This window comes from Manihot esculenta, chromosome 12, assembly GCF_001659605.2.
Source record: "Manihot esculenta cultivar AM560-2 chromosome 12, M.esculenta_v8, whole genome shotgun sequence".
Classification (NCBI taxonomy): Eukaryota; Viridiplantae; Streptophyta; class Magnoliopsida; order Malpighiales; family Euphorbiaceae; genus Manihot; species Manihot esculenta.
This window is the reverse complement of record NC_035172.2, coordinates 9,813,034-9,885,122: the sequence shown is the minus strand read 5'-3', so window position 1 is coordinate 9,885,122 and position 72,089 is coordinate 9,813,034. Positions and strand designations below refer to the sequence as shown.

Genomic DNA, 72,089 nt, shown 5'->3' with positions numbered 1-72,089 from the left:
ACACGTTTCAAACTCAAAAAAGAAAAAAAAAAAGAAAATAATCCCATATTAGTTGATGCTTAGATAAACTGAAATTAATACTAGTGGATGTATAACTTCTCAGCTGTAATTATATATTTTGGCAAAATGCCTGAACTGCTCAATTTCTGTATATAGGAAGGATGAATTCTGAGCCATGATTTCTATCCTTGTATATTTTTCATTAATAAGTAAGTGAATTTGATACATCACGTGTTTCTATTTGGAAATTCAAAAACCATTGAATTTTATGAAATCCATTAAATTAAAGCTAGGAATTTCATGAAATGGTTAAGTGTTTCTTTTAACCCATACCAAGCATTCAGGCACACTTGACCTTTTCATAAAATCCTGCCTAGAGTTAACGTAACAGAAAGGCTTTAAGCCCACAAGCAACACCTATAAAATATCTGTAATACCCGGCTAGACTCCGGTATCGAAATTCCTACCGTCCGGTGGAATCTCGGATGTCGAAAGCCTCTAGTAGGGTAGAAACATGTTTTCATAAAATGTTTTAATGTTTTTCATGATTTTAAGTAAAGAGGAAATGAGTTTTTGCATGAAAACAACCTTGGAGGAAAACTCAGGTTCGGCCGCCGAAACTCAAAGTTCGGCCGCCGAACATGCATGCATTTCGGGTGTGCCTTAGGCCCCGGAAGGCATAAGTGAGGGAAGTCCAGGTTCGGCCGCCGAACCTCAAGTTCGGCCGCTGAACATGGCATGCATGCGGAGGCACGTTCGGCCCCCGAACGTGGCCTGGCCAGGCACTATAAAAGGGTCCCTTAGCCGAAAACGGGCGAGTTTTTCTCTCCATTGTCGGCCAAGGTGAGCTCTCCGCCGTTCCTCACCAATCTTTGAGCTTTTCCTTCAAATCTTTCACGATTTTCACAAGTTTTTATCTTGTTTTGAAGATTTTCAAGTTTTGAGCAAGTTTTGGAGCTTTGAGGTTCAAGAACTCAAATCTCTCCCATCTCCAAGTTTAGGTCGTCTCTCTCTCGATCTTCAAGAGGTAAGAGCCGATCTTAAGCTCAATGCATGTTTTAAGTAAGTTTTATGAAGATCTATGGGGTAGAATGCATGTTTAGCTTATGGTTAGGTTTATGAGCTTATGTTGTGATTTTGAGCAATGTGTTGTTGTTGTGTATTGTAGTTGGGGTTTAAGATAGTTTGAAGCCCCTAGGAGCCAATGTATGTTTATTTGCATGATTTGAATGAGTTATATGCATGTTGGAATGAGAAGGAGAGGTTTTTGTGCAAAGGGAACCAAGTTTCTGCCCTTTGGCAGAAACCAGGTTCGGCAGCCGAAGGACTTTCGGCCGCCGAACCTGCCTGGGAGGCAGGCCTTTCGGCTGCCGAAGTTGCCCCCGAAAAGAGACTTTCGTCTCTGTCTGGGACTTTCGGCCGCCGAAGGTGCCGCCGAACCTGCCCTGTTCAGCCTTCCTTTGCATGTTTTGCATGATTGTTTTAAGGTGTTTTAGGGGTTTTTGGGGGATGTTTTTAGAGTTATGTTCTAGTTGTTTGGTCCCTCATTTGAGTCCACCTGTGTAGGTTCGGACCCGAGGAACCGAGGACCTCAGCAGTGAGTCAGCTGCTTCTATCAGTGTCAGAGCTAACCAGAGGTGAGTAGAATAACTCTTTATGTTTCAAGCAAATAAACCAGTTTTGAGCATGTTCATGCATCACGGATGCCATGTGATATTTTAGGTTGTTTGCATTAGAAATCACGAATATGTTGCATTGCATAACATGTTGTTGATGTGGATGAATGTTGAATGATCCATTAGCCCTCATATGTTATGACATGATGATATGATATGGAAGTCCAGGTGTGGCCTACACTACGCCCCTGGCACTATGTAAGGGAAAGACCGGACGTGGCCTGCACTACGCCCCCGGCACTATGGATTATGTATGTTATGTTATGTATAAGGGAAAGACCAGGTGTGGCCTGCACTACGCCCCTGGCATGATTGGATTATGTAGAGGGCTAAATGGTGACAAGTTCATCCTTGATATGATTAGTTGTGATGTGATGCATTTCATGATAGCATGTGTTTTAAATGCTTTACTATTCTGCTCACTGAGCTCTTGTAGCTCACCCCTTTCCCCTTAACCCCAGGTATGCAGGTACAGGGTAGACCAGGAGGTCCGCAAGAGTATTGAAGTCGTTTTTATGTAATAGATAAAATGTGGACATGACAAATTGTATAATGATGTATAGTTATGTAATGTAATGATATTGAGGATTAGAGATTGTGCTTGACCCTATGTGTATGGTATCCCTTTTAATACATGATCTTAGAGGTTTAGTAATGCTTATGTAAACCAACTCAACACATGTTATGCCACCCTTTGGAGGCATTGATGAGGTCCCACTGAGGGGCCAATGTTTATGATTTATGATTATGTTCAGTGCATGCACAGGTTGAGTTTGGTGTTTGAATGAAAGAAAAGTTTTAATTTTTATGTATGTTGTTGATCATGTATGGGATTAAACAGGTTTACAGGTTGCATGTCAGGCTTGCTACGGGTCCCGGCGGCCTTAAGCCGACCTAGATCCTAGCGCCGGTAGCGGTCCGATTTTTGGGTCGTTACAGAATGGTATCAGAGCCCTAGGTTCATATGGTCGGACCTAGAGTGTCGGGCTCATAAATAGATGTTATAGAAGGTCAAGCACAATAGGAAGATCATGTCCACTAGGATAGGATGTGGAGTCCTGTCTTACATGATGATGTGAAATGCCATGATTATATGCATGTGCATTAATGATATGCTATGATGTTTGATGCGGGTTCATGTGTGCCCACATGAACCATATGATGCTAATGTCTATGTGATGTGTAATGTTTTTCAGAAAACAGGATGAGAGGAACTCGTCGATCAACAAGATTGACTGGAGTACCACCTGAGGATGAGGGCACGAGCGCCCGTCCTCCAGCATTGCCTAGGGCAATGTCTAGTAGGTCTAACAGAGAAAGAGCAGTAAGAGACCCTAGAAGGTCTCTAGATCTGGGTAGAAGCAGATCAGTCAGAGGAACAGTTCAGGGGGGAGCGGGGGAGCGTCAGAGGACATGGGGGATGATATGGATGTAGAGCAGAGGAGGGATGGCAGTCTGGGAGTTAGCATGTCAGAAGAAGGAATGGGAGAATCCCAAGGAGGCACTCAGGCCTCGGGATTTGTTCAGCCACCTTACTACCCACCCTTCTCACAAAACCCTGGGTATTCGATGGGAGGCACATCGGATTACCATAGCAGAAACAGCATGAGGACCCAGAGTTAGTGAAGATTGCCAGGACTGTTCAGTCAGGCAAAGATAGTGAGTTCAGATTCGACAGCAAAGGGATCCTCCGCTATGGGAGCAGACTATGTGTACCAGATGACATAGGGCTAAAGGGAGACATTATGAGGGAGGCTCATAATGCAAGATACAGCGTTCACCCCGGAGCCACCAAGATGTATCAAGATCTGAAGAAGGTTTATTGGTGGCCAGCTATGAAGAAAGAAGTGGCACAGTTTGTGTCAGCCTGCGAAGTGTGTCAGAGGGTGAAGCTGGAACATCAGAAGCCGGCTGGAATGCTTAACCCGCTACCTATTCCAGAGTGGAAATGGAAAATATAGCTATGGACTTCGTAGTGGGGTTACCGACGACGTCCAACAGATTGGACTCCATATGGGTGATTGTGGACAGACTCACCAAATCTGCTCACTTCATCCCTGTCAGGAGTGGCTATTCTGTGGACAAGTTGGCGCAGGTATATGTTGATGAGATTGTCAGGCTGCATGGGGTTCCTGTTTCAATAGTGTCGGATAGAGGGCCCCAGTTCACCTCCAGATTTTGGCGGAGTCTGCAGAATGCCATGGGTACCAGATTGGATTTTAGCACTGCTTTCCATCCACAGACGGACGGACAATCAGAAAGGACCATCCAGACCATAAAGGATATGCTTAGAATGTGTGTGCTGGACTTTGGCGGTTCTTGGAGGTAGCATCTACCCTTGGTGGAGTTTGCCTACAATAACAGCCATCATGCTAGCATCGGGATGGCTCCATATGAAGCTTTGTATGGGAGGAAGTGCAGATCACCTGTTTGCTGGGAAGAAGTTGGAGAAAAGGCCTTGGCAGGGCCTGAGCTAGTAGAGGTTACCAGCAGGGTAGTACCCATAATCAGAGAGAGAATCAAGACTGCTGCGAGCAGACAGAAGAGTTATGCAGACATCCACAGAAGGCAGGTAGAGTTTCAGGAGGGGGATCTGGTATTGCTCAAGGTGTCCCCTATGAAAGGAGTGGTTCGTTTTGGGAAGAAAGGTAAACTAGCCCCACGATACATCGGACCCTTTGAAATCTTGCAGAAGATTGGGAATGTGTCGTACAAGCTAGATTTGCCTGCTTCAATGGCAAGAATCCATCCAGTTTTCCATGTTTCAATGTTGAGGAAGTTCGTGTCAGATCCGGGCAAGGTTCTTAGTGAGCCTGATGTGGAGGTCCAAGAGGATCTCACCTATGTTGAACAGCCAGTACGGATCATAGACACCCAGATCAGAAAGCTAAGAAACAAGGAAATCCCGATGGTGAAAGTCCTTTGGAACCACCACAATATGGAAGAATGCACTTGGGAGACACGAGAGTCCATGCTCCAGCAGTACCCTTATCTTTTCTAAGGTTAGCCTCTTATGTGTTTTATGTGTATGTTATGTTGTATGCCATGCTATGTGCTAGTTGAGGAACATTCGGGGATGAATGTTCTTAAGGGGGGGAGAATGTAATACCCGGCTAGACTCCGGTATCGGAATTCCTACCGTCCGGTAGAATCTCGGATGTCGAAAGCCTCTAGTAGGGTAGAAACATGTTTTCATAAAATGTTTTAATGTTTTTCATGATTTTAAGTAAAGAGGAAATGAGTTTTTGCATGAAAACAACCTTGGAGGAAAACTCAGGTTCGGCCGCCGAAAATCAAAGTTCGGCCGCCGAACATGCATGCATTTCGGGTGTGCCTTAGGCCCCGAAGGCATAAGTGAGGGAAGTCTAGGTTCGGCCGCCGAACCTCAAGTTCGGCCGCCGAACATGGCATGCATGCGGAGGCATGTTCGGCCCCCGAACGTGGCCTGGCCAGCCACTATAAAAGGGTCCCTTAGCCGAAAACGGGCGAGTTTTTCTCTCCATTGTCGGCCAAGGTGAGCTTTCCACCGTTCCTCACCAATCTTTGAGCTTTTCCTTCAAATCTTTCACGATTTTCATAAGTTTTCATCTTGTTTTGAAGATTTTCAAGTTTTGAGCAAGTTTTGGAGCTTTGAGGTTCAAGAACTCAAATCTCTCCCATCTCCAAGTTTAGGTCGTCTCTCTCTCGATCTTCAAGAGGTAAGAGCCGATCTTAAGCTCAATGCATGTTTTAAGTAAGTTTTATGAAGATCTATGGGGTAGAATGCATGTTTAGCTTATGGTTAGGTTTATGAGCTTATGTTGTGATTTTGAGCAATGTGTTGTTGTTGTGTGTTGTAGTTGGGGTTTAAGATAGTTTGAAGCCCCTAGGAGCCAATGTATGTTTATTTGCATGATTTGAATGAGTTATATGCATGTTGGAATGAGAAGGAGAGGTTTTTGTGCAAAGGGAACCAAGTTTCTGCCCTTTGGCAGAAACCAGGTTCGGCAGCCGAAGGACTTTCGGCCGCCGAACCTGCCTGGGAGGCAGGCCTTTCGGCTGCCGAAGTTGCCCCCGAAAAGAGACTTTCGTCTCTGTCTGGGACTTTCGGCCGCCGAAGGTGCCGCCGAACCTGCCTGAGTTTCGACTCTAGAGGGACTTTCGGCCGCCGAAGGTGCCGCCGAACCTGCCCTGTTCAGCCTTCCTTTGCATGTTTTGCATGATTGTTTTAAGGTGTTTTAGGGGGTTTTTGGTGGATGTTTTTAGAGTTATGTTCAAGTTGTTTGGTCCCTCATTTGAGTCCACTTGTGTAGGTTCGGACCCGAGGAACCGAGGACCTCAGCAGTGAGTCAGCTGCTTCTATCAGTGTCAGAGCTAACCAGAGGTGAGTAGAATAACTCTTTATGTTTCAAGCAAATAAACCACTTTTGAGCATGTTCATGCATTACGGATGCCATGTGATATTTTAGGTTGTTTGCATTAGAAATCACGAATATGTTGCATTGCATAACATGTTGTTGATGTGGATGAATGTTGAATGATCCATTAGCCCTCGTATGTTATGACATGATGATATGATATGGAAGTCCAGGTGTGGCCTGCACTACGCCCCTGGCACTATGTAAGGGAAAGACCGGAAGTGGCCTGCACTACGCCCCCGGCACTATGGATTATGTATGTTATGTTATGTATAAGGGAAAGACCAGGTGTGGCCTGCACTATGCCCCTGGCATGATTGGATTATGTAGAGGGCTAAATGGTGACAAGTTCATCCTTGATATGATTAGTTGTGATGTGATGCATTTCATGATAGCATGTGTTTTAAATGCTTTACTATTCTGCTCACTGGGCTCTTGTAGCTCACCCCTTTCCCCTTAACCCCAGGTATGCAGGTACAGGGTAGACCAGGAGGTCCGCAAGAGTATTGAAGTCGTTTTTATGTAATAGATAAAATGTGGACATGACAAATTGTATAATGATGTATAGTTATGTAATGTAATGATATTGAGGATTAGAGATTGTGCTTGACCCTATGTGTATGGTATCCCTTTTAATACATGATCTTAGAGGTTTAGTAATGCTTATGTAAACCAACTCAACACATGTTATGCCACCCTTTGGGGGCATTGATGAGGTCCCACTGAGGGGCCAATGTTTATGATTTATGATTATGTTCAGTGCATGCACAGGTTGAGTTTGGTGTTTGAATGAAAGAAAAGTTTTAATTTTTATGTATGTTGTTGATCATGTATGGGATTAAACAGGTTTACAGGTTGCATGTCAGGCTTGCTACGGGTCCCGGCGGCCTTAAGCCGACCTGGATCCTAGCGCCGGTAGCGGTCCGATTTTTGGGTCATTACAATATCCTTTTTGTGCAACTTACTGCTACCCTCTTGCTTGAATCCTGCTAAAAGACATTTTACTAGCTAGCTCTGGTTCCTCTTGTAGGATTCTCTTCTAACTCATTTTGCCTAATTAATCTTTAAGTTAGGTTTAGGTTCTAAAACTCTCTACTATCATAATGATATTTTATAGTAGTTCAGTAACATATGATGTGTGTGACTTTAAACATTTAATTTTAGAAAATTATTTGTAGGCTTCTCTTCTAGCTTTTAGATGATACTAGCGGATGTGTCATACTCTCTAATTGTTCCAAGGCAAAAAAAGAGGTTGAATGAACAAGTGATCCTAAGGTTAACTTTTCTGAGCCTTAATATTCAAGTTTGGATTGACTCTATAAACTATTTTCTTTCATTTTACTCAGTTTAGGGCCAAATTTGCACAAAATGTCTAATGTTATTAAATCTTTTTTAAATGGTGTTGCTTGTAAGTCATCCTAAGTCTACCTTTTTTCTATTAACATCTGTTAATAGATGTTTTTATTTCAATTCATTTATGGATTTATTGGTAAAAGTTGCTCTAATAATCTCAATACAAGCATCTAATATTTTTTTTCCAAAAAAAAAACATAAACCCGCATGACATCTTTGATATCATACAAACCCAAATTATCCCCTTTTATACGCAATCAAAATAACGCGTCATATGCATGGTTCATGTATAAAAATAAGAAAATTGAAAAAGTAACCTATTATTATGTATAAAAAAATATTAAAAATTTTCACCTTAGCAAGAGGAAGGAGCAAAAGGCCATGAAATTTGAAAACCTACAAGCAATGCATACCAAATCCCAAACCTAGAAGCAAAAGGACTTAGATCAGACTACAAAAACTTGCAAATTATGATAAAATATTAACCTAGCACACCAAATTAAGCTCCATTAATTGAATGATCCACATTCCTAATTGGTGTAGAGTAGAGGAAATAGATTTAAAATAGGAGAAACTTACCTGAGATAGAGCAGTAGATAAAATGAAGATTGTGGCTGCTTAGGACTAAATCGAAGGAGGCGTGCAGCTAGAGATGCTTATTACCTAAGGAGCGTTGCGCAACCCGGCAATGCTAACTGTCTAAGGAGCGTCGCACGGCTTAGGGAATGCGACGGAAGCTCTTGCTCAGGGAATGCGATGGGAAGCTCCTACTGAGAGAATGTCGTGATGGAAAGGACAGTATAAGAGTTAGGAGGGAATTAGGGAAAAATGTCTCATACCAATTTTTTAGCATAAAATTATGTAATTTTAACCAAAACTATGTAGTTTTATTAAATGAATTTAAAATATATTTTTATTATTTAGTTATTTAATTTAAAATTACATGATTTTATTTAAACCACATTATTTTTATTGAATTTAAATATATTTTTATTATAAATCATTAATACATTTTAATTTTGATTTTAATTTAAAATTTATTATTTATATTAGGTTAGAAATATATTGATTTATATTTAAGTTATAAGGTAATTTTAATTAATGAAAAAAGGTAATATTTAATTAATGAAAATTATTAGATAAATTTAGCGCATGTTTTTATTCAATAGATTTCAAATATATTTTTATGATTGAGTTATTAATTTAAAATTATAGTACTTTTATTCAAATCACTCTTTTTTTAGATTTAAATATATATATTTTTTATAAATTATTAATACATTCATTTTAAGTTAAAATTATATTACTTACTTTTCTTTTATCAAAAATTATATTATTTATATAAGTTAGAAATATATTAATTTATATTAAATTATAAGGTAATTTTAATTATTAAAAATAATTAGGTAATATACTCGATTAATAAAAATAATTAGGTAACTTTTAGCGACCAAATTTTAGTCATAGATTGGTTGTTATATTTGATTACTATTTTATTTTTAAGTGTTTAGCGACCAAAGTATGGTCGCAGATTGGTTGCTAGCTTGCGACCACATAACTTGGATCGCTACTTTTGATCATATTTATATAATTTTTCAAAAGAGTTAGCGATCATATTTCAATCATTGATTCATCACTATCGTAGTCGCATATTCGTCACTAAATGGTCACTAACTTTCATGCCAAATTTCTATCACCAAAATGTAGCAATATCATCACTAAATTAGTTGCTAAAATTTCCCGCTCGCCATATTTAGCGACAATCTAGTATACCGTCGCTATATAGCGACTGAATAGTGACCAAAAGTTAGTTGCTATGTAAACTTTTATATTCATATTTATATCGTTGTCGAATAGTCGCAGTTTGGTAGTTATTTAGCAACCGAAATTAATTGGTCGCTAAAACTAGTTGCTATTTTCTGTTTTTTTTTTGTAGTGTTGGTTCAATTGGTTATTTTTTCATAGGAACTGAATATTATTCACCCCTAAAGGTCTTACCTCTTTTTTTTTTTCAAACTCATTGAGGGAGAAATAGAGGTCTTCATCCTGATTTGGGAGTTCTGAGATGATTGCTTCATATTCATAAGTGAGAGAAACTAGTTTTTCTCTAGTGGCTAATCGCGATTGTAATACCCGGCTAGACTCCGATATCGGAATTCCTACCGTCCGGTGGAATCTCGGGTGTCGGAGACCTCTAGGAGGGTAAAACCATGTTTTTATAAAATGTTTTAACGTGTTTTATGTTTTTAATCAAGAAAGAAATGAGTTTTTGTATGAAAATAGCCTTGGAGGAAAACTCAGGTTCGGCCGCCGAACATGCATGCCTTCGGGAGCGCTATTAGGCCCCCGAAAGCATAAGTGAAGAAGTCCAGGTTCGGCCGCCGAACCTTATGTTCGGCCGCCGAACATGGCATGCATGCGGAGGCACGTTCGGCTCCCGAATGTGGCCTGGCCAACCACCTATAAAGGGGTCCCTTAGCCGAAAACGGGTGAGCTTTTCCCCCATTTTTGGCCAAGGTGAGCTCTCCGCCGCCCCTCACCGATCTTGAGTTTCTTCCTTCAAATCTCTCACAATTTTCACTAGTTTTCACTTTGTTTTGAAGATTTTCGAGTATAAAACAAGTTTTGGAGCTTTGAAGTTCAAGGAACTCAATCTCTCCCATCTCCGAGCTAGGGTCGTTTTCCTCTCGATCTTCAAGAGGTAAGGGCCGATCTTGAGCTCACTATGTGTTTTAAACAAGTTTTAAGTTGATTCATAGGGTAGAAATGTATGTTTATATTAGTTGAGCATTGTTAGGTTTTATGTGTTTTATGGACAATGTATGTTGGATATGCATGTTTGATGTGTTGTAGATGGGGTTTAGGATAGCTTGAAGCCCCTAGGAGTTAATGTATGCATCTATGCATGTTTTGGGTGAATTGAATGCTTGATTAAAGGTTTGGGAGGCGTTTGTGGAGGCAGTCTTCGACTGCCGAAGCCTCCCCTGAAAGAGGACTTTCGTCTCTGGAGGGCAGTTTCGGCCGCCAAAAGTGCCGCCGAACATGCATGAGTTTCGTCTCTGTCTGGGAGTTTCGGCCACCGAAGGTGCCGCCGAACCTGCCGCCGAAAGTGTCCTGTCCAGCCCTCCTTTGCATGTTTTCTATGATTGTTTCATGATGTTCTAGGGGGTTTTTGGGGAGTAGTTTAGAGTTATGTTCATGTATGTTTGGTCCCTCATTTGAGTCCACCTGTGTAGGTTCGGACCCAAGGAACCGAGGACCCCAGCAGTGAGTCAGCTACTCCAGTGTCTGGTCAGAGCTATCCAGAGGTGAGTGGAATAACTCATTACGTTTTAAAGCAAATAATGGACATTTTAGCATGATTCACGCATCATTAATGCCATGAGATATACTAGGTTGTTTGCATTAGAGTTCACGAATATGTTGCATTGCATATTTTGTTGTTGATGTGGATGAACGTTGGATGATCCATAGCCCTCGACCTATGATGTGACGATATGATATGTACGGTATGGAATGAAAGACTAGTGGGACCCATTCTACGTTCACTGGTACTATGTAAGAGAAAGACCAGGACCCATTCTACATTCTGGCACATTGGAATGTTATGTTATGCTATGTAAGAGAAAGACCAGGACCCATTCTACGTTCTGGCGCTATTAGATATGTAGAGGGCTACTGGTGACAAGTTCATCCTTGATGTGATATGTTTGTGATGTGATGCATTCCATGAAAGCATGAAATGTTAATATAATGTTTTTATTATTCTGCTCACTGGGCTCTAGTAGCTCACCCCTCTCCCTAATCCCCCAGGTTTGCAGGTACGGGCTAGGCAGAGAAGTCGAGATAAATGAAGTCATGTGTATGTAATAGATAGAATGTGGACATGATAACTTGTAAAATGATATATAGTTATGTCATGTAAATGTTGATTTTGAGATTGAGGCTTAGAAGTTGTGCTCGACCGAGTTTGTTTAGAAATCCCTTTTGTAAACATGATCTATGTTTTATGATGTTATGTTCCACCAAGCTTGTGTATGATGAGATGCCCCATTGGAGCATTTGATGAGAGCTCCAGTGTGGGGTTTATGTTTATGTATATGTTTATGGGCATGCACAGGTTGAGCTTGGTAAAAGAAAATTTCAAAATTTTATGTATGCTGTTGATCATGTATGGGATTAAACAGGTTTATAGGTTGTATGTCAGGCTTGCTACGGGTCCCGGTGGCCTTAAGCCGACCTGGATCCTAGTGCCGGTAGCGGTCCAATTTTCGGATCGTTACAGAATGGTATCAGAGCCCTAGGTTCATATGATCGGACCTAGAGTGTCGGGCTCATAGATGTTATAGAAGGTCAAGCACAATAGGAAGATCATGTCCACTAGGATAGGATGTTGAGTCCTGTCTTGTATGATGATGTGAAATGCCATGAGTACATGCATGAGCATTAATGCTATGATATGTATGCTATGTATGTGATGCAGGTTCATGTGTTTCCACATGAACCATATGATGCTGATGTTTTTAGTGTTATGTACTGTTTTTCAGAAAATAGGATGAGAGGGACTTGTCGATCTGCACGATTGACTGGAGTACCACCCCAAGATGAAGGCACTGATGCCCATCCTCCTGCATTGCCTAGGGCAATGTCATGTAGATCAAGCAGAGAAAGAGTGTCAAGGGACCCTAGAAGGTCTTTTGATGCTAGTAGAAGGGGGACAGATAGAGGAGGAAGTTTTTCAGATGTGAGGGAGGTTATGGAAGAGGACCAGAGGAGGGATGGGAATCTGGATGTCAGCATGTCGGAAGAAGGGACAAGGGAGTCACAGGGAGGCGCTCAGGCCTCGAGGTATGGTTTTCCACCCCATTATCCACCCTTCCCACAGGGTTCAGGGTATCCGATGGGAGGCACATCGGATTACTCCAGCTTTAACCCCTACCCTACCTACATGTCTTATCCACCTTTCTATCCACCTTACCCTCAGTGCCCAGCTTATCCACCCTCACCCTTCTATCCTACCTCGACAAACCTCACCTCGGGGAATGCTGCACCCCCACCTCCACCACCTACAGAACCAACAGCCCCAGTTGCTCAACCTTCTAGACCTAGCTCAGCCGGTGGGAGCAAGGTGAAGATGACAGATTACCTTAAGCTGGATGCTCCCAAATACAAGTCAGGGGATGATCCCTTTGAGTACTTGAGGGTAGTGAAGACGATAACTGACGAGCTAGGGGCAGACGACAGCAGGGCCATTCAGATGGCAGGGTTCACTTTAAAGTGCAAAAAGGCACGGGAATGGTTCAAGTGTTATGTGGACCCAAGACTAGACGGCATGACATGGGAGGAATTTGCAAATGAGTTTGCTGGATGGGCTTTTCCAGACAGTTCCAGAGAACTGAAGATGATTGAGTTTGAGCAGCTGAGGCAGACAGAACACATGAGTGTAGAGGAGTACACGGATAAATTCTTGGAGCTATTGCCTTTTTCAGGGCAAGCTCTAGATACAGATTCGAAGAAAGCCAAGAGATATGTTATGAAACTGCATTCTAGGTACTCCTCTTTGATTCAATCAGTTGAGAGGGAAAGTTTCCACACTGTGGTGGATATGGCTCGAAGGATGGAGGCTAGTGCTATAATTGAGGGGTCAGTGAAGCAGTCAGTGACCCAGTCTTCAGGAGTTAAGACCCCAGGCAGAGGAGGGCCAAGTCCCTCTTCTCAGAGCTCAGGTAGCAAGAAGTGGAGTAACACCACCAAGAAGCCGAAGAAGAACAAGTTCTGGAGTAAGTTGAAATCCGGTCTGGGATTAGGAGGTGGCTCGAGCTCAGGCTCAGATGGTACAGAATGCCTAAGGTGTGGGAAGCCACACAAGGGAGTGTGTCGGGCTGGGACTAATGCATGTTTCAGATGTAGACAGGAGGGACACATGGCTCGGGAGTGTCCTAGAGCACCTTTTATGGGCCAGCCCCAGCAGACAGCTTCTGGTAGTGTGGCACAGCCAGCAGCTCCAGTCACAACTCAGGGCAGTGGCAGAGGTAGAGGGAGAGGGGCAGCCTCTTCTTCTGGTTCCCGAGGTGAAGGTCCATCAGCTCCAGCCAGGATCTTCACCATGACACAGCAGGAGGCTAACATATCCAACACCGTGGTGTCAGGTAATCTCATCATTGGGTGTTCTGATGTGTACCCGGGTGCATCTCATTCTTTTATTGCTCCGAGAGCCGTTGAGAGGTTGGGTCTGATGGTCTCTGGGTTAGAGTGTCCCCTATGGGTCAGTGGACCCAAGTGTGACCCATCGGTGGCAGAGTCAGTCTGCCAGTACAGTCCAGTTTTTGTTGAGGGAAGATGCCTCTTCGCCGACCTTGTGGTTCTAGATTTGACAGACTTTGACGTCATTCTAGGGATGGATTGGCTATCTACCCATGGTGCTACCTTAGACTGCAGGGACAAGGTAGTCAGGTTCAGAGGTCAGGATGGGTCAGAGGTTGTCTTCAGGGGAGACAGGAGGGGTACACCTAGAGGTCTGATATCAGCTCTTCAGGCTCGTAGGTTGCTTAGGAAGGGATGTCAGGGGTATTTGGCTCATGTGAGAGAGATAGTTAGTCAGGTCAGGGAGCCAGCCTCAGTGCCAGTTGTCAGAGAATTTCAGGATGTTTTTCCAGAGGAGCTTCCAAGACTACCACTCGCTAGGGAGATAGAGTTTGAAATCGAATTGATGCCTGAAACTAGACCGATCTCTATTCCTCCCTACAGGATGGCTCCAGCTGAGTTGAAGGAATTGAAAGAACAGTTGCAAGAGCTGGTAGAAAAGGGCTTCATCCGACAGAGTACCTCACCTTGGGGTGCTCCAGTCTTGTTTGTGAGAAAGAAGGATGGATCCCTTAGACTTTGTATCGACTACAGGCAGTTGAACAAAGTCACTACCAAGAATAGGTACCCTCTGCCAAGGATCGATGATCTATTCGACCAGCTAGCAGAAGCGGGTTATTTTTCCAAAATAGATCTGAGGTCCGGGTACCATCAACTGAGGATTAGAGAAGAGGATGTGCCAAAGACAGCTTTCAGAACCAGATATGGGCATTTTGAGTTCCTTGTAATGCCGTTCGGGTTAACCAACGCCCCTGCAGCATTCATGGATCTCATGAACAGAGTGTTTAGCCAGTACCTGGATCACTTTGTTATTGTCTTCATAGATGATATCTTAGTGTATTACAGGAATGCAGAGGAGCATGCCCATCATCTGAGGTTGGTTCTGTAGACCTTGAGGGAACACGGCTTGTATGCCAAGTTCTCCAAGTGTGAGTTCTGGTTGAGGAGCATTTCATTCTTGGGGCATGTAGTGTCAGAAAATGGGATAGAGGTGGACCCCAAGAAGATAGAAGCTGTGGCTAGCTGGCCTAGACCCACTTCAGTGACAGAGATTAGAAGTTTCGTGGGTTTGGCAGGTTACTACAGGAGGTTCGTTCAGGACTTCTCAAAAATTGCAGCTCCTCTGACCAGACTAACCAGGAAGAATCAGAAGTTTATGTGGACTGACTAGTGTGAAGAGAGTTTTGAAGAGCTTAAGAAGAGGTTAACGTCAGCACCAGTGTTAGCTTTGCCAGCTAGCAATGAGGATTTCACAGTTTTCTGTGATGCATCCCGAGTGGGATTGGGTTGTGTGTTAATGCAAAATGAAAGGGTGATTGCTTATGCTTCTAGACAGCTGAAGAAGCATGAGTTGAATTACCCCACACACGACCTGGAAATGGCAGCAGTAATCTTTGCACTCAAGATGTGGAGGCACTACCTCTATGGGGTTAAATGTGAGATCTTCACAGATCATAAGAGCCTGCAGTACATCCTGAGTCAAAGAGATTTGAACTTTGAGACAGAGAAGATGGGTAGAGCTGCTGAGTGATTATGATTGCAAGATTCAGTACCATCCGGGTAAGGCGAATGTGGTGGCAGACGCTTTAAGCCGGAAATCACTAGGCAGCTTATCCCATATCACGGCTGAGCGGAGACCGGTGGTGGAAGAGTTCTACAAGCTAGTTAATGAAGGTCTACAACTAGAGTTGTCTGGTACAAGTGCTTTGATAGCCCAGATGAGAGTGGCACCCGTGTTTCTAGAGCAGGTGGCTCAGAAACAGCATAAGGACCCAGAGTTAGTGAAGATTGCCAGGACTGTTCAGTCAGACAAGGATAGTGAGTTCAGATTTGACAGTAAGGGGATCCTCCGCTATGGGAGCCGATTGTGTGTACCAGACGACATAGGGCTAAAAGGAGACATTATGAGAGAGGTTCATAATGCAAGATACAGCGTTCACCCCGGAGCCACCAAGATGTATCAAGATCTGAAGAAGGTTTATTGGTGGCCAGCTATGAAGAGAGAAGTGGCACAGTTTGTGTCAGCCTGCGAAGTGTGTCAGAGGATGAAGCTGGAACATCAGAAGCCGGCTGGAATGCTTAACCCGCTACCTATTCCAGAGTGGAAATAGGAGAATATAGCTATGGACTTCGTAGTGGGGTTACCGGCGACGTCCAACAGATTGGACTCCATATGGGTGATTGTGGACAGACTCACCAAATCTGCTCACTTCATCCCTGTCAGGAGTGGCTATTCTGTGGACAAGTTGGCGCAGGTGTATGTTGAGGAGATCGTCAGGCTGCATGGGGTTCCTGTTTCAATAGTGTCCGATAGAGGACCCCAGTTCACCTCCAGGTTTTGGCGGAGTCTGCAGAATGCCATGGGTACCAGGTTCGATTTTAGCACTGCTTTCCATCCACAGATGGACGGACAATCAGAAAGGACCATCCAGACAATAGAGGATATGCTCAGAATGTGTGTGCTGGACTTTGGCGGTTCTTGGAGGCAACATCTACCTTTGGTGGAGTTTGCCTATAATAACAGCCATCATGCTAGCATCGGGATGGCTCCATATGAAGCTTTGTATGGGAGGAAGTGCAGATCACCTGTTTGCTGGGAAGAGGTTGGAGAAAAGGCCTTGGCGGGGCCCGAGCTAGTAGAGAACACCAGTAGGGTGGTACCCATAATCAGAGAAAGGATCAAGACTGCTGCAAGCAGACAGAAGAGTTATGCAGACATCCGCAGAAGGCAAGTAGAGTTTCAAGAGGGGGATCTGGTATTGCTCAAGGTGTTTCCTATGAAAGGAGTGGTTCGCTTTAGGAAGAAAGGTAAACTAGCCCCACGATACATCGGACCCTTTGAAATCTTGCAAAAGATTGGGAATGTGTCGTACAAGCTGGATTTACCTGCTTCAAGGGAAAGAATCCATCCGGTTTTCCATGTTTCCATGTTGAGGAAGTTTGTGTCAGATCCGAGCAAGGTTCTTAGTGAGCCTGATGTGGAGATCCAAGAAGATCTCACTTATGTTGAGCAGCCAGTACGGATCATAGACACCCAGATCAGGAAGCTGAGAAACAAGGAAATCCTGATGGTGAAAGTCCTGTGGAACCACCACAATTTGGAAGAATGCACTTGGGAGACACGGGAGTCCATGCTCCAGCAGTACCCTTATCTCTTCTGAGGTTAGTTTTATGTGTGTTTTATGTGTATGATGTGTGTTATGCCTTGCTTGTACTAGTTGAGGAACATTCGAGGACGAATGTTCTTAAGAAGGGGAGAATGTAATACCCGGCTAGACTCCGATATCGGAATTCCTACCGTCCGGTGGAATCTCGGGTGTCGGAGACCTCTAGGAGGGTAAAACCATATTTTTATAAAATGTTTTAACGTGTTTTATGTTTTTAATCAAGAAAGAAATGAGTTTTTGCATGAAAATAGCCTTGGAGGAAAACTCAGGTTCGGCCGCCGAACCTCAAGTTCGGCCGCCGAACATGCATGCCTTCGGGAGCGCTATTAGGCCCCCGAAAGCATAAGTGAAGAAGTCCAGGTTCGGCCGTCGAACATGGCATGCATGCGGAGGCACGTTCGGCTCCCGAATGTGGCCTGGCCAGCCACCTATAAAGGGGTCCCTTAGCCGAAAACGGGCGAGCTTTTCCCCCATTTTCGGCCAAGGTGAGCTCTCCACCGCCCCTCACTGATCTTGAGTTTCTTCCTTCAAATCTCTCACGATTTTCACTAGTTTTCACTTTGTTTTGAAGATTTTCGAGTATAAAACAAGTTTTGGAGCTTTGAAGTTCAAGGAACTCAATCTCTCCCATCTCCGAGCTAGGGTCGTTTTTCTCTAGATCTTCAAGAGGTAAGGGCCGATCTTGAGCTCACTATGTGTTTTAAACAAGTTTTAAGTTGATTCATGGGGTAGAAATGTATGTTTATGTTAGTTGAGCATTGTTAGGTTTTATGTGTTTTATGGACAATGTATGTTGGATATGCATGTTTGATGTGTTGTAGATGGGGTTTAGGATAGCTTGAAGCCCCTAGGAGTTAATGTATGCATCTATGCATGTTTTGGGTGAGTTGAATGCTTGATTAAAGGTTTGGGAGGCGTTTGTGCATGTTGGAGCTGAGTTTCTGCCACTTTGGAGAAACTCAGGTTCGGCCGCCGAAGGAACTTTCGGCCGCCGAACCCGCTTGTGGAGGCAGCCTTCGACTGCCGAAGCCTCCCCCGAAAGAGGACTTTCGTCTCTGGAGGGCAGTTTCGGCCGCCGAAAGTGCCGCCGAACATGCATGAGTTTCGTCTCTGTCTGGGAGTTTCGGCCGCCGAAGGTGCCGCCGAACCTGCCTGACTTTCGGCTCTGGAGGGACTTTCGGCCGCCGAACCTGCCGCCGAAAGTGCCCTGTCCAGCCCTCCTTTGCATGTTTTCTATGATTGTTTCATGATGTTCTAGGGGGTTTTTGGGGAGTAGTTTAGAGTTATGTTCATGTATATTTGGTCCCTCATTTGAGTCCACCTGTGTAGGTTCGGACCCGAGGAACCGAGGACCCCAGCAGTGAGTCAGCTGCTCCAGTGTCTGGTCAGAGCTATCCAGAGGTGAGTGGAATAACTCATTACGTTTTAAAGCAAATAATGGACATTTTAGCATGATTCACGCATCATTAATGCCATGAGATATACTAGGTTATTTGCATTAGAGTTCACGAATATGTTGCATTGCATATTTTGTTGTTGATGTGGATGAACGTTGGATGATCTATAGCCCTCGACCTATGATGTGACGATATGATATGTACGGTATGAAATGAAAGACCAGTGGGACCCATTCTACGTTCGCTGGCACTATGTAAGAGAAAGACCAGGACCCATTCTATGTTCTGGCACATTGGAATGTTATGTTATGCTATGTAAGAGAAAGACCAGGACCCATTCTACGTTCTGGCGCTATTGGATATGTAGAGGGCTACTAGTGACAAGTTCATCCTTGATGTGATATGTTTGTGATGTGATGCATTCCATGAAAGCATGAAATGTTAATATAATATTTTTATTATTCTGCTCACTGGGCTCTAGTAGCTCACCCCTCTCCCTAATCCCCCAGGTTTGCAGGTACGGGCTAGGCAGAGAAGTCGAGATGAATGAAGTCATGTGTATGTAATAGATAGAATGTGGACATGATAAATTGTAAAATGATATATAGTTATGTCATGTAAATGTTGATTTTGAGATTGAGGCTTAGAAGTTGTGCTCGACCGAGTTTATATAGAAATCCCTTTTGTAAACATGATCTATGTTTTATGATGTTATGTTCCACCAAGCTTGTGTATGATGAGATGCCCCATTGGAGCATTTGATGAGAGCTCCAGTGTGGGGTTTATATTTATGTATATGTTTATGGGCATGCACAGGTTGAGCTTGGTAAAAGAAAATTTCAAAATTTTATGTATGCTGTTGATCATGTATGGGATTAAACAGGTTTACAGGTTGTATGTCAGGCTTGCTACGGGTCCCAGCGGCCTTAAGCCGACCTGGATCCTAGCGCCGGTAGCAGTCCGGTTTCCGGGTCGTTACAGCAATATTATACAATATGCCCAAAACACACTTGACAATTCTTTTGTCTAATTCTCTTTGAATTAGATAATCATTTTTTCAAACCTTTTAGGATTATCATGTTTGTAACTTCTGTCATTCCATTAGATTGCAAGTGGTAAATGAAAGTGAATCTCAAGTCGATTTTCCATTTTGAATAAAAATATTTGAACTTATTACTAGTAAACTACTTTCCATTGTAAGTAATTAATACTGTTGGAATCCTAAAGTGACTGAAAATGCTTTTCTTGTAAAAAGATATTGCTCTGTCCAAAGTGATTCTCAGTATTGCCTTAATTTTTGCCCATTTCATGAAATAATCTATTGTGATAATTATGTACCTCTTTTAGTATTTTGCTCTAAAAAATGAACTTAGAATGTCAATGCCCTATTGGTAGAAGTGCCACAGGTTGCTAATTGTTACTTGTTTTTTGGTCGAGGTGTGAGGGATGAAATCATATTTCTAACATTAGTTGCATTTTTGGACTAACTTCCTTCCATCTTTATCTAATGTAGGCCAAAAAGACCTTGCTGAGATACCTTTTTTGCTATAGTTTTTGCCCCCTTATGATTGCCACATATTCTTTCATGGATCTCGTAAAGGACTCTGTAACATCCTCAAACCCATAGTTAGGAATAGTGACATCAATAGGTATGAATTAGGCTATTTTACTGTTAGAGCAAATGCCATTAGGGGATGTGCTAACTTACCTCGAGCTACTTAGGGGAGGTGCTAGCATAACTTTAAGATGCTAATAACTGAATCATAGAATACTCAAATAAAGAAACGAACATATCTAAAAATAAAGTGCACAGTATGGTTAGCAAGTAAAAAACGAGTCACTTTCGGGAGGTGTTTAGGGTTTTCCGACATACTCGCTTGAGGTGCTTGTTAAAATCCAACATGCTTACCTAAGCGAAATGGACTTCTAAAGGCTAAAAACATAATTTAGTAGGTCAATCTATGAATATTGAAAGTTTAAAAACTAAATTAAAATATGGTAAAGAGTTTAGTAGGTTAAAGTGTAAATATGAAAAGTTTAAAGACAAAATTTAATTTTAGTCCTTTATTTTTCCACCTCTTCATCTTAGCTCTCCATGTGTTATTTAAATAAATATAAGAAAGATGACAAAGCAAAGAAAAAGTGGATTGTCTTCTTCCTTTGGCTGAAGATCACTTCATTAAAAAGATAAAAAACTTTGCTTTTTCTTCTTCCATCAAATTCAAACCTATCTCTCACCAAATTAAGAGCTAAAGAAAGAACCATATATTGAAAGAATTGAAAAAGAAAAGTTTAGGATTTTATATGCACCAAGCTTAAAAATCAAAGGTGAGCCTAGAAATGTGTAGGAAATAACATCTTCTCAATTCTTCATGCATGAATTTGAATTATAAAGTTTTAATTTTCAATTCATTCAATCCTTTCCTAAGATATAAATTGACCTAAATGAAGGAACATCAAAGGGAAAGAAGATAGCTAGGAAGTAGAAGTGGAAAAGAAAGAGAAATTTAAGAAAGATTTGATATTTGTATGATTTTCTATTTTCCTTTAATTTTTTTCGTAAATATATGAAATTAGGGATTGATTTTGCTTGCTGAAAATATTTTTTTGAGTGTAAAAATATATAATATGAATGTTGAAATGGTGTTTCAAATGCTTAAAGCAAACAAATTTAACATGGGAGTTAAAAGTATAAACCTGGCAGGATAGATTTTAATAAGGTCAGCATATGTTAGCAACTTCATAAATCATTGTGTAATTATTAAAATTAGATTTAAAATATATCAAATGAAAGCTGAGACAAAAAGCTAAAAGTTTAATGAGGGATCAAATTTTGAATCTATAGCTAAATTAATGTAAAGTACAAATGAACCTAAGCTGGTCATAAGGATAGTGTATTCGGAACAACCTATATTTCTTATATCATAACTAATTCTATACTTGATGAAATTAATTAAGACCAGTACCAAATGAATCTTAATAAGTATACCTAAAACTTTATAGAAGACACTTAAGCTTGAGTTTGCATGAAAATTCATGCATCTGATATGTTTTATTATACTAGAAACAAGTATCGATACTGAACATATTAAGACCTTATTGAGCAGGTTGTAAAAAAAAATTCATAACTTAAGTTAGGGTGATCAGATTTGCATGAATTATACCTTGTTGGAAAGATAAGACGACATAAATACACATTTATTATGAAGAAACTTAAGTCAAATTGTAACTTTAAAGTGCTTGAAAAGTTAATGGAAAATTCGGCAGAATGTAGCCCTCTTGAATTGGAATGCATAAAAATTGACATACTTAATCGGTAAGAATTATACACATGCTTGTTTGTTGTACTTGATGTTCGCACATGCTTACTTGATAATAAAACTTATTTGTGCATGATGATTTGAGTAAAACTTATCATTCTTTACTTGTTAGTGGTATGAAATGCAAGAAGTGAATTGACTTGACACACTATTGGAATGATAAGTTCACAAAATTTTGCACTATTTGCTATGAGTTTCTCATCTTATTAACCTTCACATATGATATATGTATTTTGAAAATAATTTCAAATAGCTTCGAATGACATGTATTTACATTAAACAAATTAATATATTGAATTAATGATACTTAGTGCTGCTAACCTTAATAAGAGTTGATATTAGCTTAAGAGTATGACATGTCATATAAACATACAGAGTCCACAGTACTATTACTGATACATGATCTATATTTGAGGTTATATTTCAAGTACTTCATAAGCATGGCCACGGAGCCTTGTTATCACAGTTTTGGACTTTGAGTCTACTGTTTGACACTATGTGTCTACCATTATGACTTCTTATCTACCTAGTTGACCATACTATATGTTTATAAGGATTGAGAACCTAAAGGATACATATTGCACTCCTATCTTATACCAAAAATTTTGATAAGTATTCTTTGTATCATGTTAACTACACTTTACATGCTTGTAATTATTTACTTAATTATCTATATACATGAATATTTTTACTTTATTTTATTATTTGTTTGCAATCACCCACTGAGCATTAGCTTAAAATGCTAGTTTTTACCTCAAGCGGGTTATAGATAAAGTAATCACTGTAGAAGTCATTAGAGATCAACATCAGATATCAAGACCTTTATCATAGCTGATTGTTTTGAGTCTTCGAGTCATAGTACAGTTATATTTTGGCATGTACGTATTGAATAGAGTGGGTTATGAAGGTTATATAAGTTAAAATAATGTAATCGTGTATTGATAAATAAAAGAGCTAAACTTTTGTATGTGATAATAATCATGAAAAAATAAGGGATAATATTGTTATAAAATGTGTGCTAAATTAAAGAATAATAAGATATCAAATAACAGTTAATAGTATAATTATAAATGTATTTTTATATGTACTACAGGTTAAAATGCTGATAAAATAGAGAAAACTCTACTAAAATTTTTATTTAAAATCTCACATTTACTTTACTCACTTTATGAAATTTATATGAACTACCTAGTAATTTGGAAATTATACATAAAGGAAATAGTTTAACTTTGAAATACCTAAGAAAATATAGTTTGTGACAATCAGTACTCTGTCTACACTTGGATAGGGTAAGGGATTTTACATTCTCATAGTTTATGCATTTCAACCAAGGAAGAAAGTATGATATTCTATACAACCATTCGTCTACTAGACCATAATTTAAGGGTTTCTTCAATCTCTGCACCTCTAACTTTTCCTTAAGAAGAGTTCCTTGTGTGAGATAATAAAAGATTGGGGTCATCCATATTTCACCCATCTCTATCGAAAAGGTTTCTTTTTCATCGGCCGTTGATGAATTGATTTCTTCTAAAGTAAGTAATTGACTTAAGTGTTGCTCCAGCTGATGCATCAACTTTTGCTAAAGAGTCCGCCTCCATGTTTTCTTCCCCAGGGATCTGTATTATGGATACTTCCTTGTTCCATAATTGAAATTCAGCAAGAAAGTGTTTCACCCTTACTTTGTATTTGCTTAGATTGAGATATCTGACTTGAAAGCTGCCTTAGTGTTGGTTTACTACTAGCTGAGAATCTCAAAAGGCTTTAATATTTGTTGATTTAACCTCTCTTAAGATTCTTAGTGCCATTAGTAAAGTCTCATACTCCGTCACATTATTTGTAGCGTTGAAATTGAGCTTTGTTGCATATCTTAATTTGGTTTAATGAGGACCTTTCAAAAAGATGTCGATCCTTAAGCTAATGGAGCTCGAAGCACCGTCAATCTATATCTTCCATTCCTTCTTTATTTTGGTTTCGATGGAAATGGTAGGAGTGAGTTCTGCCACTAAATTAGCCAACACTTGTACTTTGAGGGCTTGCCTTTCTACATACCTGATGTCATATGCATCCAACTGAACTGACTATTCAGTTAATTGCCTAGTAATTTTCGGTTTGTGAAGTACTTTTCTAAACAGGTAATTGCTTCGAACATCAACTGTATGAGCTTCAAAGTAGAGGCATAGTTTCCAGGATACTAGCAACACTGCATGTGCTAGTTTTTCTATGGCTGAGTAGTTGATTTCGACTCCTTTTAGTACTTGGTTGGTATAGTAGATAGAGAATTATTCTTCTTAGCCTTCTCTTACTAGAACTGAACTTATAGTTTTAGTATTAACTGAAATGTATAGGAATAAAATTTCACTTTTTTAGTTGTATCCAATAAGGATAGCTTTGTGAAAAAAATCTTTCAATTCCTCAAAAGTAGTTTAACAATCTTCTAGGAAAATTGATTTCTTGCTTTTAATGCTCGGTAGAAAGAACAACACCTTCTTGTAGAGCATAACATGAATATGTCTAGTGCTGCTATTCTTTCATTTAGCCTTTGTATTTATTTTTTTTTATGTTTTTGGGAGGTTTTATGTCTATCAATGCGTTGATTTTTTTTCTAATTGGTCTCGATTCTTCTCTCTAATACCATAAAACCCAAGAACTTTACAGCTTTATTCTTAAAAGCGCCATTTCTAAATTCAATTTCATCCTTACTTTATTAAGGATATCAAATACAATTGCGATATTATGGTATAATCCCCCATCTTTTCGCTTTTAATGATAATATCTTATTTAATCTTTGATATATTTTAAAAATTTTATTTTATTTAGAATTTAAAGATTTCGTGTGTTTTTAATTACATATTTTGATCTATATTTAAAATTAAGAATAAACTATAGTTTAGTCCCTCTAATTGAATAAAATATCTACTTTTAATCCCTATATTTTTAAAAACCTATAATTTAATTATTGACAATTCAAAAAAACTATAATTTAGTCTCTAACATTAGAATTAGAGTTAATTATTGTTATTTTTTATAAAAAGGGCCAAAATACCCTTAGAGAGGAAATAGTTCAATAAACTTTCACATGGCCGACAACCCCTTCATCTTAGCCGGATCATCGCCAGCTTAGACACCGGAGAGATGCGCAACATTTGCGCCCCTGTCGGTGGCTCGTCCCCGACAACCCCTTCATCAAAGCTAGATTGTCGCCAACCCAAATACTGGAGGGATGCGCAATACTTGCACCCATGCTGGTGGCTCATCCCGATGTCCACCTTGTACCAATGCTTGACCAGGCTATGCTGTCGACCGTCGCACGACGATAACATGGGTCGATGTGGCCCACTGTCAGGCTTGGATGAGCTTGGATGTTAATTGGATCACATCGCACTCACACAATCGTCAAAATCACAAAAAAGAAAACTAAAATCCATTTTTGTTGGTTCCACCGATAAGAACAATTAGCTCGACGTCCACCTTGTGTCAATATTTGACTAGGCTATGACATCGACTGTCACACGATGATAACACATGTCGACATGGCCATCGTCGAGTTTGGACATTAGTTGAGTCATAATGTCAGTATTCATCGTGAATACAACTATGCAATATTCAATAATTTAATAGTTTAGTCTCTCTGGTTTTCTCTCTCTGTGAGCGATAGGAACTAAGAATAAAAAGATTAAAGTAGACAGTTAATTAAATTAGAGATTAAATTGTAGTGTACTCAAAAATTAAAAGTTTTGTTTGATTTATTTTAATATTCGATTGATTTATTTGAATTTTTTTTTCTTTTGTTTTTTTTTTAAGTTCTCGGACTTTTGCCGAATAAAAGCTTTCTTTCTCTTAAACCCTGCGCCGCAAGAGGGGGACGCACAGCGGTAGTGGGTTAAAGATGGGATCTGGAAGAAGAAAGTTAGGAGGGGGGGGCGGGGGCGGAGGAGGTGGCGGAGGAAGGAACCAAAGATTACTTAAATTTCACGTGGACTCGTGCAAGAACAAATTCTCAACCGCCGACGATGTAGTCCACCACCTCCGCCAGCACCACTCCAACTACCGCCGCATGGAACTCCGAACCTTGACTAGGCTTGTTCACCAAATTTTGAGTTCTCCTTCACCATCATCATCTCGCCAGCCCCACAAATCCAGAAGGTCTTCTTCTGCTTCTCCCGGACTAGAGGAAGGGGAAGATGAAGATAGCATTTTCATCAATCCCAATCAATTTCGTAAAAAAAGGAAGCGAATTGATGAGAGCGAAGAGAGATTGCTTCAAATAGAGAATGATTATTCGAAAAGAATCGATCGGAATCTTCCATCCACCTCCTCTTCCGAGTCGGACTCAGAGTCACCGCCTTCTTCTTCTGCTGTTTCGACGTCAGAGGATGGAATTTACGGAGAGAAAGTGGAGCCAAAGATTGATTTGATGCAATCAATGTTGCGGGAGAGCTATGCTGCTGAATCGAAAGGGAAAGAGAAAGATAAAGAGAAGAATATTGAAGTAGAGGTTGCGAGTAGTGCCAAAAACTGTAATGAGATTGACATTGTAAATTCGCATAAAGTTGAAGAAGATGCAGAGAGATTAGGGGCTAATGGGACAAAGGAACGGAAAGGGAAAGGAGATGTTTCGAATGCTAAAAGCGTAGAGGTGAAGGGGAAGGATGGGCCGAGATTTAGGGATTTAGGGGGAATGCGGTCAGTATTGGAGGAGTTGGAGATGGAGGTGTTTTTGCCCTTGTATCATCCGCATGTGCCACGGCGGCTTGGAGTAAACCCGATAAGTGGGATTTTACTGCACGGGCCGCCGGGCTGTGGCAAGACCAAACTGGCTCATGCAATTGCAACTGAGACTGGAGTTCCCTTCTACAAGATTTCAGCTACAGAGGTTGTCTCCGGCGTTTCTGGTACGTATTAACGACTCTCTATCTATCTCTCGGTTATTGCTGTTCTTAGTATTTTGAGATAAAAAGGGGCTGTCATAGAAGAGGAATTAAAGATTCTATATGATGGTTCTACTTAACTTGCATTCATTTTTCTCTTTTATTTCAAGAACAATGGGTCTGGGCTTTTTGGAAAGGCAGCCTTCTCCTATTAAGGTTTGCAGGGTGGGGTGCAATTTGCATTGATTAAAATTATAGGTTCAAGCAATTTCTTAGTATTTGTATTTTTAGTTATTTGGAGAAATTCACTTCTGTATTATCCTTCTTCACGTTGGATAATCTTTTGCAAGAACTGTTGGTAGTTGTTAGCTCTGTAGGTGCTTAAACTTTTTGTAATTATTGAATTTGGAGAGTTAATGCCTAAGAGTTTGCAAATTCGTTTGATCTCTATCATCTTTATTAGTGTATTGCATTTACCAGAACTTGATTTCAAGTATTTGTCCTTTGATATCTTTCCTTTTGCAAACAGTTGGTTGTTACCTTCATGTCATAAAAAGATACAGAAAATATGCATATTCTTGACCAACTTCTGGCTCTACTGAATTAGTTTTTCTCTCTTTTTTTCACTGTCTTGTAATATTTGGCATTCTTCAATGGTGGAGAAGCTTTTCGTTACACTATTATAATTCTTGTGTTTTCATTTTTGTATTTCATTTAAATTTCAGGTGCATCTGAAGAAAACATCCGAGAGCTTTTCTCCAAAGCATACAGGACTGCACCATCAATTATTTTCATAGATGAGATTGATGCAATTGCTTCAAAGAGAGAAAACCTACAGAGGGAGATGGAGCGAAGGATTGTAACACAATTAATGACTTGCATGGATGAATATCACAGACTTGTTCAACCAGCCAATGCAAATTCAGACCCAGAGAGCTCTGATGAAAAACCTGGCAATGTTCTTGTAATTGGAGCTACTAATAGGCCTGATGCTATTGACCCTGCACTGAGGAGGCCTGGAAGATTTGATCGTGAGATTAGGTTAGGTGTCCCAGATGAGAATGCTAGGGTTGAGATTCTTTCGGTCCTTACTAGAAAATGTACTCTTGAGGGTTCTCTTGATCTTTTGCAAATAGCAAGGTCTACGCCAGGATTTGTTGGAGCTGACTTGGATGCTTTAGTTGACAAGGCTGGTAATCTTGCCATGAGGAGAATCCTTTCCCATAGAAAGTCTGAGCTTACTGGAGAATACTCCGACAGGGAATACACTGAAGAATGGTGGAAGATGCCTTGGTTGCCTGAGGAGATTGAAAAGCTTGCCATTACAATGTCTGATTTTGAGGTAATATTCAGCTATATTATGTGCCTGTGTTGCACGTGCGCTTGTGTGAACATGGATGCCAGTCCTTTTTTTTTCTGGTGGGGGGCCTGGGGGATGCTTTAGTAAGAACTATCATTTTGCTCCTTATATTTTTGTTATGCAATCTATTAGATGTCTTTGTAAATGTGCTTGCTTTCAGGCTGAGGTGGTCATTGACTGGGCCAAAGTTATATCAGATTGAAATTTTATTACCTGGGCCTAAACATGGTCCTATCTGAAGGTTCTGACAGTACCAAGTGAGCAACCCCAGCCCACTATAGTAAAATGCATGTGAAACATGTCGAGTGTGTTGTGTCCCTAGGTCTGTGATCCAGTCTAATTACCCTAAAGGATTTGGATTCATTTTATGTAATCAAAATGAAATGTAAATTTGTACACTCTTTGATGAGAAAAAAAAAGAAATACTAAGTTTGGCAGGAAGCAGAAAAAGAAATATATGAAGGAAAATGTGAAAAAATAGGTTTGTGTTTAATCATGGAAAGAAATGTAACTATAACAGTTCAAAAAGGAAGAGACTCTTCAAATTTAAGAGAGCATAATAGCTTATCCTTATCCAAAGAATTCTTGTTCTTACCATGATGTATCAATCTTTTTTTCCCAGATGTGTTGAAATTCCCTTTTTTTTGTTCTAGTTATCAAATATTAGGGACCCAAATCCGTAATTTTTTTTAATCTTTATATGAAAAATGAAATGAAAAAGGTACTGAATTGATTCCCAGTTGAAGGTTTGAATAAAAATTCTTTCCAACATCATTCCATTTCGAGGCATCATTTAAAAAATCTTGCCTAAACAAGATGTACCTTATTTGATGGAAGACCTGTTGATGTGGTCTTCAATCCTTGATGAGTACCTTAGGTTATAATAGGGAATGGAAAACAAATTACCTAGGTTAATATTTGTCTCGGTCAATTTGGAAATGTACTTTTATCAATACAGCACTTACTGTGTCATGTCAATCTGGTCCATGCAATGTTTTAGCTGTTCCTCGAGTCTTCTGACCTCATTTCACATCAAATGCTTCAACAAAATCGGAAGAAAATATTGCAAACTGCAAATCAAGTTAAATAGTTACTATTTAATAAATTTAATTAATGGTTTGGCAGCTTTTTTGAATGATCTATTAAATTTTGCTCATCTTATTGTCATTTTTTCCCCAGTTCATAAACAAATCTTGTTGATGATTGGCTTTCTGATACTGATGGAAAGTGATCCTCTTTTTTCTTCTCTAAATATTTTAAATCTGTGCAGCAAGCAGCTAAGATGGTTCAGCCCTCTTCAAGAAGAGAAGGATTTTCTACCATTCCTAATGTGAAATGGGAAGATGTTGGTGGGCTTGAATCTATAAGAAATGAGTTTGACCTTCATATAGTTAGGCGCATAAAATTTCCTGAAGATTATCAGGTATATTTATGAAGTCTGCTTTAGGTGATAGGTCAATTGAATTGCATTTATTCTTTAAGAGTCTGTGGACTTGAAAATCTGCGCATTATTAATGAATGACTGATTGTTTTGATTGATCCTTTAGTTCTTGATTTTTTTTTCGTCTCCAGAAATTTGGAGTGAATTTAGAGACTGGAATTTTGCTTTATGGCCCTCCAGGCTGCGGTAAAACACTGATAGCCAAGGCTGTTGCAAATGAGGCAGGAGCTAATTTCATTCATGTCAAGGTAGGTACATATGTTTGTCTTTCTTGTTCTGTCATTTCCCCCCTCCCCTTTTTCTTGTTTAATACAATGTACTAATTGCTGCTAGCTCTGCATTAGTTCTTTAACACCTGTGCTTTAATTTCAGAGTTTGAAAACCTTATCCTAATGAGTTTATTTGACTGCTTAGGGTCCTGAAATTCTGAATAAATATGTTGGAGAAAGTGAACTGGCAGTTCGTACATTATTTGGTCGTGCAAGGACATGTTCACCGTGTGTACTTTTCTTTGATGAGGTTTGTAGCTTGCCATCGTGCTGGTATTTAACATACATACATATATACATATATTGAAATTGGTGTAAGAGACCTACCTGAGAAAGATGACTGAATAATTTGGTATTTTCCCTTCTTTGTGAACTTTAATGAGTTTTTCATGGATATTTAGAACTTCTAGTTTAGTTTGTATGTCTATAATTTTTTGCTTATCAGCACTGAAGCCTTCTATCGTTTGTTGATATTGAACATGCTATGTACCATGTGCCACACCATACTCATGACATCTAAGCATGGACAACAAAGGATATGTTTGTGAGTTGTTGAAACCTTGTTGATAAGGATTTTTCCTCCGCCCTGAACTTGGATGCTTTAGTTTCTTATGCAGATAATGATTTAATATTCTTACTTGATCTTCAATATTGTCAATACTATCTTTAGTTTCCTCTTAACTTGGCCTTTACACAGGTACCAAAAACGAAACATAATTCAAATGGGAGGCAATCCCAAAAAACTAATCCTAAAATGATAAAAGAACTTCAATAAATCTTCAATAGAGAAATTCCAGATAGATTTCTTAGATGATAGATAGCATGATTAACATGAAACCCAATATAACCAAAATTACTATTTAATTAGATTTAAATCCCCCAAATCCTCTTCTATATCTCCACTTGTGGTTGCGTCTGTTACAACATTCTGGTTCTCAAAGACAAATATGATTAATTTTATCTCAGGTTTACCTGTTTCATTTGCAAAATGGTAGCTCCATATCAGAACTACTTTTTTCAAAGATCTCTTTCTATCCATTTAAGGGAAACCAAGGAAAATCATGGTGCTTGTTATGTTTCCTAATTAGTCAGGAAAAAAATTTGGGCACTTAAATCAATTTAATTGCCCTACTGAGAATAGTCATTTCATTTTCTACGTTTATAAATTTCTTGACATGGCTTTCATCAAGAAGGGTTCTTCTTGTCCAGTCAGTACTTGAATATTGCTTAGTTTATCATTTCAGACACTTTAGAATTTTCCTTCACTGGTTGTTAGCCTGTTGCTGCCATGGCTTATCTTAAATACCACGTTGTATGGAAGGTATCATAAATTTATGTATGCATCCTATCTTTCATCTTCATGCTCCTGCCTATGATTGTACCTACTGCGATATTTGACCAATTCACAAGATACTTAATGGTGGATTGTAAATCAGTCCAACAATGTTGATATTGGGTAATTTTCCAGATTCAGTGATCTAATTTGCAGTCCCTGAAGTTACGGTGTTGTAAGTTGTTACCTAAACTTCAATTTACAATATAGAACTCCTTACACAATAATTTGAGTAACATAAAAGCCCTTCTAACTTTTGTTAACCTGTTTCTAGGTCATTTTTTGATGAGGAGTATTTTTTTTAAAAGAAAAAAGTTCTGTTTCTACCCTCAAATAGAAATAACCCTACCTCTTCATTTTCTACCTCTCCACACCCTCCCTTTTTTTACTTCGTTCTCTCTCACCTAATCCCTTTTCCTTTCTCTATGTTTATCACCACAACCTCCATACGATCGTGCTACCAACATTGTCGACCTCCAGCAACTCCAAAGGTGCCTGTCTGGTCACCTGAAGATGAGGAGATCTTATCATGTCAGCTTCAAACCTGAGTTGCAACCCAAATGGAGACAAAAGGAATTGGCATCTAGTCTTCCTTCATGCCTCGCCAACCGACAACAAGCATGTCCCCGCACTCAGAATTTTTCCTGTACACACATGGGATTGTTGAGTCCTACACACCCTCGCTGAGCTAGTTGGCTTTGCTGGGTCTGCCCTCTGATTCTTTCTAATTCACTCAAATTTATGAAGAGAATCTTTTGGGTTCAACTCCTTTCTACATTGGGAGAATTGTTGGCCGTTCTAGAGATTTGCTAAGCCAAAAAAAAGTTAGGATCATTATGGAATTAGAGAAACTAGGCAACTAGTATTCCCAAAATAGAGATTGTTGATACATTCTCGCCACTTTAGGTTACCCAGTGCATGCCTCATTTTCCTTTTTTTTTTGTTCTTTTGAATTCAGTTGTGGTTTGGCAGAAAAAAGAATTCAGTTGTGGATTTGATTACGGTTTGTCTGTGATATTTTGTGATATGCTTCTGGTTATTGGCTTAGTTAAATTAGAAAACGATAGAAAGAATTGAAGGAGGGGAGAGACAGAGAGTGTGAGGGAGAGAAAGAGAGAGTGATAGAGAGGATGCGTGAGGTAGAGAGGCATATAATGTGTGTAAATTAGAGAGGAGACAGTTGAGGAGAGAGAGTGAGAAGAGAGGTAGGGGAAACGAGAAAGCAGGATAGATGTGACAGTTTTAGGGACAGAGGAGGGATTGTAGGAGAGAGAGAGAAAAGAGGTTGGAGAGACAGAGAAAAGAAATAGAGGAATGGTGGGACTGGTGAGGGTAATATGGTTATTTGTCTTAAAAAAATGCCAGATCAATAGGTAACAGGGATGGTACTTAAATTAATGTTTAGGGTGTTATCATGTTACAAATTGAAGTTAGGGGACACTGTTGTAACACTTTTAAGCTTTTGGTGGACGATTGAAATATACCCAACACTATCTGTATCTCTCAATATCCCAACCTGTAGCCGAAGTTAAGAGTTTTAGTGAAAAATACTTGTGACCCCTCAATTATTTGCATATATCTCTTATATGAGAATTCAAGCTTACTTTTTTACCCTCATCATAATAGAAAAATATATTTTGAAATAGACTTATGCTAAAGAAAAACCAATGGTAGTATGAGAAATTAAGCCAACAAAATGAGACTGCATTTTTTTTTTCTCGAGTCCTTATTCAATTTCAAAGTATGTTGCTTGTGATAGGGAGATCCCATTTTTCTATGCTATCATGGTTGTTGGTAGAGAAGCAGTAATGAAACAGAAGAGAAGAGAAAGGTTCCCCTCAAGCCAATTGGGGCTATTTATACTATTTACAAGCATACAAAGTAGGAAGAAAATTATGTCATAGCACCTATTATGCATACAATCACTACAAATTTAAGGTTATTACTGCAAATATCTCAACAGGTAGAATTGGGAAAATTAATGATCTCTAAAGTACATTAATGTTGGCTTTACCTCTGTTTATATTTATTTCATCATGTATTGCCTGAAGTGTTCTTGGGTTTTAAAATTCATTTTGGTTTGCAGTATGATTCATTTTGGATCTTGTATAGGTGGATGCTTTGACAACGAAGCGTGGGAAAGAAGGGGGCTGGGTTGTTGAGCGGTTGCTAAACCAGGTCAGTTATCTGCTGTAACTTTCTATATGCACGTTTTTCAATGTTATTAGCATCACTTTTCTGGTATTGATGGATGGAGTTCATTGCTTGCCTTTGCAGTTACTTATAGAGTTAGATGGTGCAGATCAGCGGCCTGGTGTTTTCATAATTGGTGCAACTAACAGGTAAAATTTATTGTTTTCTTTTGTGGTGTCATTATGTTTCTTTCTTTCTCTCAATCAATCGAGCTGGTTTTTTCTGGTGACAGACCTGAGGTGATGGACCCTGCTGTCTTGCGACCTGGAAGGTTTGGAAAGCTTCTTTATGTACCTCTGCCCAGTCCAGATGACCGTGGATTGATCTTAAAGGCTCTTGCAAAGGGAAAACCTATTGATCCCAGTGTAGATTTGAGTGCCATTGGTCAGATGAATTCATGTGAAAATTTAAGCGGAGCTGATCTTAAGAAGCTGGTTTGTCTATGTTTTCAGTATCTTCTTATAACCAATCCCAATAAAACTTTAGTCGGGCACACTTTGTTTCATTGGCTTTTCTATATTTATGCAGATTTACCACTTAGTCTGAGTTTAGAAACTTCTGATATGCAATTATAAGTCAGTTTGATAATATTTTCAATTTCTAACAGATGGATGAAGCTGCAATGGCTGCATTAGTTGAAGCAAAAAGATTGAGCTGCTCAGATGAGAACTCATGCACAATCAAGGCAACTCATTTCGAGCAAGCATTAAATAAAATTTCTCCTTCTGTGTCGCACAAGGTATGGTCCATTTTTCTTATTCCTGTCGTATATTAGATGCCATAACCAGCTGGGTTTATGTCAGTTGGCATGCCTGAGGGAAATTATGTGGTGCAGTTGGATTATGAGTGATGGTTATGAAACCCAAACGCTTAAAAATAAAAGAAAATTTATTTGCCGTCCATGAATTATGTCAAAATTTACATGTCCCTCTATTTTTAAAATGTAATGGTTTAACATTTGTATTTTAACTCTGTTAAACTAAAGGTTCCTGTCTGATTTTTGTTAATTGTCTAAAAATAACAGAAATGCCCTTAAAATGTATAATGTCTTTTTTTTTTTTCGTTAATTTTTATCAAAGTTAATACTTATAGCTCTTGATTTTTTAAAATAAATTGTTTAATCGTTCTATTTTTACTTTATCAAATAGGAAAAAAATACACTATTTTTTAATATGGATTGAGGAACCTTCAGCTGAAAGAAATTAAAATATAGGAATTAAACTATTGAGTTTTAAAAATAGATATTTGTTACTTTTGATATAATTCAGGGACCAAATATTTTACCCAAAATAAAATGATAGAGACCCTTGTTGGATGTTCCATTGACTCCCTTCTCGTTTTTATCCATGCAGCAAATACAGTACTACAAGGTTTGGTCAGAGAGCTTCAAAACTGCATGATAAAGAAACATAAACGGAAACCAGTATTGACAATTCTTGGTTCAATAGTATGTGCGTGGCTGCTATACCCAGTGGGGGCTTGAGAGTGAATCCTTGCGCTTGGTTTCAGTGACCTTTGTTACCCACCTTGGATGAAAATTTTATTGCCCTGTGTTATATTTACATATTTTTGCATTTTCAGGCTTTCGAATTAGGGGAAAGCAATACGCCTCTTGCATAGAATTTTCTGCATTATTTATTTATTATTTTTTGACAACTGGCTGAGTTCCCACATTGATCGAGTCTAATGATTTTTCTGCCTTGTTGCTGCGCAACGCACTTCATTCAAGCAGGACGTTGTGTATTTTCTTCCCGATAAATCCAGTGATTTTTATTTTTTCCTATGCAACATACTTTTCTTTCTTGGTGTAAGTTTTAGCGTGCTAGTGTCCCAACTTTGAGGTTAATTTGCCGGGACTACGAACTAAACTAAATTGAGATATTCCATTTTCATATGGTTCAGTTAAGTTCTTCAATTTATTTCTAATTTTCAACGTTCAAAGAGTTCAAATGTTGGTTATGCAGATTTGATTTCACTCAATTTTGGTTGGAATTTCCCATCATGCGCGTGGACCATTGGTGTATTTTTTTTAAATACAATTCTCAAGAGTTGAGAATACAAGTGATGAAACATACCAATACGAGTTCTATAGAATGTTGATAATCAATGATGTGTTATTGGATATAATTTCATTCTGTTAGATTGTCTTAATTTTTTGTCTTCACATATCCGTATGATGCTAATAAAAATGGACTAAGGAATAAATAAAATAAGTAGGTTAAACATGTGAGGTTTATAGATAACAAGACAAAAATTACTGTCAATGTTCTGTTGCATAGATCATAGTGATAGAACATTGCATAGGTCATAGTGATTAGATTTTTTATTGATTTGAAATGACAATTATTTTAGGTGGTTTCACCCTTTTATGTACTTATATTATGTATGAATATTAGATATGTGTTGGCTCAAATTAGGTGTATACGAAAATACCTGATTAATGGAAGATAAATTTTTTTTATCCAAAATACATAGTTGGAAAATCATGTGTTATGTTAATTGTGCTTTGATGTATACAGTTGGTTTGCTTTTGCCTAGAGAGCTGGACTTGATTAGAAAAGGGCTTCTAAGAGTAAGTTTATATCACAAATTGGAATTAAGGTTATGTCTTATAATCATTAACATTTAGGGTTGATGTTCACCAAGATTGTAGTCAAGATCGAGATTTTATAACAAATAAATTTTAGTATATAAAATATATGGTTAAGGTCTTAAAAGAATAGAATTGTCCATTTATTATTAATTGGATAATCATAGTATCACATGCTAAGTGTTAATTATTGTTCATGAAAATTAAAAACATGAGAACTAAAAGCTATTTGAGAATATCATTTGTAGATATAATAAAAATATTAAAGTATTAATATTTTCCATTATCAATTAGTTGTGAACTTAGGAAGTTGTACATAATAAAACTACTCTTATGGATGATGTTTGTATGGATATTTAGGATATGTCTGGCGGTGAAAATGAGGAGCTTTCAATGGTAGAAAAAATAAAAAAAAAAAAAAATTCTAGGACAGCTTTTGAGATTGATGCGGATGGTGTTGGGCAGTTCAGGTGAGTTGCCTTGCACGAGTGTTAATATTTTACTTAATGCTAATATAATAACAGGACTTAATGCTAATATAACAGCAGGACCTAGTAACCAGGCCTGTTGAAGGCCATGATTTGTCTCGGTTGAAAGTTTTAGGGTCTTGGCAATTCCTGTGCCGTTCGTACTCTTAAGAGCTTGCTTCTTTTAATAAGCCAGATTTAGTTTTTTTTTTTTTTAAATGAAACTTTGGTGCATGCTAGTAGAGTGTAGGAGTTGAGAATTCATCTTGGTTTTGAGGGATGCTTTTGTGTTGACTATTTCGATCATAGAGGTGGTTTAGTTGTATTTTAGAAAATTGCTTCTATTGTGTCTATTACTGCATTTTCTAATAATTTTATTGATATGATGATCTTGAGTGTTGGTACTGGACCTTGGAGGTTTAATGGTTTTTATCGTATATTGATAGAGCATATTTTAGTTCACTTTATCATTATGTTCTTAATGTTTATTTACATCTTTTCTGCCTAATTTTGTGGTTTTAATCATGTTTTGCAGATAATAGGTGTAAAGAGACATTCTGGAGAAAATGCTCTTAAAACTGCTAAAAAGTGCCAAATATGGAAAGTGTTAAAAAAGGAAAGTTTTCAAATAAGGAAAGTTTTCAAATAAGGGAAGTGCATAAGCAAAAGTAAATAAGGAAAGCTCAGCCAGAAAATTATTTGAAATTCAAATCGCAGATCTTTCTTTTCTTGTTCAAAGATGTGCACACACTGCAGCAGTCATATCTTCCTATTTAGGCAGCAAGATTTCATGAAGACACACTTGCCTCTTCTGCATTTCAGCATTCAAAATTCAAACGAAGGCTCCACCTAAAAAGGAAAGACAGGACATATATCTTTCCACTTCTGCACATTGATGACTGCACGCTCTCCTTCCTCTTCTGCAGCCCATGCGCACCATTCCTCTTCTGAAAGCCTTGGAACGTGCCTCTTTCCTTCTGAAGCTCAAGCCACGCATCCTTCCTCTTCTGAAAGCATTAATGCACGATTCTTTCCTCTTCTGAAGACAAGCCGCGTGTCTCCTTCCCTCTGGTGAGCTTGCAACGCGATACTTTCCTCTTTTGCAACAACTTGGGTAGCAAGCTATACGTGGGCAGCATCTTGGGCAGCCTCTTCACTAATTAGGAAGCAAAGGAGACCTAGGGTAGCATCTAATCCTATTTAAAGAGAGCACAAGGCCAGCCGCACGACTCTTCTTCCTCTCTCCACGTTTTTGCAACATCATCCGTGCAAGTCTCTCATCCGGCTCCATCTTTTCTTCTTCTTCTTCCTTTCTTTTATTTTTGGTTTTGTTTCAGCCATGAGTGGCTGAAACCTTTTATTCTAGTTGAAGATTGGTTGAAACTAAGGTTGTTTTATGGATTGTGAGATCTGAACACACATTGTTTGTCTTTTGGTTATTCAATATTCATACAGTTCATGCTTGAAATCTATTACTACTTTGTTGTTTTGATCAAATTGGCCACTTGATTCTTGATTGCAAGGTAATTAATTGTTAGTTTGGATAATTTTTAGTCCATAATTGCTAGAATTATTCAAACATAAGAACACTTGGTGTAACAACTAAGGAATTGTATGATCTAGAAACATCTCATGCGTTTGAGTAGTTAGGATTGGATCTCTCTTTTTCTTCATGCAATTAACAATTGTTTGATGTCTAAGACCCAAGGACGTTCCTTGGCAATTTGTTAATTAGTAATTAATTAGAGGACGTTCCCTAATTGGTTTAATCATAAGGAGAGACATGGTGGTGAGAAGCGTTTTCCATCTCCATAACTAATCTATTGAATCAACCTAAAGAACATAAGTTTCAATGATCAGTCAAAACAACCAAAGTGGATCCATCTTTTCAACTAGACCTTCCTCATATTGAATTTCCCTTTTATTTTTCATATTCTGCTTATTTAATTGCTTTCAGTAGTTGCTAATCAAATCAATATCAAAACCCCCTATTTTACTTTACATGCACTTTTATTTTATTTGCTTTCAGTTTATTCGTTCTCAGTGCATTCTCTTGGTCCTGATAAGGAAGGTTGGTAAGTTTACAATTCTCTGTGGATTCGATCCTTTGCCACTATCTGCATTAGTAATATTGTTGATAACCAGAAATGTTATTTTTGACCGGTTTCGACAACCGCGAGTCACATACCTGAGAGGAGCCGAAGGCATGAGTCCTAGGATCTGTTGAGAACACAGGATGTCTTCCTTGCCTTAGGTCTGTATAGGGGACTTCAATGATATATTAAGTGTGGAGGACAAAGATGGTGGTAACCCTCATCCAAAACATTTAGTGATTTTTGTGAGATTTTGGAGGATTATCATCTTAGTGATCACCCTCAATATTAATGTTATCTGTTCATTTGGGAGAAAGGTAGAGATTCGAGTGGACGCATCAGAGAGAGACTTGATTGCGCTCTAGTTTCCTATTTATGGCAGGCTTTGTTTCTGAATTGTAAGTTATCTGATCTTGATACTTTTGTTTCTGATCACTATCCTATTTTGATTGTAATAGTATTTGATGGACGGATGTATGTAGGAGATTTCAATTTGAAAAATTTTTGTTGTTTAAGCCTGACATATATGATTTGATTAAGGATTCCTGGAATGCCTTTATGGGCAAGTTAATTGGGGATAAGATTAGCCTGTGTGTACAAAGTTTTATGTCCTAGAGTAAAACTTCTCACAGAAATTTTCATAGAATGTCTAATCAAATCCATAATGAGCTTGAGGGGGTTAGGGGAAAAAATGATGATATTTCTCTATATATTGAGAATAGTTTGAAGGCAGATTTGAATAGGGTGCTTGCTGATGAGGAACTCTATTGGAAGCAGAGATCCAAAATTTTTTGGTTAAAGAAGGGGATAAAAGCATAAAATATTTTGAAAAAATTACTATATAGTCTCTATAGTATGAGAAAACTCACTAGCTAGTCCCTTTGTTTTAAAAAATACCTCCATTAATTTTGTTGTTACGTATTTTTCTATTTAGTCTCTATGATTTTAAAAAATTTATTAGTTGGTCCCTCAAATTTTTAAAAACTTTATTAATTAGTTCTTTCATATCTGGGGTATTTTAGACTGTTTTGCAATATTTAATGACTAAAACTAATGGAGAGACTAACTGGTAGATTTTTTAAAACTTCAGAAATATTTTAATGCATTTTTATTCCTAAGAATCTGCTTGTCGGAGGATCAATCATATTGATTCTTTGATTTCAGCTGATGGGATATGTATGTTTGATAAGGAAGGTATGGGTACTGTGGTTCTCAAGTATTTTACTAATATATTTTCTCAATCTAATAGGGACTATTCATGTGTTATTAATCTTATAGAGCCAGTTGTGAGTAGTAGGGACATTGATGTTTTGTTAGCTGCTTTTTCTGCGGATGAGTTTTGCAAAGCTGTTTTCCAAATGCATTCGGATAAAACACCATGGCCTAGTGGTATGAATCCAGTTTTTTTTTTTTTCCAAAAATTTTGGAGTATTCATTAGAGATTATGTTCTCTCTTCTTGCCAACAATGGTTGCAGTCTGCTATTTCCCTAAGACTTTTAATGATATCACCATCGTCCTCATTCCTAAGATTAGAGGATTATGATTTTTCCTATTCCTTTACAATCTATTTCTAGTATGACTGCCTTTATTAATTTCTTTTTAGATATTTTTTTATCTTTCTCGATGGTATTCTTAGTTCTATGGAATCTTTGAAATGGCAGGAGTTTATACCTTTGGCAGGAGAAGTTTCTTGACCAGCATCATATTATTTTAACCTCTAAAGATTTTTTACTATCTTGAAATAATGCTCAAGGGTCTCATAGGGATTCAAACAAAGAAAGTGTTATGTCTACTCTAAGATGGTTACAACTTATAGTTAGGAGATTAAAGTGTAATATAGATACATGAATCTTTAGCCATTCTGGTCAGGTTAACTTTGGGGCTATCATCTGTGATTCCGCAGATTTTTTTATTGCAAGCTTCTCACATCATGCTTGCAGTAGTGTTCATTCTAAAAAGGCCGAAGTTATTGTTCTGTTCTGCATAAATCCTTTATTTATTTGATTAATTCTAACATAAACAATATGGATATTGAAATGGATCCGAAACTTGTGATTGATGTTACTCATTCGTTGTAGTAGGATTTTTTTGAGTTTGGTCAACTCATTTATAATTATAAATTTTTTCTTTTTCAAAGGTCGGACTGAATTCAAAATTTGTGGTTGATATTACTCATTTATTGTAGAAGAATTTTTTTTGAGTTTTATCAACTCATTTATAACTATAAATTTCTTGTTTTTCAAAAATCGAATTGAACCCTATCTTGAATTAGGCGTCAAACTAATACAATAGCCCATTACTAAGAGGCTATTTTATTATAGTTTTGCTTGGAATTTTTATGTAATGCTTTCACTTCTGATGTTGTATTATATTTTTTACTTAATATTTTAGATTCTAGATTGGTTCTGTGGGAAGATCCGCTAATCGGAGGTAGAACGGATCTAATATGTTAAGTTTTTTTTAGATTTAATTAGTAAAATTATTTAAATTTTTTTTTTGATTTAATTGGTTGTTGGTGATTGGATACCATCCAAAGCTCAAAGAATCATAAAAATCTTAATTTATATTAATTTTTAAAATTAAATAAAAAATAAAAATTTTAACAATAAAATTTTATGCAAAATTCAAATTTAAACCATTTATAATCGACTAACAATTCCTAATAAATTCACATTTAATTTCAATAAAATTTAATTTAAACAATTATATTGCATACTAAATCAACCCCACAAAATCTCATATTTAAAATTTCCAACTACTAATTTTTATATTAAGTTTTAGAAAAAAATAAAAAAAATTTACCATGCGCTTTCCTAATTTATATATATTTGCATATAGGATATTGGTTTTATTTATTTGTTTCTACTATTAAAATTATTCTTTTTATCTTTTAGATAATAATTTATTTACTGAAATTTTAATCTAAACTATTCATTAGTATGTGAAGTTTATATGCATTATTGATCACTCAACCTCATTGAACATAAAATATTACAAAGATTTATCCATCAACTATCATCTTAGAATTTCAGCAAAAAAAAAAAAAGCATCTTAGAAAGGTAATAGTAGCACTATAGGAATGACAATAAGATAAAGCCAGGCAAAGATTATTCATTCTTGCTCTGCTGATACTTGAGGTGGATTTGGAAAAAATGACTAAATCAAGTCATGCAAGTAGGGGTAAATTTAGAACAAATGTCATCACTGTTAGCTAAACGCAAATACTTAATAAGGAAAAAAGAAAAAAGAGTATAGAATACTAGGGGTGAGCAATATTCGGTTCAAATTGAAAAAATCGACCGAACCAAATTGATTTAAAAATTTAGTTCAGTTTTTTATATATTTCGGTTCAGTTTGGTTTTTAATTTCAAAAATTTCGGTTATTTCGGTTCGGTTCGGTTTTGATCAGAAAAAAACCAAAAAAACCGAACCGATTAGTGATAATAATATGTTTTTTCAATAATATAGAGAAATTAAATCATATTAAAATTAAAATATTTTAATTAAATTTTAAAATATTAAAAATAAAGTGTAAAAAATAAAAAAATTATTAAAAATCGAAACCGATCAAATCAAACCGGTTCGATTCGGTTTCTGACCAAAATCGGTTCGGTTCAATTTTTATAAACACTAAAATTTCGGTTTTCAGTTTATTCGGTTCAGTTCGATTTTGAACTGAACCGACCGAATGCTCACCAATACCTCTATACAACATGACTCGCATAGCCAAACTAATAGCCATTGGAATAAAAATTGACAACAAGAAGTTAGCTCTGTGAAGGCCAAACCAATAGGCATATGCTATTTGTGGAGGTGGATGGAGACAGTGTCATGAGTATCTCACGCTTTTATAGCCTTAAAGGTGAGTTATTATAGAAAATTCTTAAACGGACCTGGTCCATCATGGAATAAGACATATGAATATGGGTCTTATGTAAATTTATCATGTAGGGACCCACATTTATATGTTTTAGATCCATATGGACCGGATCTAGGTAAGTCTTTCTCCAGTTATCATAAGAGAGGATTTCTTTGAGGGTCAATCATCAACTTCTGATGCATGAGATACCTCCATCAACATAGCAATAGAGCTTCTCTAAGGACTTTTTGTAAATTTAGGGATGAAAAATTTTTTATTTGCGAATTTAGCGTTAGTATAAAAGTATTTGCGGATTTGGGGTTGGGGTGACATGTGGCAGCCGAAAAATTTACTTGGCGCCTGTTTGACAGGCGCCAAAGCCTAAAGTGGCGCCAGACCATTATTTTATTTTTTTATTTTTTTTTTAAATGGTCTGGCGCCACTCACAATGGCGCCAGACCATTACTTTTTTATAATTTTTTTTTTTTTAAAAATGGCCTGGTGCCGGCCTTATTTTTAAAATTTTTTTTTAATTATTAAAATATTATAATTATATTAATTAATATATTATTTTTATATTACATTAACTTAATAATTATATTTTTTATTAAAATAAATTTTTTATAATATATTTTATTAATTTTAATATATTTTATTAATTTTAATATTTTTATAATAATATTCTAATTAAATAATATTAATCATAAATTTATTTAACTATTATTAAATATATATATATATGAAAGATTGAATTAAATAATTAATAAAAAATAGATTAATTAATTAATTAATATAAATATTTAAAATTATAAAAATTAAATTTATTTTTATTGGACTGTCACTCGTATGTAATCACAGAATAATATTAATAGTTCTAATATTTTAGAGAGTTATGAAATATAATATAAAAAATTTATTATAATAAAAAAATATAATATAAAAAATTTAATTATTATATAAAAAATATAATATAAATAAAATTATTAGAGATTAAAGAATAATAAATTATATTTATTAGATATATATTAATTATTATTTTATATGAAAATAAAATTATAAATATATTTATACTATATATTATAAATATTTAAAATTTAATTTTTTTATTATTATTAGTAGATGACTTTTTAATTTTTTACAATTTTTTGATATAATATATTAATTTATAATTAAAAAAATTTAAATTAAAAACTAACTATATTCTTAAAATAATCAATAAAAAAATAAAACATATTTATCTTTCTAACGATAAAATATAAGAAATAATATATTTAAATTTATAATATATTTTTTTAATTATATTTTTATCATTAGTAAATAATAAATATAAATAAATATAAATATATAGATAATTAGATTTTAAAATAAATTGATGAGAGATGGACAAATAACATAATTAATTTTAAATATTTATAATATATAGTATAAATATATTTATAATTTTATTTTCATATAAAATAATAATTAATATATATGTAATAAATATAATTTATTATTCTTTAATCTCTAATAATTTTATTTATATTATATTTTTTATATAATAATTAAATTTTTTATATTATATTTTTTTATTATAATAAATTTTTTATATTATATTTCATAACTCTCTAAAATATTAGAACCATTAATATTATTCTGTGATTACATACGAGTGACAGTCCAATAAAAATAAATTTAATTTTTATAATTTTAAATATTTATATTAATTAATTAATTAATTTATTTTTTATTAATTATTTAATTTAATCTTTCTTATATATATATTTAATAATAGTTAAATAAATTTATAATTAATATTATTTAATTAGAATATTATTATAAAAATATATTAAAATTAATAAAATATATTATAAAAAATTTATTTTAATAAAGAAATATAATTATTAAGTTAATATAATATAAAAATAATATATTAATTAATATAATTATAATATTTTAATAATTAAAAAAAAAATTTTAAAAAAAAATAAGGCCTGGCGCCACTTTGAGTGGCGCCAGGCCATTTTAAAAAAATAAATTATAAGAAAGTAATGGTCTGGCGCCGTTCTGAGTGGCGCCAGACCATTTAAAAAAAAAATAAAAAAATAAAAAAATGGTCTGCAGGCTTTGGCCCCTGTCAAACAGGCGCCAAATAAATTTTTCGGCTGCCACCTGTCACCCCAACCCTAAATCTGCAAATACTTTTATACTAACCCTAAATTTGCAAATAAAAAATTTTTCACCCCTAAATTTATAAAAAGCCCCTTCTCTAAGGTGGTAGACCAACATAAATAATGACGAATTGGAGACATGAAGGTCGGAAGTAACACTTCAATAAGATTTTATTTGTTTTCGTATTGTTTGATATTTTTAGTACTCAGAAATAAAAAGAAAATATTTATTTTGATTAAAGACAAAATTAAGTGATTTTTAGACCTTAATAATCTTATTAATGTTAGAGTAGTATGCCCTAGAACCATGTCAATAAGCTTGTAATTATCAAATCTTATTTCCAATGGTAATAAAATTGTTGATTAATTAGGAGATCTTTAGGATATAATTGGTGTCCATCATGATTTGGTGGTAACGTGAGATAACATCAAGAAAGGAAACCATTGCGTGACTCGAGATCGAGTCTACTAACCTGTCAATAGACGACATCAGGGGTCTTTTAGATATACTTTATTCAGGTTGGTAAAATCCTCGCACATGCTCCATTTTCCACTTTGTTCACTAGGACCGCATTGGCAAGCCATGTGAGATATTAAACTTCCTTTATTAACCTTCCACTCAAAAGCTTGTCAATATCTTCTTTGATCACTTGATGCCTCTCTGATATGAATCTTCATTTCTTTTGTTGGACCGGTTTGATGGTTTTGTCAATAGATAGCTTATGAGTGATGGAAGCCGGGTCAATACCTGTTACAACTTTCGGAGAATAAGCAAAAGTGATTACTCGGTTCCTTAGCAACTCTATTAAATGGATATTTATTTCACTGGTTAACACAGTACCAAACCATACTTTTTGTTCTTTACCTAGTTGGACCTCCTTTACCTAGTTGGACCTCCTTTACCACTGCTAGCTCTAGCTTTATGTGAGATTCCGACTTCTCCAGCAACTTGATGGACATTGTTGCTTTTCCAAGACTTTTTGCTGGGTATCCGTAACCTTCTTTAGCCAATCTCGAATTGCCTTGGACCACAGCTATTCCCCCTGATTCTAATAGCTTAAAACACATAGCACTAATGTTAATAATAATAGTATAGCAATTCAGGACTGGATGGTCGAGTATCACATTGTACACAAATGAGATATTTACCATCGCAAACTCTACATATAATTCTCACTTATATTTTTTTATCACCAAGCACTAGAGGTAGGTTGATGTTGCTCAGCATTACCATAGTCTTATCTCCTAATCCTACTAATGGATAAGAAACTCTGACAAGTCTATTTTTAACCAAGCCTAACTTGTTAACTCATACTTATTCAGGAGGACATTGACGATCAGCAGGTCGTTCTGAAAAAATTCAACTGCTTTGTCTGTAGAGTCGAACCTTACCTCCTGCTTAGCCCAGGATTTCCATTCCACTGACAGGACATCTTCTGTTACATGCTTATTTTTTTTCCTTTGCCTTTATTAGATCCTCCCACAATGCATGTACAATTTCAACTATTTCAAGAGATAGAAAAATAAGATTCCTTTTTTAGAGAGAAAAGAGTAGGAGATCGAATGTAACCCAAATGAACAGAGATAATTCAATGGGTTTCCCAACAATGAAGCTAAATGATGTAGTCGGAAAACAGAGTTGTGCTATGATTGGCTAGACCTGTAAGAAAGAGAATGTGAGATTGTGGTGGATGCTCACGACAACCACTCTGACGCTCAAGTCAGTATACTGAAAAATAGAGAGAATGTAATGAATTGGTTAGAACTTGAGTAATGTAAGAGAATAGCGTACCTTTACCTCTGTGATTATTCTCCTTTTATGCTGTAAGAAGGTGGAGATAAATATAGTATTTCTCGATAATCCAGTGATAATGTGGCCGATTGGTCGATAAGGGATGCCGCCAGTTAATAGGTTGGTGATCCCGCGATTATAGACGTAACAAGGATATGCTAGACTATATTTGATAATAGTAACCTTGTACCGGAACTCGTTCGATCTAGGGGAAGACGAGTCTTAATGATGAATCGGACGTCAAAATGTCTGGGACTTCATTTCTTCAGATGGAACCGCATTAACCACTTTTCCAATCCTTATCATGTGTTCCTATCTTGTGGTAGCAACTAGCTTATCATATATCAAACAAATTTATATATATAAAAATATTAATAAGATTTATTAAATATGGAAAATAACTTTCTATTTTTTTTAAAAAAAGGTCATTTTTTCAAAATGATTTAGTTTTTCCTTTGAGCGATATAGTTTCGGTCAAACAAACGGAGCATAAATGGTAATTAAATTTTTTAAAATCTCACTTATCAAAAGCCGAAAAAAGTTCAGGCATTTTTATCACCAGTAATCTCCACAAGAACAAAGTCCATCCTTAAAATGATGAAAACGATTAGTATCCCTGACAACTATCTCCCTATTCATAAGTTTTGAGATAAGCTTGGTTGCTGCATGGCAGTTCACGCATGCCCGAAGATTCTTTGTTATCATAAGTGTAGTTCCTGGAGAAGTACTGATAAGCCCATAAGCAATTGCCAGCCTTTCACTGTGATTACAAAGTGTTTCTTCAATTTCTTCATCGTTGAGATCATGCAGGACAGATTCTTTATGCGGAGAAAATCCAGCTTCTTTTAACTTTCTTTCTAAATTCTCAAGCTCCTCATAAATCTCACTGGATCTTGGATGAGATTTATCTCCAAATTGAAATGCCTGAAGCTTTCCATTGATCTCAATCACACTCTGGCCCGTGTCCTTGTTCAGTCCTTTCTCCCTCATTAGCACTCGTACCTTCGCAACACGATCCCACAAGCGAGCTGAAGCATAAAGATTTGACAGCTGAACGTAATGCCCCGTGTTATAAGGATCCAATGAGAAAAGCTGCTCAGCAGCATACTCTCCTAGTGTGACATTGCGATGGATCTTGCATGCACTCAAAAGAGCTCCCCAAACACTTATACCTGGTTGAGTTGGCATGTTCCTGATAAAACTATAAGCTTGATCTAAATACCCCTTACGCCCAAGAAGATCAACCACGCAGGCATAATGCTGATGGCGTGGTTCAATTCCATAGTCCCTCATATGGTAGAAAAGTTCCCATCCTTCTTCCACAAGACCTGAATTTTTGCATGCTGTGAGGAGCCCCACAAAAGTGACATCATTTGGGCACACCCCAGCTTGCTTCATTGCTCCAAAAAGATCAATGGATTCTTTGCCATGACCATGCAATCCATATCCCATGATCATTGCACTCCACAGAACGACATCTTTATCCAATGCTCTATCAAAAATGATGCGAGCCAAATGGATACTACCACATTTTGCAAACATATCAATGAGGGCAGAGTTAACAAAAACATCTTTGCTAAATTCAGTCCTACTGACATAATCACTCATCCATCTTGCTAATTCAAGAGATCCCATTTGAGCACAAGCCAAGATGCCAGAAGTCACAGTAATAGAATCTGGTCTAAAGTTCTGTGTTATCATTTGACGAAAGAGCTCCAAAGCTTCCTCAGCATATCCATTCTTTGCATAACCAGAAATCATTGCATTCCACAATATCAAATTTGGGACATCCACCTGATCAAAAAACGTCCTAGCAAATTTAACTTGCCCGCATTTTGCATACATGGCAGTAAGTGAGATGAGCAAATCAATCTCAGATTCAAGGCCCATTTTAATAACACAACCATGAATAGATTTGCCATGTTCCAAGTCCTCTATATCTGTGTACGCCTTAAGGACACTCACGAGAGCGATCCAATCAGGATTGACATTCATTTTTCTCATTTGACTGAAAATCCTCAAAGCTTCAACCGGCTCCCCATTCTGTGCATACCCAGAAATGAGAGAAGTCCAAGAAACAATCGTCTTATTACTTAACCTATCAAAAACGACATTAGCTTGCTGAATCTGACCACATTTGGCATAAAATGACACGAGACCATTCTGTACAAACACATCGCCTTCAAACCCACACCTAAAAACCTGCCCATGTATCCCCCGGCCCACATCAAGAGCCAGCAAGGCACTGCAAGCTTTGAGGACAAGAGGAAAAGTGAAACCATCGTGACTCACCCATGCCATTTGCATTCTCGAATACATTTCAAGAGCATCATTGAAGAAACTGTGCCTCGAATAGCATCTAATGATCGCATTCCACAAAAACACATCTGGCTCAGGAAAAAAATCAAACAATTTACGCGCATAGTGAATTCCCGCGAGATTCAGACTACAATTAACGAGTTTAGTAATCAAGAAACCACTATACTGCAATCCAGATGCTAGCAACTGGGCATGAATTTGATTTAAATGGCTCTTGTGGACTGAATTATCAATCAAAGATGCATAGAAAGTGACGGGGTTGAAGCTACAAAAGAAATGGTCACTGTCGAAGCAGGTGTTTGAGTGGATACCCAATAAAGAAGAGACTCTGAGGAATTTGAAGGCTCTCGCAGGAAAAACATTCCCAGGGAGGGAAAGATTCAGAACCATAAATTTAAATTGTATTATCTCCGTGTGAGTGTCATCGGTAAAGGAAGTATTAAGGCAGCCGTAGCCGTAGGGAGTGTGAAATTATGAAAATAATTTTCTTTTTCTGCTTTTTTAAAGGGAGCAAAATAAAACGACATCGTAGAGCCAGCTGGATCGGTGGATCCCTCTTTGTTCTCTAGCGAATTGACGAGAGCTCGATCTCCTCTTCTAAATTTCTCTGCAATAACAAAATCAATGGAAACTCATGTACAGAATTTCCTGAACAAAATCTCCGTAGCTTGTGCAACCATAGCTACAATCACTCTTCTTTACCTCTATCTCCAAACCCCAGAAACCTGCATTCCACCAGACACCCCAATCACAAAATCCAACCTCAAATTCCCCTCCTCCACCTGCGACCCTGCTCTGAACCGCCCTTACCTTTCTCACGACAAGAAAAACCAGCGACTGTGGTCCTCCAAGTCCTGGCTCTCTCAGGTCTCCTCCTTCACCGCTTTCTTTTCACAGGTCCAACACCTCAATCTCTTGCATAACCACTCCAGAGTCCTCTGTGTCTCCGCCGGTGCTGGCCACGAAGTCATGGCACTGAATAATATGGGTGTCAGTGATGTTACTGGTGTTGAGTTGGTGGATTCTTTACCTCTTGTCAGAAAGGCTGACCCCAATAATTTGCCATTTTTCGACGGTGTTTTTGATTTGGCTTTCAGTGCTCGGTTGGTGGAGGCGTTGTTTCCATTGAGGTTTGCTGGGGAGATGGAGAGGACGGTGAGGAGAGGAGGGGTGTGTGTGATAGTTGTGGAGGAGTGTGGAAACGAAGAGGTGAGTGACATTGTTGGGCTGTTTAGGAAATCCAAATTTGTTGGTGCTAAGAATGTTACATTGATTGGAATGAAGATGACTAGGATCATCATGAGTGTTGCTGTTTCTTCTCCTTCATGAATCCTTTCTCTCTTGGTAATTATGCTTCTTTCCCTGATTTGATTGTATTGAATTCCCTGTTTGTGATTCTATCCATTGTGGGTTTGATGCATCGTTTGCAGATTTTATAACTTAAAGAAAGATAAGTTATCAAAATCTCTTCAACCCATTAATAAATGTCTAGAAAAACATTTCCTTTTTTAAAGGCCTTCCCCAAACAAATCTATTAATTTTCCTGCCAAACACTGTCAGGAGACAAGGATAAAGGGAAGTATTATGGTTTTCAGCATAAAAAATGTTGAAGCACTGAAATTTCCAAATATGCTTACGATTTTTCCCTGGGAAGTCTCACTTGGTGTTGGTCCTTAATCCAACTGCAGGGCATATGTATACTCAATTCGCATGTGATTTGTTTCCTCAGCAATTTTTTTTTCATTATTCTTTTATTCCTTCCTAACCCTAAATTCACGTTGTTGTCTTGTTCCTTGCTCTAGTGAAAACGTTGTGGCTGTATCTTGCAATTTTTGTGATTATTTTTTTTCGCATGGAAATACAATAGCTAGTGATTAGATGTGTATGCTAGCTATATCTCTGGGGATAATCAACTGGATTAGTCTAAAGTTTTTGTATCCACAGCTAACTGTGTGTTATACTAATTTTGTTGTCTTAGCAAGTAGTTCCTCTGTTGATGAGTAAATTCTTGTTTGCTGTTTGCATACCAGTGAAAGAGCTGTTATACATTTGATATTCAAGACTGAGATTGAGTTTATAGCAAATGTAGAAGAAGGTATAACATTCCCTTTTATCGGAAAGAGGGTGTTCAGAATGGTCTTCTGCACTTGGAGATGGAATATATGATTGAGGAGTGAGTCACAGTAATGCCTAAGGTTAATCACAGTTTGTCAGTAGGTCATTCGCTTGAGCAATTTTTTAATGCAACACCTTTGTTCATATTCAGTTCTTATTCAGAGGGATTGCAAATTTTGGGGGACTAGTGGCTCTATTGAACTTGGTACAAGAAGTTCTAATATTTTCATGCTGTAACAACATTGTGTTTTTGGTTATTAGATGTAATTTATGGAGCACATAATTGACCAACATTTGGTTTCTCTTATTATGTCCATTTTCTACTTTCTACTAGTAGCTGCTTTCAAGATCCACTGCTAGTGTTTGGCAGAAATATTAATTTGGGTGATTCCCATGGCAGGGATGCATTCCCATTGTGCAGAGGCATCCATGACATGGGAATAATCTGGCCCTAATAATTCTGATGTAATTCATTATATATCAAAGCTGTTCCTTCGTGTTCCATCACTGCATTGAGTCTGGACTTCAATCCTTTATAGACCAGGTTATTTTATTTTTTTGGACTTCTATCAAATAATGTTACTATGATCCTTATCATGCCTGCAAAAATCTAAGTTAGATTCTTTTGCTCCTGTCTCTAACTTCAATTTTCATCTTAAACTTTCGTTTACCACCTTTAACACTTCGATAAATCTTCTGCCAACCACATCTGAAGGAAGAATCAATTCTGGAGCAGTTTCAGCACATTCCATATCGGCAAGTTGGCATTGTACAAATTTATTTTCTTGAATAAACTTGATATTTGGGATGTGATTATGTACTTATTTTTCTCTTCCTCACCATTGTTGCCAAAGTTACTTTGAGTTAACAATGATCTGAGTTTTCTTGTAGCAGTAGTTAATTTCTTTTTGACATGTTATCAATGAGTTGAGAAGCGGATGACAGATGATCTCTAACCAAATACATCTTTGTTCTGAACTACATACAATTAGAGTAGAGCAGAATCAGAACCATGATGCAATAGACTCACCAGCTAAATTACCTACAAGTATTCTGCCAACTAAACCACCTGACTGTTACAATCAACAACTATCTTCTGCAGCATAATATTCATATGGTCTTTTTTTTTTTCCTGAACTAGAAGCTACTATCTTGACGTAGTAGGAAGCTCAGCCACCTCAAGAGCCTGGGAAATCCCATGAACTATGACTTCCTTTGATGAGAAGATTTCTGGTGCTACAATCTCCACGCCGTTAACGGCTAATCCTTTTGTGACATTTAGATCTCCAGTTATCTCAACTTCTTGATTAGGAAGCAGTGTCCTTAACATTGTTTTATCCGGCAAGAAAGCAAGTTGTGAATACGTAATCCTTTGAGGCAGAATGTGAAGCCTCACAATCTTGTCAAGCATTGGCGAAGGAGATGCTACACAAGCCAATTCTGGAGGAGCAAAGATTGTTACAGCATTCAAGACCCTGTAATCTTCAAGAATCCCATCAAGAACAGAGTTCAATCCGATCGCAAAAGACACAAAGCCATTAGAGCTTAGCAAATGGACTATCCTGGTCCATTCAACCAAGTTCTTGGTTTCGCTGACATCCAAAACTAAGCTAGAATTGGCATCACAAATTGGAGCTTGAATAGAATCCCAAACCCTGCCAAAATCTTGAGAACTCAGTGAAGAAAAAGGTCCAAGAACGCCATGAATTGCGACATTTCCTTCAAGAAATATGTCAGGGTGTGAGACCAAAACATGATTGATCTCTACCAACCTTTCTCTTGCACCAACTTTTGTAACAGCTACATTCTTTGGACTAAGAAGGGTAGGGAAGCAACTACCCTGAGGTTTCTTTAACAGATCATCCAGTGAAAATATCAGAGGAGAGGTATGGTATTGGAGGAGATGTTTCAAGAACCACGGAGGAAGAGAAGCGTTTGTGAGGGCAGAGTCTTTGATGGCAAAGATGGTGGTGTTGGGAGATAAAAGGAAGATTTCAGGGGAGATTAGCAAAAGGGTAGCCATGATATTGAAGCCAGATCTCCTTAGAGCAATTGATGCGTTGAGCGAGAGATGGTGGCTGATGGGTCTGGTTGGTGGAGTTGTGTTGTTGGATGGAGAATTCAGGGCAGTAGAGATGGCTATGAATGCCAAGACTACTGAGATGGTGAAATAGATTGGTGCACGCCACCACCGAGAACAAGAAGCCATTGATGAAGTGAGCGAGAGAGAGGTACCCTGCGGAAAAGAATGCGAGAGAAAGAGAGATGCAAATTGGGAGATCATTGGGTGGAGGATGAAGATGGCTCTTTTCCCCTATATGGCTGATGGTATGGGCATGAAATTTTCAATTAGTTTACAAAGCTTATTTATCTATACCCATTCCCTTTACGATGACTTCTAAAGAAAAAAAAGTACTATTATGGAAAATTTTAAATAAAAAAACTTTTTTTTAAAAAAATTAATTAAAAAAAGGGAAAATTAAAATTACTTCTTAGTCCCTGAGGTTTAACGTAATTAACACTTCTATCCCTCTATTTTGGCGACCCAACACTTAAGTCCCTCACTTTCTCTTCCGTCCAAATTTGTAGTCCTTCCGTCCATTTAAACCGTTTGGTTAAAGAGTCAAAAGTGAGAGGTGATAATTTTTTCCAGAAATACTCTTCTCTTAATGTGAAATTCCTATTTTTTTTTTCTCTTTCATGTTTTCTCCAGTTGCAGAAGAAGAAGAAGAAGAAGAAGAAGAAGAAAGAAGAAGAAGAAGAAGAAGTTGCAGAAAAGGGTAGGAAGAAGAAGGAGAAGAAGAAGAAGAGGCATTTGGGTTTGGGTTTAGTGAGGGTTAATTTTGTCAATTCACGTGTCCCAAACGGCTATTTTGAACGGAGGGACTACGAATTTGGACAGAAAATAAAGTGAAGGACTTAAGTGTTGGGTCGCCAAAATAGAGGGATAGAAGTGTTAATTATGTTAAACCTCAGGGATTAAAAAGTAATTTTCCCTTAAAAAAAAAACTTAACACTTAAAAACCTTACAATTTTACTTTCAAATGTAAAATCAAATAATAAAAATCATAATAAATGAATCTCATAATTTTTTATTTTTTAAAATTTTTTTGTCGAGAAAATAGATGATGTCATTAAAAATAGGTTAAAGCCCGATAAAAATACAGTTTAAAGGTTAGCAGGTCGTAAGCCAACAAAAAGGTACATGTGGTTTGATTTATTTTATTTTTGTCCAATATATAAATTATTCATAGAATGTTTTTTGCTTCCTTAAATTCTTGTGACATATTACAACCTTATTTATCTTTTTTTATTATTGCACCTTAATTTTTTAATAATTAATAAGAATGGTTTAACTAACTTAATAATCGTATAAAATTAAAAAAAAAAAATTTAATTCAATACAAAGAAAAAAAAATATTTTATTTGATGGTTGAGATTTAAGAATGGATTAAGCTCATGTGTAATTTTTTGTAAGTTATCTTATTTCCCTCTCGTATTTTTATATTCTCCTTCTCCTTTATCTTTTTTTTGGGCATGTAACGTTGGTGGTATGTACAGATGTATTGTGCCATTTTTTCTCGTCAGACGATCATTTAATTCCATCGGACGCTATTTGAACACGATCCCGAACATCACATAATTTACTTTTTCATGTAGACTAACAAGTATTTAGAGCTAGGATTCCATGGTTAGGTTCAGGTCCAGTCTGTCTTATTTGGACAAGCCTTGAACCAGTCTAAAGTTTAGAGTCGCATATTGGACGCTCATTAAGCTCAGCTTTGGCTCTTTCCATTTGGGCTGCTTCAGCCCAAATATTTGAAGCTCGATAGTCATCATTCTTTAATTATTTACAAAGTTTATAATCTAAAACTTAAATGAATATTGAAAAAGAATATAAAGGAAATTTATGCATATAATAAATCAAAATAAAAACAAAATATGAAGGCAATGGATTTTGTTCAGTATTTTGAGTATTATTTAATTTTTATAATGTAATCATTTGATAGTTATTAAATGATTGAACTATTTGTATTTAATTTTTATAATGTAATCATTTGATAGTTATTAAATGATTGAACTATTTGACATTGCATGTAATAGGAAATTATGTTTAATAAATGATCAATTACCAATATATGAATTAAGTACATAGGGATATTTAAATTTGATATTTTATTTATTGAATAGCCAAATACATAATTTAATTCATGACTTTTACACAAAAAGATAGTTAACACCCTTACTCTTTTATCTTTAACTTTTGATACTAACTATTTAACACATAAATTTTATAACATATTGATGCTACATAACAACGGCCAATAGTCTGGTGAGCCAAAAACGTAGTTCATCCCAAAATAAAGAAGATCCGGACACTTTTGCGCCCGAATTATTGTTGAAAGACTCACCCCTCCCTTAACAAGGCGAGTCCCTACGCGAAGTTATCATTATCAGACATGGTCTAGTATATCTCCATTATACCTGTGATTGCGAGATTTCCACCTAAATAGCTGATGATGTCCTGTATCAAGCAGATAGCCGAATTTTCACCGGATTATTAGAGAAATATCATACTCATCTTAATCTCCTACAGTATAAAGGGAGAATAACTACAAAGACAAAGGTATGCCATTCTTGAACACTGAAATTCTAAGCATTCCATTACACTTTCTCTCATCCAGTTACTGACTTGAGCGTCAAAGTGGTTGCCGTGGGCACCCACCACCACCTCACATTGTCTCCTTTGCATGTCCTAACCAACCGCAACTCGATTCCATTTCGGTCACGTCATCAATTTAAGTCTCATCTACATCATGTAGTTCCATTGCCTAGAACTCCATTGAATCCTTTTTATTCATTTGGATTATGACCGGTTTCCCATCATTTTCCCACACTCTCGAAATGTCCGGAATGATACATGTCATTAAGGAGGACTTGATAAGGGTAATGGCAAAAATAAGTGTGAGGCAGGGGATGCCCTCTCTGTCCAAGAGCCATTGACCAAACAGGAGGTAAGGTTCGGTCCTGCCGATAAAGCGTAGGCTTCTTTCAAAATGATCCTTTGATTGTTAAGATCCTATTGAATCGATACGAGGTAAGGCGGGTGCTTGTGGATACAAGTAGTTCTGTTAATCTTCTCATCTTAAAAGCTGTTAACAAGTTGAGCTTAGATAAAAACAGTCTCGCTAAAGTTTTCTATCCTTTCGTAGGATTGGAAGATAAGACCGTGGCAGTATTGGGTACTATCAACCTCTCTCTGGTGTTAGGTGATGAGAGAGAGATATAGGCGAGAGTTATATATAAAGTTTGTGGTAGTAGATATCCTATTTGTGTACAACGTGATACTCGGCCATCCAATCCTAAACTGCCACGATATTGTTATTAACATGGGTGCTATGTGTCTTAAGCTTCAAGCTCTAGGTGGCATAGTAGTAGTCCGAGGCCATCCGAGGTTAGCCAAAGAAGGTTACGGATCCCCAATAGAAAGTCTCGAGAAAGCTACCATGCCCATTGACTTGCTGAAAAAATCAGAAACTCATGTAAAATTAGAAGCGGCAGATCCAGTAGAGGAGGTCTAGACAGGAAAGGATCGAAAGGTATGATCTGGCACAACATTAATCGATAAAGTAAGGTCTCATCCAGTGGAATTGTTGAAAAGTCGGGTGTCGACTTTCGCTTGGTCTCTAAAAGATGTAATAGGTATAGGCCCGACTCTTATCACTCACAAGCTATCTATTGATAAGAATATCAAACCAGTCCAACAGAAGAAAAGAAAGTTCACACCAGAGAGGCAACAGGTGATCAGAGAGGCAGCAAGTGATTAGAGAGGCAGCAAGTGGTCAAAGAGGAGGTTGACAAACTTTTGAGTGTAGGATTAATAAAGGAAGTACAATCTTCCACATGGCTAGCCAATGTGGTTTTGGTAAAGAAAGCTAACGGAAAGTGGAGATTATGTGTGGACTTCACCGATCTGAATAAAGCATGTCCGAAAGATCATTACCCTTTGTCATCCATCAATAGATTGGTAGACTCAACCCCAGGCCACATGGTGGTCTCTTTCCTCGATGCCATCTTAGGGTACCGAGGATTCAGCAAAGACTCCATTCATAACAGACAAGGGAGTGTTCTGCTACAAGGTAATGCCTTTTGAGTTGATAAATGCAGGAGCTGCATATTAAAGGTTGGTGTTGGAAATCTTTAAGAACATGATGGGGTTAACTGTTGAAGTGTACGTCGATGACATGGTGGTTAAAAGTCGATCATTGGAAGAACATCCAGATGATATTTGGAGAGTCTTTGATGTCCTCGATAAAGCGGGAATGAAGCTGAACCCGAAAAAATGCACTTTCAGAGTAAAGGTTGGGAAATTCCTAGGATATACATCTCGAAAAGAGACATAGAGGCAAACCCTAAAAAGATCAGCACTATTCAAAACATGAAAACACCCAAGACCATTAAAGAGATACAAAAGCTAAATGGGCAAATTATTGCCCTACGCTGATTCATATTCTATTCAGCAAGAAGATGTCTCTCGTTTTTCAAGGCTTTAAAAGGCAAAGGTAAGTGTGATTGAGGAAAAGAGTGCGCAGAGGCCTTTGAAAATTTAAGATCCTTTTATCCTTTCCCCCACTGCTAAGCCCACCTGTTGAAGGCAAAGTTTTGTTCCTGTATTTGTCTGTGGCATAGGAAACAGTTTGCTCGGTACTCATTTGTGAGAACAATGGGAACAAAGCCCATATACCATCTGTAACGACCCGAAAATCGGACCGCTACCGGCGCTAGGATCCAGGTCGACTTAAGGTTATCGGGACTCGTAGCAAGCCTGCTATACTCTCTGTGTACCTGTAAAATCCCATACATGATCATACATTTTCTGTACAAACATAAAATTGTACTCTGTACCAAGGCTCAACCTGTGCATGCACTATCTCTGTACTATGGAACCCCCTTACTAGAGCTCTCATCAATGCTCTAGACAGGTTCCACTCTTACTATGTTAAGCCTGGTTTTCACATACGCATAAAACCATTTACATAAAGTAAACATACCATGTATATAAAAAGGATTTACAACATGGGTCAAGCATATCCTCTACACTATACAATACTCAAACATTTCTTTACAATAGTACATGTCCACACTAGCTATTATACATCTCTTTACTCTTCCTGTACCCTGCTGAACTTTCCCTTAACTCTGATCCTGCAAGACTGGGTTAAAGGAGAGGGATGAGCTATACTAGCCCAGTGAGTAGAACAATAAAAACATGTTAAGAAACATGCTCATATGGAATGCATCACATCACAAGTAAATCACCCATCTCAGACGGACAAATTCAAAACTCCCTCTGTTCTGTGCCCGGCCCGCGAAGGAGCTCCTCAGGACTTGATTATGCACCCTATGGTGCTCTGTGCCCGGCCCTCTCAGGGCTCCTTAGGTCTTGATCGGAGGGCTAATGAATCCAAACTATGTCTGATCCGTACAAGCATAGAATAATGCAATGCGTCACCTTGGTGTAGTCTAGTGCACATAACCTAGTACATATCATGATGCATGGAACATGCTAAAAGCATTTAATGTCTCAAGTTAAACCATTAAGTTTAGTTCCACTCACCTCTGGCTGACTCTGAACTGACTCTGAATACTCTGAAGCAGTGCTCACTGCTGCTCTCTTTGGTTCCTCTGGTCCGTTCCTACACAGGTGGACTCAAACTAAGGCACCAAACTAACTCTAGAACATCTCTATAAAACTCCCAAAAACCCCCTTAAAACATCCTAAAACAAGCAAGTAAAACATGCAAAAGAAGGCTGGACAGGGCACTTTCGGCGGCAGGTTCGGCGGCCGAAAGTCCCTTCCAGAGCCGAACCTCAAGCTCTTTCGGCGGCACTTTGGCTGCCGAAAGTCCTTTCCAGAGACGAAAGTCCCTAACCTTCGGCGGCCGAAACCCCCCTCCAGAGCCGAAAGTTCAAACTTTCGGGGGCAAGCTTAGGCAGCCGAAACCACCTCCTCAGCACGTTCGGCGGCCGAACCTTCCTTCGGCAGCCGAAACTGGGTTTGCCAATAAGGCAGAACCCTGCTCTGCTTCAAGCCAAACTCACCCAACTTCACATACATATGCAACCCAAACTTCCACAACCTGCATATACTCAAGTATAGGCACAAAGAGGTCTAAAACTAACTTAAAACCCCAACAAACAACACAAATAAACACATAAGCATGCTTTGACCACAAATCCACCAAAAACTCAACTTAACCTAAACATGCATCTCTACCCATAAACCTCCATAAAACTTGCATAAAATATGAAAAGAAGTTCAGGATCTTCACTTACCTCTTACAAACAAGAAGATAAACGATCCCAACGTGGAGATATGGAGAAACTCTCCCTCAAAGTCTCCAACTTCAAAACTTTTGGTTGATTTGCTCAAAAGCTTCAAAACCACATAAAACTCATCAAAACTTTGAAAGATTTGAAGAAAACATGAACATCACCCAAGAAAGAGCATGGTCTCACCTCTGTCTGTGAAAATGGAAGAAATCTTATCCATTCACCGACCTAGGGCCTTTTATAGGTGGCTGGCCAGACCACCTTCGGCGGCCTAACGTGAGATCAAAAGCCATGCATGTTCGGCGGCCGAACTTTCACCTTCGGCGGCCGAACCTTGCATTTCTTCCTTGGTTCTTTTCTTTCAAAAACTCATTTCCTTTTACACATAAAACATGAAAACATACTAAAATTCTTTAGAAAAACATATCTACTACCCTTCTAGAGGGTTCCGACATCCGAGATACCACCGGAAAGTAGAATTCCGATGCCGGACTCTAGCTGGGTATTACATTCTCCCCCCCTTAAGAACATTCATCCCCGAATGTTCCACAAACAATGAAACACATAAAAAAAGAAACTAACCTTAAAACAGATATGGATACTGCTGGAGCATAGACTCCCGTGTCTCCTAGGTGCACTCTTCTAGATTGTGGTGGTTCCACAGGACTTTCACCATTGGAATTTCCTTGTTCCTTAGCTTTCTGATCTGCGTGTCTAGGATCTTCACTGGCTGCTCTACATAGGTGAGATCTCCAAGGATCTCCACTTCAGGCTCATGAAGAACCTTATGTGGATCTGACATGAACTTTCGTAGCATAGAAACATGGAAAACCGGGTGAATTCTCTCCATAGAAGCAGGTAAATCCAGCTTATACGACACATTCCCGATCTGCTGCAAGATCTCAAAGGGTCCAATGTATCGTGGAGCTAGCTTAACCTTCTTCCCAAAGCGAACCACTCCCTTCATTGGAGACACCTTCAACAATACCATATCACCTTCCTGAAACTCTATCTGCTTCCTGCGGATATCTGCATAGCTTTTCTGTCTGCTCTGAGCAGTCTTAATCCTCTCTCTGATTATGGGCACCACTCTGCTGGTAATCTCTACTAGCTCCGGCCCTGCAAGAGCCACCTCTCCTACTTCTTCCCAGCAAACAGGTGATCTGCACTTCCTCCCATACAAAACTTCATAAGGGGCCATCCCTATGCTAGCATGATGGCTGTTGTTGTAAGCAAACTCCACCAAAGGTAGATGCTACCTCCAAGAACCGCCAAAGTCTAACACACACATTCTGAGCATATCCTCTATGGTCTGAATGGTCCTCTCTGATTTTCCGTCAGTCTGTGGATGGAAAGCAGTGCTGAAATCCAACCTTGTACCCATAGCACTCTGCAGACTCCGCCAAAATCTGGAGGTGAACTGAGGTCCTCTATCTGACACTATAGACACTGGAACTCCATGCAACCTTACTACCTCCTCCAAATAAACCTGTGCTAACTTATCCACAGAGTAAGTACTCCTAACAGGGATGAAATGAGCAGATTTCATCAGTTTGTCCACAATCACCCATATGGAGTCTACCCTGTTGGACGCTGCCGGTAAGCCCACTACAAAATCCATAGCTATGTTTTCCCATTTCCACTCTAGAATCGGTAGCGGGTTAAGTAGTCCAGCCGGCTTCTGATGTTCTAGTTTCACCCTCTGGCAAACTTCACAGGCGGACACAAACTGTGCCACTTCTTTCTTCATAGCTGGCCACCAATACACTCTTTTCAGATCCTGATACATCTTGGTGGCTCCAGGGTGCACACTATACCTTGCATTATGAGCTTCCCTCATAATGTCTCCTTTTAGACTGATGTCATCTAGTACACATAGTCGATTCCCATAGCGGAGGATCCCTTTGCTGTCAAATCTGAACTCTACACTATTGCCTGACTGAACAGTCCTGGCAATTTTCACTAACTCAGGGTCCTCATGCTGTTTCTGAGCCACCTGCTCCAGAAACACAGGAGTCACTCTCATCTGTGCTATCAACGCACCCGTACCAGACAACTCTAGCTGTAGCCCTTCGTCGATGAGCTTGTAAAACTCCATCACCATTGGTCTTCTCTCTGCTGCTATATGGGACAAACTGCCAAGTGATTTCCGGCTTAGGGCGTCTGCCACAACATTCGCCTTACCCGGATGGTACTGGATTTTGCAATCATAGTCACTGAGCAGTTCCACCCATCTTCTTTATCTCAAATTCAGCTCTTTTTGACTCAAGATGTACTGTAAACTCTTATGATCTGTGAAGATCTCGTATTTAACCCCATAAAGGTAATGCCTCCACATCTTGAATGCAAAGATAACTGCTGCCATCTCCAGGTCATGGGTGGGGTAATTCAACTCGTGCTTCTTGAGCTGTCTAGAAGCATAGGCAATCACCCTGTCATTCTGCATCAGAACACAACCCAATCCCACTCTGGACGCATCACAGAACACTGTGAAGTCCTCATTACTGACAGGCAGAGATAACACCGGTGCTGATGTTAATCTTCTCTTTAGCTCTTCAAAGCTCTCGTCACACTGGTCTGACCACACGAACTTCTGGTTTTTCTGTGTCAATTTGGTCATAGGAGCAGCAATCTTTGAGAAGTCTTGAGTGAACCTCCTGTAGTAACCTGCCAAACCCAGAAAGCTTTTAATCTCAGTTACTGTGGTGGGTCTAGGCCAGTTAGCTACAGCTTCTATCTTCTTGGGGTCTACCTCAATACCTTCTGCTGATACTACATGCCCCAAGAATGAAATGCTCCTCAACCAAAACTCACTCTTAGAGAACTTGGCATACAACCCATGCTCTCTCAGAGTCTGCAGAACTGTCCTCAGATGCTGGGCATGCTCCTCTGCATCTCTGGAATACACTAAGATATCATCAATAAAGACAATAACAAAGTGATCCAGATACTCACTGAAAACTCTGTTCATGAGATCCATGAATGCTGCAGGGGCGTTAGTCAACCCGAACGGCATTACTAAGAACTCATAATGCCCATATCTGGTCCTGAAAGCTGTCTTTGGCACATCTGCCTCTCTGACTCTCAACTGATGATACCCGGATCTCAGATCTATTTTAGAGAAACAACCTGCTCCAGCTAGCTGGTCAAATAGATCGTCGATCCTAGGTAGGGGATACTTATTCTTGGTAGTGACCTTGTTCAACTGCCTATAGTCGATACAAAGTCTGAGGGATCCATCCTTCTTTCTGACAAAGAGCACTGGAGCACCCCAAGGTGAGGTACTAGGGCAGATGAAACCCTTCTCTACCAAGTCCTGCAACTGCTCTTTCAGCTCTTTTAACTCTGCTGGCGCCATCCTGTAGGGAGGAATAGAGATAGGTCTGGTACCAGGCAGCAATTCTATTTCAAACTCTATCTCCCTATCAGGTGGTAGTCTTGGAAGCTCATCTGGGAAGACGTCTAAGAATTCTCGGACTACGGGTACTGAGGCTGGTTCCCGAACCTGTCTATCTAGCTCTCTCACATGAGCTAGAAACCCTTGATAACCCCTCCTAAGCAAACGACGAGCCTGAAGGGCTGAGATCAAACCTCTAGGTGTCCCCCTCCTATCTCCTCTGAAGACACACTCTGACCCATCCTGGTCTCTGAGCCTCACTACCTTGTCTTTACAGTCCAAGGTAGCTCCATATGTAGATAGCCAATCCATCCCTAGAATGACATCAAAATCCGTCAAATCTAGAACCACTAGGTCAGCTGGAAGGCATCTACCCTCTATGAACACTGGACAGAAACGACAGACTGACTCTGTCACTGATGGGTCACATTTGGGTCCACTGACCCAGAGAGGACACTCTAACTCAGAAATGATCAGACCCAATCTCTCTACGGCTCTCGAAGCAATAAAAGAGTGAGAAGCACCGGGGTCCATCAAAGCATACACATCAGAACACCCAATTATGAGATTACCTGACACCACTGTGTTTGACGTGTTCGCCTCCTCTTGAGTCACAGTGAAGATCCGTGCTGGGGCTACCGGATCTTCACCTCGGGAACCTGCTGCTGAAGAAGAGGCTGACCCTCTCCCTCTCCCTCTGCCACTGCTCTGAGGTATAGCTGGAGCTGCTGACTGAGCTACATTGCCTGAGCTCATCTGCTGGGATGGTGCCATAAAGGTCACTTGAGGACATTCCCGAGCAAAATGCCCCTCTTGCCCACATTTAAAACAGGCTGAAGATCCCAACCGACAAACTCCTCTGTGCTGTCTTCCACATCTCATACATACTGTACTACCTGTGCCAGAGCTTGAGCCACTACCCATTCCCAGACTAGATTTGATCTTGTTCCAGAACTTGCCTTTCTTAGCCTTAAACTTTTCTCCTTTCCTGCTGCCAGAAGCTGCTGCACTGGGGGTCTTAGAACCCGAAGGCTGTGCCACTTGCTGTTTTACTGTTCCTTGAATAATGGCACTCGCCTCCATCTTCCTGGCGGCATCCACTATAGAGTGGAAACTCTCTTTCTCTGCTGGAAGAATCAAGGAGGAATACTTGGGATGCAATCTCATGGTATATCTCCTTGCCTTCTTCTGATCAGTGTCATAAGCCTGACCCACATACTGAAGCAGATCCAGGAACTTATCTGTGTAGTCATCTACACTCATCTCTTCGGTCTGCCTCAACTGCTCAAATTCTATCACTTTCATCTCTCTGGAACTGTCAGGAAAAGCCCACCCTGCAAATGCATTGGCGAACTCTCCCCATGACATGCTGTCCAACCTGGGGTCCACATAATTCTTGAACCACTCTCGAGCTTTCTTGCATTTCAACGTGAACCCTGCCATCTCAATGGCTCTGCTATCATTAGCTCCTAACTCATCGGTTATCATCTTAACCGTCCTGAGGTACTCAAATGGATCGTCTCTCGTATTAAATTTGGGAGCATCCAACTTCAGATACTCTGTCATTTTCACTTTGCTTCCCTCAGCTGAGCTAGGTTGAGGTACTTCGACAACTGGTGCTACTGGTTCTGGTGGTGCAGAAGGTGCTGTATCACTTGGATCTAGGTATGCTGTACTGGGATGGAAAGGTGTGGGTGGATACATGGGATATGGTGGGTAAAAAGAAGGATAAGGCATATAAGGCATGTAGGTAGGCTATGGGGTAAAACTTGAGTAATCCGACGTACCCCCCATCGGATACCCCGGGCCCTGTGGAAAGGGTGGATAATGGGGTGGATAACCAAACCCCGAGGCCTGAGCGCCTCCCTGAGACTCTCCCATACCCTCTTCCGACCTGCCCATACCCATACTTTCCTCTCTTTGCTGATCCACATCCATAGCCTCCCTCACTTCCTCTGAGCTCCCTCCTCTATCTGCTCCTCTTCTGCTCTCGTCAAAAGACCTTCGAGGGTCCCTTGATGTACCCTCCCTACTTGATCTCTGAGACCTTGCCCTTGGCAACGCAGGAGGACGAGCAGCTGTACCCTCACTTTCTGGTGGGACTCCAGTCAATCATGCAGATCGACGAGTTCCTCGCATCTTAACTTTCTGGAAAACAACACATAACAGCATACATCAGCATATAAACAATGCACATGGCATTACACAACATCATATAGACAGGACACAACATCCTATCCTAGTGGACATGATTCCCTATTGTGCTTGACCTACTAAAACCTCTATGAGCCCGACACTCTCTCTATAGGTCCGACCATATGAACCTAGGGCTCTGATACCAATCTGTAACGACTCGAAAATCGGACCGCTACCGGTGCTAGGATCCAGGTTGACTTAAGGTCGCCGGGACCCGTAGCAAGCCTGCTATACTCTCTGTGTACCTGTAAAATCCCATACATGATCATACATTTTCTGTACAAACATAAAATTGTACTCTGTATCAAGGCTCAACCTGTGCATGCACTATCTCTGTACTACGGAACCCCCTTACTAGAGCTCTCATCAATGCTCTAGACAGGTTCCACTCTTACTATGTTAAGCCTGGTTTTCACATACGCATAAAACCATTTACATAAAGTAAATAGACCATGTATATAAAAAGGATTTACAACATGGGTCAAGCACATCCTCTACACTATACAATACTCAAACATTTCTTTACAATAGTACATGTCCACACTAGCTATTACACATCTCTTTACTCTTCCTGTACCCTGCTGAACTTTCCCTTAACTCTGATCCTGCAAGACTGGGTTAAAGGAGAGGGATGAGCTATACTAGCCCAATGAGTAGAACAATAAAAACATGTTAAGAAACATGCTCATATGGAATGCATCACATCACAAGTAAATCACCCATCTCAGACGGACAGATTCAAAACTCCCTCTGTTCTATGCCCGGCCTGCGAAGGAGCTCCTCAGGACTTGATTATGCACCCTATGGTGCTCTGTGCCCGGCCCTCTCAGGGCTCCTCAGGTCTTGATCGGAGAGCTAATGAATCCAAACTATGTCCGATCCGTACAAGCATAGAATAATTGTAACGACCCGAAAACCGGACCGCTATCGGCGCTAGGATCCAGATCGACTTAAGGTCGCCGGGACCCATAGCAAGCCAAACATACATCCTGAATACCTGTCAAATCCCATACATGATCACACATATCCATAAACATGAGAACTTTTTCTTTTCTTTTACCAAGCTCAATCTGCGCATGCACATAAACATAAACATAAACATAAACCACACACTGGGGCCTCATCACATACTCCAATGGGGAATCTCATCAGACATCAAGCTTGGTTGAACATAAACATCATAAAACATAGATCATGTATATACATGGGATTAATCAAACATACTATGGTCAAGCACAATTATAATCCTCAATATCAATATTACATAACCTGACTGCTCATATTCTTACATCATTTTACAAATCATCATGTCCACATCTAACTATTACAAATCACATGACTTTACTTTTCTTGATTCCCTAATCTAGCCCGTACCTGCAAACCTGGGGGATAAAGGGAAAGGGGTGAGCTACTAGAGCCCAGTGAGCAGAATACTATAACATTTAAAACATATGCCATCATGTAATGCATCATATCACAGACAAATCACATCAAGGGTGAACCTGTCACCAAATAGTCCCAGCATCATATCCGTGCCAGGCCGTAGAATGGGGTCCTGGTCTTCCTGTCATATCATAACATTACTTACCATTGCCCCAGGGCCTCATCTGGGCACCTGGTCTTCGCGTTCCATATCGTGCCAGGCCGTAGAATGGGGTCCTGGTCTTTCCTCAGGGACTAATTGGATCATACAACATTCACCCATATCCACAACAAAGAATGCAGTGCAACATATTCGTGGATTCTAATGCAACAACCTATTATATCACATGGCATTCGTGATGCATGATTCATGCTAAAACTTGCATTAATTTAAAACATAAGATTTATTCTACTCACCTCAGGCTAACTCTGACAACGAACTGAAGCAGCTGACTCACTACTGGGGTCCTCGGTTCCTTGGGTCCGAACCTATACAGGTGGACTCAAATAAGGGACCAAACATACTAGAACATGACTCTAAAAATATCCCCCAAAAACCCCCTAAAACACCTCAAAACAATCAAAGAATTCATGTAAAGGAGGGCTGAACAGGGCACTTTCGGCGGCAGGTTCGGCGGTCGAAAGTCCCTCCAGAGCCGAAAGTCATGCACCTTCGACGGCACTTTCGGCGGCCGAAGGTTCTCTCCAGAGGCGAAACTCATGCATGTTTGGCGGCACCTTCGGCGGCCGAAAGTCCCCTCCAGAGACGAAAGTCCACTTTCGGGGGCAGGCTTCGGTAGCCGAAAGCTTGCCTCCACAGGCAGGTTCGGCGGCCGAAAGTCTCTTCGGCTGTCGAACCTGAGTTTCTCCCAAAGTGGCAGAAACTCGGCTCTTATGCACATTTGCCTCCTAAAACCTTCAATCATGCATACAACTCAACCCAAAACATGTATAAATACATACATAAGCTCCTAGGGGCTTCAAACTATCCTAAACCCCAACTACAACACATCATAAGCAACTCAGCAACTTACATTATCCATAAACACAACACAAAACCTAACAAAGCTCAATTAACCTAAGCATGCATTTCTACCCCAAGAATTAACTTGAAACTTGTTTAAAACATATGATGAGCTCAAGATCAGCTCTTACCTCTTGAAGATCAAGAGGAAAAAATGATCCTAGCTCGGAGATGGGAGAGATCGAGTTCCTTGAACCTCCAAGCTCCAAAACTTGCTATTTGCTTAAAAATCTTCAAAACAAAGGTGAAAACTCATAAAAATCATGGAAGATTTGAAGGAAGAACTCAAGATCGGTATGAGGGCGGCGAAGACTCACCTTGGCCGAAAATGGGGAGAAAAAGCTCACCCGTTCGGACATGGGGACCCCTTTATAGGTGGCTGGCCAGGCCACTTTCGGGGGCCTAACGTGCCTCCGCATGCATGCCATGTTCGGCAGTCGAACCTGGACGTCCCTCACTTATGCCTTCGGGGGCCTAAAGCACTCCCGAAGCGCATGCATGTTCGGCGGCCGAACCCGAGTTTTCCTCCAATGCCATTTTCATGCAAAAACTCATTTTCTTTCTTGCTTAAAAACATAAAATGCATTAAAACATTTTATAAAAACATGGTTTTACCCTTCTAGAAGTCTCCGACACCCGAGATTCCACCGGACGGTAAGAATTCCGATACCGGAGTCTAGCCGGGTATTACAATAATGCAATGCGTCACCTTGGTGTAGTCTAGTGCACACAACCTAGTACATATCATGATGCATGGAACATGCTAAAAGCATTTAATGTCTCAAGTTAAACCATTAAGTTTAGTTCCACTAACCTTTGACTGACTCTGAACTGACTCTGAATACTCTGAAGCAGTGCTCACTGCTGCTCTCTTCAGTTCCTTTGGTCCGTTCCTACACAGGTGGACTCAAACTGAGGGACCAAACTAACTCTAGAACATCTCTATAAAACTCCCCAAAACCCCCTTAAAACATCCTAAAACAAGCAAGTAAAACATGCAAAAGAAGGCTGGACAGGGCACTTTCGGCGGCCGAAAATCCCTTCCAAAGCCGAACCTCAAGCTCTTTCGGCGGCACTTCGGCTGCCGAAAGTCCTTTCCAGAGACGAAAGTCCCCAACCTTCGGCGGCCGAAACCCCCCTCCAGAGCCGAAAGTTCAAACTTTCGGGGGCAAGTTTAGGCAGCCGAAACCACCTCCTCAGCACGTTCGGTAGCCGAACCTACATTCGGCAGCCGAACCTTCCTTCGGCGGCCGAAACTGGGTTTGCCAATAAGGCAGAACCCTGCTCTGCTTCAAGCCAAACTCACCCAACTTCACATACACATGCAACCCAAACTTCCACAACCTGCATATACTCAAGTATAGGCACAAAGGGGTCCAAAACTAACTTAAAACCCCAACAAACAACACAAATAAACACATAAGCATGCTTTGACCACAAATCCACCAAAAACTCAACTTAACCTAAACATGCATCTCTACCCATAAACCTCCATAAAACTTGCATAAAACATGAAAAGAAGTTCAGGATCTTCACTTACCTCTTACAAACAAGAAGATAAACGATCCCAACGTGGAGATATGGAGAAACTCTCCCTCAAAGTCTCCAACTTCAAAACTTTTGGTTGATTTGCTCAAAAACTTCAAAACCACATAAAACTCATCAAAACTTTGAAAGATTTGAAGAAAACATGAACATCACCCAAGAAAGAGCATGGTCTCACCTCTGTCTGTGAAAATGGAAGAAATCTTATCCATTCACCGACCTAGGGCCTTTTATAGGTGGCTGGCCAGACCACCTTCGGCGGCCTAACGTGAGATCAAAAGCCATGCATGTTCGGTGGCCGAACTTTCACCTTCGGCGGCCAAACCTTGCATTTCTTCCTTGGCTCTTTTCTTTCAAAAACTCATTTCCTTTTACACATAAAACATGAAAACATACTAAAATTCTTTAGAAAAACATATCTACTACCCTTCTAGAGGGTTCCGACATCCGAGATACCACCGAAAAGTAGAATTCCGATGCCGGACTCTAGCCGGGTATTACACCATCCAAGTTCTGAAAGGGCCAGAATTGAATTATCCTTCTCTTGAAAAATTAGCGTTTGCAGTACTCATGTCAGCCACAAAGTTGTGGCCGCACTTCAAGTCACACACCATAGAAGTCAGGATTGATTATTCCTTGCTAAAGATCTTGCACAGACCAGAGCTGTCAGAATGGTTGTCCACCTAGGTGGTAATATTATTTGCCTATGATATCAAGTATGTTCCCAGCCAGAAAGGCCATGAAGGCCTAGGTCCTAGCCGATTTTGTGGCAGATATGACTCCACCACTAGAACTCCTAGAGTCCTCTAGAGCAAACATAGAAGAATGAAAGGTTTGGACAGATGGAGCTTACGGAGTTGGGGTGCAGGAATCAAGATTCTTCTGCAATCCCAAACTGGCATAAAGCTTCGGTAAGCGGCGAAGCTCGCCTTTAAAGCCACCAACAACGTGTCAAAATATGAGACTGTGATAATGGCCCTAAGAATTGTCAAGGAGCTAGGTATAAAAAAAATCTTTTAATTTTAGTGAATCACAATTGGTTGTTAATCAATTTCAGAGACAATTCAAGGTTTAAGAGCCAAACCTCGTGAAAAATATAAGGAAAAGGTCCAGACCATAATGGAGGAAATTCAGGGAAGGCATGGCAGCTGCGAACTTCGCCAAGTAGCCAGAGGAGACAATGAAGAGGTGGATCTATTAGCCAAGAGGGCGGTAGCAGATGAACAATATTTAACCTAACCCTTCTAGTTCAAGGAGTTGCACACTCCAATGACAGAAATGGAAGAATCTTTTCCTATAGAAGGAGAGTCGTGGATGACAACTATATATAAATTTTTGACACAAGATGACCTTCCAACTGACGAGTTATTAGCCAAGAAGGTAATAAGAAAGTCTTCTAAGTACGCACTAATTGATGGTTAGTTATACAGGAGGTCCTCCACATAGCCGTGATTGTGATGTGTGATAGAGGAGGAAGGCCAGGAAATCCTAAAAGACATCCATGAAGGTGATTATGAGAGTCACGAAGGAGTTCAGAAAATCGCCCGAAAAGTATTCAGACAAGGATACTATTGGCCAATGATAATGCAGGATGCGAAACAATTTGTTTAGAAGTGTCAAAGGTGCCAGGTATACCCAAACATCCCGAAGACACTGGGAGAAATGCGAGCAGCCATAGGAAGTCCCTAGTCTTTCTTTCAGTGGGGGATAGACATCTTTGGCCCTTTTCCTAAGGCATCCGGGTCAAGAAAGTTTGTTATCGTGGCAATAGACCTGTAATACCCGGCTAGAATCCGGCACCGGAATTCCTATTGTCTGGTGGAATCCGGGGTGCTGGGATTCGAGAAAAGGGTAGGAGTTTTGTTTTCTAAGTGTTATGATGTGTTTTAAGGTTTATAAGTTATATAGTTTTGAGTTTTGAAGAAAAAATAGTTCATGGAGACTTCAGCCAAGTTCGGCCGCCGAAGGTAAGTTCGGCCGCCGAAAGTGCCCAATGTTCGGCTTCTGAAATTCAAGTTCGGCCCCCGAATGTTGCATGGTTTCGCATGCGATTGGGCAGCCGAAGCTGAGTTGGCTAGTGAGCTGAGTCATGTTTTTTGACAAGTGTTGGCCTCAGATTCTTGCCATGGAATGACCACGTCTCTTATGACTCATCTGTACATGTTTTTGGTTGTTCTTACAGCAGTTTGAGGTGCTTGCAAAGGTGTTTTGTTGTTTAGAGAAACAAAAGTTACGCTTTTGAGATTTTGAGAGTTTGAAGAGAGGTTGATCTGTTTTTTTCCGTTCAGTGTGTGTATCTTCCTGTTTCCAGAGGTAAGGGCAGTTTTAGACCCTGTTTATATGTTTTCTGAAGAGTGAAAGGAAGGAGAAGCATGCTTAGGTTATTCATGGTCATTTTTGATGATTTATGTATGTATACATGTTGATGTGTTATGTTTGTTTTGTTGTTTGGGGTTATTAGCTAGTGTTGGACCCCTGTGAACATATACTTGAGTATATGTGTGTTGAATACGTGAAGGATGCATGTTAGAACGTGTTGAAGGGAAGGAGGAGATGGTTTGCCGTTGAAGCTGAGTTCTGGATGAACTCAGGTTCGGCAGCCGAAGGTTCATTCGGCCGCCGAACCTCCTGCATGGTGGCTTAGTTGCCACAGCTTGCCCCCGAGTGTTTTTGCATGTTCGGCTCTGTTTGGGGGATTCGGCCGCCGAAGGTGCCGCCGAAGGTGCTTGAGTTTCGTCTCTGGAGAGGACATTCGGCCGCCGAACCTGCCGCCGAAAGTGTCCTGTCCAGCTTTCTTTTGCATGCTTTGCATGGATAGTTGAGTGAGTTTAAGGGGATTCTTGGGGAGTTTAAGAGAGTTATTCTACGCTTGTTTGGTCCCTCATGTGAGTCCATCTGTATAGGTACAGACCAGAGGAACCAGAGAGAGCAGCAGTGAGTACTGCTCCAGAGGTTCAGGGCCTGCAGAGTCTGTCAGTCCAGATAGCCAGAGGTGAGTGGAACTAAACTTATGACTTTTAATTGAACCACAAACTGCTTTTAGCATATCTCATGCATCATGTTTATGCCATAGGTTGATTGCATTAGTATGCACGAATATGTTGCATTGCATCGTGATTTGGTGATGTGAGTGAATGCTGAATGATCCAATAGTCTCAGACAGGAAGTCCAGGAGCCTTTGACTACGCCCTGGCAGGTATAGAGAAGTCCAGGAGCCTTTGACTACGCCCTGGCAGGTATAGCAAAGTCCAGGAGCCTTTGACTACGCCCTGGCAATGGTAAGTACAGAGGTGTTATATACACATATACATATATGATTGGAAGACCAGGTGCTCGATTCTACGCCCTGGCACAGAGTTACTGGGACTATGTGGTGACAGGTTTCCTCTTGATGTGGCTTGTCTGTGATATGGTGCATTCCATGAGATCATATTTTACTGAGATGTTTTACTGTTCTACTCACTGGGCTATAGAGCTCATCCCACTCCCTTAACCCCAGTTTTGCAGGTTCAGTGTACAGTGTACAGGGACAGTCCAGCAGAGTACAGGAAAAGTAAAGAGATCTGTAATAGCTTAGAGTGGACATGTAATATGAACGAGATGTAATAGTTGTTACACTTGACCTAGTGATGTATGTTTTGTACCTGA

General features: G+C 39.0%; 4 protein-coding genes across 5 annotated transcripts; 2 read left to right on the top strand and 2 right to left on the bottom strand.

Annotated features, from left to right (window-relative positions):
- The first annotated feature begins 25,523 nt into the window (after positions 1–25,523).
- On the top strand, positions 25,524–34,918 carry LOC110628202 (cell division control protein 48 homolog C). Of its 2 annotated transcripts, XM_021774743.2 has the most exons (10): positions 25,525–26,565; positions 27,267–27,883; positions 29,172–29,324; positions 29,474–29,590; positions 29,757–29,861; positions 33,057–33,122; positions 33,222–33,286; positions 33,370–33,571; positions 33,745–33,876; positions 34,490–34,918. In XM_021774743.2, exons 1-10 carry the CDS (start codon positions 25,560–25,562, stop codon positions 34,535–34,537), a joined length of 2,511 nt encoding a protein of 836 aa, XP_021630435.1. In that variant the 5' UTR covers positions 25,525–25,559; the 3' UTR covers positions 34,538–34,918. The 2 variants fall into 2 exon arrangements, 1 of the variants encoding a protein (XP_021630435.1); XR_002490020.2 differs by lacking the exons at positions 33,745–33,876; positions 34,490–34,918 and having other exon boundaries at positions 25,524–26,565; positions 33,031–33,122; positions 33,370–33,528.
- Positions 34,919–46,616: 11,698 nt separating this feature from the next.
- LOC110628901 (pentatricopeptide repeat-containing protein At3g12770) lies at positions 46,617–48,923 on the bottom strand. Its single transcript, XM_021775729.2, has one exon. It carries the CDS (start codon positions 48,796–48,798, stop codon positions 46,645–46,647), a length of 2,154 nt encoding a protein of 717 aa, XP_021631421.1. The 5' UTR covers positions 48,799–48,923; the 3' UTR covers positions 46,617–46,644.
- Positions 48,924–48,948: 25 nt separating this feature from the next.
- On the top strand, positions 48,949–50,854 carry LOC110628903. The gene is made up of 2 exons (XM_021775731.2): positions 48,949–49,752; positions 50,439–50,854. The coding sequence occupies exon 1, from the start codon at positions 49,033–49,035 to the stop codon at positions 49,735–49,737; it is 705 nt and encodes a 234-aa protein (XP_021631423.1). The 5' UTR covers positions 48,949–49,032; the 3' UTR covers positions 49,738–49,752; positions 50,439–50,854.
- Positions 50,855–51,429: 575 nt separating this feature from the next.
- On the bottom strand, positions 51,430–52,829 carry LOC110628902 (fasciclin-like arabinogalactan protein 21). The gene has a single exon (XM_021775730.2). The coding sequence runs from the start codon at positions 52,805–52,807 to the stop codon at positions 51,671–51,673; it is 1,137 nt and encodes a 378-aa protein (XP_021631422.1). The 5' UTR covers positions 52,808–52,829; the 3' UTR covers positions 51,430–51,670.
- Between the last annotated feature and the right edge of the window lie 19,260 nt (positions 52,830–72,089).

Coding starts and splice junctions, on each gene's coding strand:
- LOC110628902 (XM_021775730.2), bottom strand. CDS start 52,807: ATGATCTCCCAATTTGCATCTCTCTTTCTCTCGCATTCTTTTCCGCAG.
- LOC110628903 (XM_021775731.2), top strand. CDS start 49,033: ATGGAAACTCATGTACAGAATTTCCTGAACAAAATCTCCGTAGCTTGT.
- LOC110628901 (XM_021775729.2), bottom strand. CDS start 48,798: ATGGTTCTGAATCTTTCCCTCCCTGGGAATGTTTTTCCTGCGAGAGCC.
- LOC110628202 (XM_021774743.2), top strand. CDS start 25,560: ATGGGATCTGGAAGAAGAAAGTTAGGAGGGGGGGGCGGGGGCGGAGGA. Junction 33,123..33,221: donor TTGAGCGGTTGCTAAACCAG/GTCAGTTATCTG, acceptor TTGCCTTTGCAG/TTACTTATAGAGTTAGATGG. Junction 33,572..33,744: donor GAGCTGATCTTAAGAAGCTG/GTTTGTCTATGT, acceptor AATTTCTAACAG/ATGGATGAAGCTGCAATGGC.